At 44.8% G+C, this 71,754-nt stretch overlaps 1 protein-coding gene and 1 long non-coding RNA gene across 5 annotated transcripts; one reads left to right on the top strand and one right to left on the bottom strand.

Moving 5' to 3' along the window:
• Window positions 1-26,593: 26,593 nt before the first annotated feature.
• On the bottom strand, window positions 26,594-37,763 carry Gm31527. The gene is made up of 2 exons (XR_384770.3): window positions 36,802-37,763; window positions 26,594-26,716 (listed from the first exon to the last, which is right to left on the bottom strand). It is a non-coding gene; the product is annotated as a predicted gene, 31527 (long non-coding RNA).
• Bcl6 (B cell leukemia/lymphoma 6) lies at window positions 37,164-60,980 on the top strand. Of its 4 annotated transcripts, none has more exons than XM_030248941.1 (10): window positions 37,164-37,349; window positions 47,441-47,479; window positions 48,344-48,515; window positions 50,996-51,217; window positions 52,811-53,785; window positions 54,431-54,615; window positions 55,957-56,124; window positions 57,593-57,723; window positions 57,833-57,970; window positions 59,762-60,961. In XM_030248941.1, exons 3-10 carry the CDS (start codon window positions 48,355-48,357, stop codon window positions 59,903-59,905), a joined length of 2,124 nt encoding a protein of 707 aa, XP_030104801.1. In that variant the 5' UTR covers window positions 37,164-37,349; window positions 47,441-47,479; window positions 48,344-48,354; the 3' UTR covers window positions 59,906-60,961. The 4 variants fall into 4 exon arrangements, with proteins under 4 accessions (XP_030104801.1, NP_033874.1, XP_030104800.1 ...); NM_009744.4 differs by having other exon boundaries at window positions 37,178-37,455; window positions 59,762-60,980; XM_030248940.1 differs by lacking the exon at window positions 37,164-37,349 and adding an exon at window positions 37,768-39,334.
• Window positions 60,981-71,754: the final 10,774 nt, after the last annotated feature.

Below are 71,754 nucleotides of genomic sequence, written 5' to 3'. Positions count from 1 at the left end.
CTGCCCCTCTGGTGTGCTATTTGTCACTACTCTAGAAACAAGTAGAGCGAACATGTAACTTTGAGCTGAGTCTACATTTTCCTGACCTCACCCTCCCATAGTTCAAGTCTGCAACATCAAGCCTAAACGTAGCCCAGACATTTCTCTCTATTTGGACCCCACAATGTGGACTATGGTTTGCCTGACTTCTGAATTTCTGGACTAACCTGTGAGTGAGTGACTTGCTCCTCTCATCACACCCGTTCTCCTCAGCTCCATTCTCCCCACAGCACTGGAAGTGAATGATCTCACACGAAGTGAGTTATCACTTCGAGCCTAAGTCTAATCAAGTGGCACCTCTAATCAGAACTCTCCAGGGACTCATCTCCTCCAGAGTCAGAGCCAACACACCCAGCAGGTCCCCTGCTGACATGTGGGCCTCATCTCGTCTTGTGCTCTCGCTACCCCAGTGGCCTTGCTTTTCAGAGGATACTCAACTAAACTCCATGACAACAGAGTTTCAACTGATGCCTGCAACACTCTTCCTTCAGACCTCAGTTCAAGTATCCCCTCCGCTAAACAACACACACTTGACCCTGTACTCTCGTGTTTTGATTAATAAAGACTTAAAACACAGCAAACCCCACTGTGTCTTCCATTTGTGTCTTTCTTTGTTCTTCTCTCACTAAATATCGACTCTGTAAGTTTGAAGGATGCATCTGCCTTATTTTATCCAATTCTGTGTTTCTACTTCTTAAAAATACACACGGATTAAAGAGGTAGTAGGTAAATACTTAATGAAAGTCAATTCAGCTGAGAGTAGTGGCATATGCCTAGAATCCCAAGCTCTCAGGACACAGAGGCAGACAGATTGGGAGTTCAACTTCATTCTTGACGTCGTAGAAAGTTTGAGGCAACTGTGTGTTATAGTAAAGCTTGCCTCAGAAAGAAAATTCAAAGCCAGAACAACAACAAACAGAAGGATATTTAGTGTGAGGTACATCTTTTTTATAGATTGGCTTCATTTGGATGTCAGATTTTTGTTCACTAAGAATGTCTGGGACAGAAGAGATGGCTCAGCGGATAAAGTACTTGCAGAGCAAACCTGACAACCCAGGTTCAATTCCTGCAACCCACACAAAGGTAGAAGGCGGGGCTGGCTCCGTAAACTTCTCTTCTGATCTCCACATGCATTCCATAGCAGGTGCATGCCCAGATACATCATTTAAGCACATGATTATAAATACATTTTTAACTAAAACAGTACTTTAGGGAGATGACAGACAACACTCGGGCATGGGTAATGCTTTCAGGCTTGGTAAGAAAAAGCTTCTATTTACTGAAGGTGGCAGGAAATATAAAGATCCATATGTGGTCAGTAGTGAATAAATGACATGTGAGTGCTCAGCCCTAAATGGGACATCTATAGTCCCTGCTCCAAGGTTCAGGGAACATATTGACTGAAGGAGTAGAAAGGTAGAAAGAACTTCAGGATAGTTCTAGGAAATGCTGTCTTCAAGGCATACACTTATGGCAGCTCTGGCTACCTGCACAAGATAGGTCCATCAACATTCCTCCCTGGATGGGGGAGAGCACACAAGGCGCCACCCCCTCCATGAGGAGCTCTATGCAGTTAACCAATCAATTAAGTTTTTGCCAATTACTAGTTTTTAATGGTCCAAATATTGACACACAAAAGTATCAAGTTAACCTATGAAAACAAGTAGCTCATTCTGAATATTCTAATATTCTTTTGTTCATTTGTTTAAAAGACTTATTTTTACTTACTTGTATGTTCATGTGCTTATATGCATGTGTGTGTGTGTGTGAGAGAGAGAGAGAGGGGAGAGAGAGAGAGAGAGAGAGAGAGAGAGAGAGAGAGAGAGAGAGAAAGCAAGTTTTCCAGACCAATTTTTGCTTCTTTTAGACATGGTCTTGAACTTGCTATGTTACTCAGCATGGAAAATGCCAGGACACTTCTGAAGGATCGACTGGTCAAGAGAACAATTGCCTAAGGGCCCAGAAGTCCTAGCACTTTCTCATGGTATCAACACATCAAGTCCTATCAAGTCCAGATAAGGATCATTTTCTGTCTGAGTAAACAACTGGGCAAGTATAGGGGCAATGGGACTGTGTCCATTGTGTACATCATCTTGGTTTATGGGTGTTATCATTATCAAGTGGTTTGGGCTGAGGCAGTCTGTGCTCTTCTTCAGCTAGACTGAAGTGCCTTTAGGTGTCAAAGATGGAGGCAGTAAGTGAGCTCTGGGAACAGAGTTCCTAGTCTCAGCTGGAGATTCAAATCTACACTGAATTGCTTCCCACTGAGTTTACACACTTCCCCAGACCAAGTCATCTCTTTTGCAAAATGAGTCACAAACCATTCCTGCCTAACCACCTCGTGCTGTAAAACGAGCAGTGTTAGCTCCTCAAAGTAGACCAGACCCTGGGTAAATTGTTCAGTAAGTGACTGAAAGCCATTATCCAGGGCCTTAACTGATTCCTGAAAAGATTAGTGGCCGTGTCTGGTAGGCAGTCTCGCCCAAATCTTCTCACGGGAGAACAAAGCTGGGGGATGAGGGAATCTAATTTTATGATTTTAGGGGCTACCCTTGGAGGTTTGTTGACTGATCTGCTGAGCCCCTTGCTATGTCTAAAATGTTGAACTTCAGATTTAGAGTCAGCCTGGATGTTATGAAGGTCTTGCCCTGAAAGTATCCCTGGAACACCAGTGAAGATCAGCCCTACACAAATCCACATCAACGCACACAGCAGGGAAGTATATTAGGAACAAGAGAACCTGGCATGAAGAGTTCTACATGGCCTTTGTCAATCATGCTGGGTCTCTTGACTTTTCTTTTCTCTTCTGGGGGTAGTTTAGGAATCAGGAGGTGATAGAATGAGACTAGGAGAGCCTTTTGCTTAGGAGCTTGGCCAAACGTGAGTTGTTGTGCAGCAATTCTTCTTCCTTTACTTCTCTACCCTTTGCCCTCTGCCTCCTCTTTCTCCTGACTCTATTCCTCTCTCCCTTTCTCTACTCCTCTTTGATGGGCTTTCTGCTGTCAGAGAGAGGCACTTCTGGGGCTGCTTTACTACCATCACTCCAGGGAGAGCACAGTTGCAAATCCAGGGATCCAACCTGTTCCCTTGCTGTCTCAAGGGCACGTGATGGCTCTAAGTTGCTGGTAGATTTAACTCTCGCCTGATTTAGACATGTCTTTCCAGTTTGTTGCAATAGAAAGGATGGAATCAAGGTGAACAATGACCTTTACTTCCGAAAGATATGCATATACCTCAGGACCAGGTTGTTTGTAAAGTAGGCAGTGTTTCAAGTCATTTAACACTAATGAGCTGAACTAGACATGCCCACAACTTCACCTCCCTTCACCTGTGCTCGCTGGCACTTATGACAGAATATTAAGAATGACAGGAAACTTAATTCATGACCCATTTTATTTCTTAGCTAGCAAACCTAGGCAGAAGGAGGGTCCAGTTACTGTGCAGCTAATTTAACAATTGATCTTGGACTTTGATCTTTAGGCCCCAATTTCATTCTTTTCAGTACTCCACGACTTACCAGATCCAAAGGGCTGGGCAGCCACAGGCTCGACATTGCTCCCATTTATCCTGCTTTCTCTTGAGCTTGGATTTCCCTCTTTGGACCTTCTCTCTGCTTCAATATTCAAACCTTCTTTCTGAGTCAGTTTCTAACAGCTGAGACTCTCCAGCCTCACGGCCTTCAAGGTCAAAGGCACTTTTGTATTTAGCTTAGTATCACCAATACACCATTTTGCCCTCCTCATAGCAAGTGCCATCTCCACAGGAATCATAAAGACTCACTGTTTCATTGTACAGACTAGTCACCCAAACTGGGAGAACTGTGTTATCTGCCCCAGGTCACACAGTTAGAAAACAATAGAGCGAAGATTTGGATCAGAGCTACTGAGTGCCATATTGCCTTAGCACCCCTCAGCACAGTTTGACCTTGGGAAGAGAACCCGGTGGTTGAAGTGCACCCAAGGGGTAATTGACTCTTGGCTCTTCCCTGGGGGTGGTGGCCCTGTGATCTTAGGCTCTGGAACATTTCTGCAAGCCTAACCACACACAAAGTGGTGAGAACTAGGGCAAGTCACTTCCCTCCCCCTCAGATCTGAGAAGTGATTACACCTCCCAAACAGTTGTGAAAACTATGGATTAAGAGGCATAAGGTTCAACCTTCAACCAGGGAGTCTGAAAGACAGGATAGCTAGCCAAAACCTTGCAAAAAAAATGACCACAACTCTTTTAATTTATATGTTAACTAGGATATTGTTTCCATTAGGCTTTTTCCCCTTTGTGAGCCCTTTCTTGATTTTCTTAAGATTGCTTTCAATTCATGTAATGTGTTCCAGTGAGTGTGTGCCACATGTGTACCAGTGTCTGTAGAAGCCAGAAGAGGACATAGGATCTCCATAAAGCTGGAATTCTAGGCAGTTGTGAATCATCTGATACAGATGCCAGGCACTACACTCAGGTCCTGTGGACAAGCAGGGAGGACTCTTACATTCTAATTCATCTCTCCAGCCTCCTGGAAGCCTTTGTAATACCTTGCCTAAATGGTCAGTCTATGAACAATAAATGCAGAAATAAATTTTGGAAATTACTGAAGTTTTATACCTGGCCTAACACCAAGGGTTTATTTATGGCTTATCATGTCATTATATCACTCCTTTAATCTAGACAAAAACATACTGTTGGCATATATTAACAAACATCTATTGAGCACATATCAGAGACTGACCTAAGTTTTCTGTTTCCCATCATCCCATTCGGTTCTAGAAGAGGTAGATTCTATTGTTGTTTCCGTTTTTAGATGAGAACTAAGATGCAAAATGTCTGCACAGCTTGGTTACATAACAGTTAAATAAAAAGACCAATTATATCAGCCCTATCAAAAGAAAACATTCAAAGTCATGGGTGACTTGCAGATTAGCAATCCAGCACATGTGAAAAGCAGGGAAGATATAATCATTTGTGAGTTTATGAATTTGTGTGTATATGTTTGTGTGTGGGCATGTACTTGTTTGCAAATGTGTATGTCTACACGTGTGTGTGTGTGTGTGTGTGTGTGTGTGTGTGTGTGTGTGTGTGTGTGTGTGTGTGTGTGTGTGTGTATTTGGATGTGTCTGTGTGTATATGTGTATGTCTGTGTTCACATGTGTCTGGATATGTATGTGTGTGTCTGTGTATGTTTGCATCTGTTTGTATGTGTGCCTTTGTGTGCATTTGTCTGCATGTATGTGTGTGTGTCTGTGTGTGTATGTATGTGTGAGTGTATGTATCTATGTGTATGTGTGTCTGTGTGTATCTACATGTGTATCTCTGTCTGCATGTGTATATATGACTGTGTGTATCTGTGTGTATTAGGAAAGGGTGGCTAGAAGTCAGGATTGTGAATATTTAAGCTACATATATATGCATATATATATATATATATATATATATATATATACACACACACATACATATATGATAGATATGCCCTTCACAGAAAGACATGTGAATGATTACTAACAAGTCATTTAATAAAACAACCCATCACTTTCTGTGCACAAGGACAAATGTGAGAGGTTTAGACAACATAGAAACTGAAACTCAGAGGTCTAGACAAACTGTTAGATGAGTATATTCAGGTTATTGAACATAAATAATTTACATTTAAGTAAATTTCCTATGGAATATGCTAGAAAATTGGCTCTTTTTGCTTGCTGGTTTATTGAGACAGGATTTCTCTGTGTGCAGCTCTGGCTGTCCTCAAACTTGCTCTGTAGATCAGGCTGGCCTCAAATTCACAGAGCCCCACCTGCCTCTGCCTCCCAAGATTAAAGATGTGCACCACCACTGCCTGCTTCGAAAATTTGTTCTTAATTAAACTGCTATTGCATATATTTGCTATGGGAAGAAATAAAAAAGAATGTTCAGTTTCGAGGAACATGGAGGAAGGTTTGGAATAAAAAAGAGGTAAGTTCTCTTAATTGCCAAGACTTTGAGCACAGAGTACTTTGGCCCTCAGTGGAACTTTGAGCTCCTCACCAAAAAAAACAAAACAGGGCAAAAAATGAAACAACAAACAAACAAACAAATCCAATGTCCTGAAATCTAAATAAAGCAAATTTGGTTTTTGATTCCCAAAGGTTCAGATTAAGAACACAGCTCTTTCATGCAGAAGTAAAACAGAGAGATGAAATGGCCACTATAAATAACTCCAGAGTCTGGTCAATAACAATTTCGTTTGATGTCCTTTAAAGAAGCTGGGATGCAGCCAGAAGAAAGGTAACCAATAGGTTACGCCAAGAAGCAAGAAAATATCTACAGCTGATTTCATTTTCATAGTACTTAAGTACCGTAGGTCGCAGCTGGACCTGCTGCCCAAATTTCTCCACTGCCACTCAGGCTATGCGGCCTCTGTAACACTAGCATGTCTGCACCCCAAAGTCCCACTCCAGAAAAGACCCCTGAAACCAGAAACAATGAAGTTCACATCTTAGATGAGCCGCATGGCTGCTGTGGCCTCAGACAAGTTATCTTAACTCCTTCTGTGCTTCTTCATTGCTAAATTGTCCTCACCTCTACCAGAGAGCTCTACCAGAAAGCTATGAGTGATAACATAATTTGGTGACATCAATGACTATGATGTCACCAAAGCAACACATGAATGGAAAAGCACATTGGGAGGGATCGAATTTTCTAAGCAGGAAAGGCTATGTATTACTGAAAATCTAAGATGTATGCGGAGAAACACCAGAGCGCTCACTGCTCTTCCAGAGGACATGACTTTGATTCCCAGCTCCATCTTTGGCCGCTCACAACCAGCTGTAACTTCAGTTCCGGAAGATCAGATAGCTTCCTCAAGCCTTCATGGGAAGCAGCAGTATTCACTTATACAGACACATATGAATAAAACATAAAAATATACTTTAAAACTTCCAAGAGGTGAGAGTACAGATGTCACGCCACCCACAGTTGCTAAGAACACAAACAAATGAAAAAAAATCAGGTAAATGCATAGAAATACCCCTGGAGTATGCAGAGCAGAGTCTCCAGATCTCAAAAGCATCTCCCACAGTGTAGTCAAGGATTTTACCCAGGGCTGTCTCAGTCCATCTCCTTCATGCCTATGTATTAATTGCACATTTTTTAAATCTACTTTAGGGATGTCTCTCCCTGACCTGCCTTCCTGTCCAGATTGATCCTCTTAATCTTCCCCAAGAAAAGATTCCCCCGATGACCAAGGATGTTGAACATTTTTTTTAGGTGCTTCTTAGCCAGTCAGTATTCCTCAGTTGAGAATTTTTTGTTTAGCTCTGTACCCCATTTTTAATAGGGTAATTTGTTTCTCTGGAGTCTAACTTCTTGAGTTCTCAGAAAATTGGACATAGTACTATCTGAGGTCCCAGCAATACCACTCCTGGGCATATGTGCAGAAGATGGTCCAATATGTAATAAGGACACCTGCTCCACTATGTTCATAGCAGCCTTATTTATAATAGCCAGAAGCTGAAAAGAACCCAGATGTCCCTCAACAGAGGAATGGATACAGAAAATGTGGTACATTTACAGAATGGAGTACTCCTCAGCTAGTAAAAACAATGAATTTATGAAATTCTTAGACAAATGGATGGATCTGGAGGATATCATCCTGAGTGAGGTAACCCAATCACAAAAGAACTCACATGATATGCACTCACTGATAAGTGGATATTAGTCCTGAAGCTCAGAAAACCCAAGATACAATTCACAAACCACATGAAACTCAAGAAGAAGGAAGACCGTAGCGTGAATACTTCTATCCATCTTAAAAGGGGGGAACAAAACACCCATGGCAGGAGTTACAGAGACAAAGTGTGGAGTAGAAACTAAAGAAATGACCATTTAGAGACTGACTCACCTGGGGATCCATCCCATATACAACCACCAAAACCAGACATTGTTGTGGATGTCAACAAGTGCTTTCTGACAGGAGCCTGATATAGCTGTCTCCTGAGAGGCTCTACCAGTGCCTGACAAATACAGAGGCAGATGCTCACAGCCACCCATTGAGCTGAGCACAGGATCCCCAATGAAGGAGCTAGAGAAAAGAACCCAAGGAGATGAAGGAGTTTGCAGCCCCATAGGAGGAACAACAATATGAAGTAGCCAGTAACCCCAGAGCTCCCAGGGACTAAACCACCAACCACAGAGCACGCATGGTGGGACTCATGGCTCCAGCTGCATATGCAGCAGAGGATGGCCTAGTTGGTCATCAATGTCCTATGAAGGCTGAATGCCCCAGTGTGGGGGAATGCTGAGGCCAGGAAGTGGGAGTGGGTGGGTTGGTGAGCAGGGGGAGGGTGTTTTTCAGAGAGGAAACCAGGAAAGGGGATAACATTTGAAATGTAAATAAAGAAATATCCAATAAAAAGAAAAGGAAAGGGAAGGGAAGGGAAGGGAAGGGAAGGGAAGGGAAGGGAAGGGAAGGGAAGGGAAGGGAAGGGAAAGAAAACAAAAGAAAAGAAAAGAAAAGAAAAGAAAAGAAAAGAAAAGAAAAGAAAAGAAAAGAAAAGATCCCCTCCCCTAATTCCTCCTGCTGTCTTTTCAAACTCAATCTGAATATCTCTGGTTGTTTTATTTGTATCCCATATCCTGGTTGTTTTCTTTCCATGGATGCAAGTCCTCTGAGGTCAACAGTTTGTCTTTGTTTTTGTTGCCAAGCAAATGCTAAGAGACAACAGTTGACCCTGGGGGGGGGGGGGGAGAGAGAGCGAGCAAGGGTGGGAGGAAGGGAGAGAGAGAGAGAGAGAGAGAGAGAGAGAGAGAGAGTGGGAGGAAGGGAGAGAGAGAGAGGAGAACACTTCCACTTCACACCTTTGGTGTCCTTTCATCCTTTACTGCTACCCAATAATGTTAATCCCTCACTTAGCAGTTGAGAACACAGAGGATTGGATAGGTTAAAAAGGTGTCTGTGTTCATAACTGTTAAGCAGGGAAGTCAAATTGGAAGCCAGGGGTTATCTCACTTGTTTTCTCACCCATGCCTCCAGACACTGTACATGGGTGGGGTAGGAAGCACCCACAAATGCTCGTCAATCAAACAAGGAAGGAAGAAGTAGATGGGGAGGAACCTGCCAGTCTTCGGATATGTGCCTGTCTCTGCTCCACGTAGAGCTTCAAGTTCTTTCTAGGTAGTGGCTGCACAGTGAGCATAGCCTGAAGGAATTAGAGGCTGCGTGCTGCGCCTGGCTAGCCCTCACTCTTTCTCCCAGCATTTATAAGCAGGCTGCTGTGTCCTGGACAGATGGCATAGGAATAGAGAATAAAGCAGATATTTGCTCTGTTCTTTGATAAGATGGTATTTACTGGCTTTTTTTCGAGTCTAGGGAAGAAGATGTTGCTAAAAGAATAACAATAGTTTGCACTCAGGGAATGACCAACAGAACATTAGAGGTGACCAGTAAGGTAAGTCCCATGCTGAGCATGAATAAGCGTCCCTTCAGAGAGGAAACCAACCGAGCCGAAGATCACAGAGAATAGCCAGATGACTCACCCATCAAAATGGGAAGCTCTCTCTGGAAAAGATGGTGGCACCAAGGAGACCTAAACCACAAATCCACAGAGGCCCTTACCACACCAGGGACTACGTTCTTGTTTCTTGCTGCTTGTGGTGGCTTGGACCCTGTCAGCCTGCCAGGAGCTGGAGAGGCAGTGAAACAAAACGTTAGGATCCCCTCAGACCTAGACTCACTTTGTCTGCCTCTAAGTCAGTGGTTCTTGATCTTTCTAATGCTGAGTCCCTTTTTGTTGTGGTGTCTCCCCCAACGTAAAATCATTTTCCTTGCTACTTCATAACTGTAATTTTGCTACTGTTATGAATCATAATGAAGAATATGCAGAATATCTGCTATGCCACCCTTTGGGGTCTCAACCCAGAGGTTGAGAGCTGCCACTCTAAATGAAGCTTCCCCGAAGCAGCAGCAGCAGCAGCAGCAGCAGCATAGATGTGGGCTCTGGGCAAAGTGGAGGCAATCACATTTTACTGTCGCGGAATTGTGAAGAACAAGGAGCTACTGCCTGTGACGTCCCTAGACCAGTGGCTGGCTTATAGTAAATGGTCAGTACCGGCTGGCTACTTTTATGGGGCTTTCAACAATGACTCTGTAAATCCAAACTGAAGCATCCAGTGATGTTCAGAAGGAAGAGACTGTGTTTACATCTCACACAGTTCTGAAATCGGGCGCACAGTATCATTTATCGTGCACTTTCTAACAACCTTAGTGCCAAGATGACAGTTGCCCATCACCCAGAGAGAGAGAGAGATTCCCCGGAGCTGCCGTTTATCATTGTTCTCTACAGCCGAGCATCAAGGAGACCACACACTGTGCTCTGTGTCTATGAATTTCACCCTCAACTCTAAGGGCTGCAGGAAAATTATTCTTCTAAGGTCACAAAGTCATATTTGTTTTTACTTACCAGCAAATTTATCAGAACCCATGACCTACTTGTGGCACATGAAAATATTATTCTTACCTCAAAAGTAAATATTTTAATAAAAATCATCTAATATTAAAATGTATATACACTGTAAAAATAATAATTTTATGCAAGTAATTTATAGCAAAATGCTAGACCTAACTTTAATGCAAAATATTCTGATTTTAAATCTATTAAAAAGATGATTTTAGTATAAACATATTTTAACGTGAAAATTTTTTAAGTTACAAATGGTAAAAAAAGTATTTTCAAAATTTCATGTATTTATTATCTTATTATTTATTATACAGTTCTTCTTGCTATTAAAAGCTTTAATTTGCCATATTTTCTATACAGTGCCTTAAATACAAGAACCATAGCAATTAATATTGAGAGATGGTTCTTAAACTGGCAGAGGAGATAACCAGGCTAATTTTATGGGAATTTAATTTAAAGCAAAAACAACTCAAGTTTATGCTACACCAGCAGAAGCCATACTAGCGTTTATTGTTGTGTGAGGCCCCAAATGAGTTGGAGATAATTTAAAGACAGTAGCAACCATGGCCAAAATCGAATGGCCCAAACCTTAGCCCTGACACCTTGGCTATGTGCCTGATGGGCTTCAGCTTGTTCCCCTAAAAAGAACCACCAACAGCAAGCCTGTGAAGTGTTGGATAACTGAGAGCCGATCACAGATGAAAAGCACCCGGAACAGAGTCAATGCAGGTCTCATATTATGGTGATAACCTGATATGCGTGAATGCAGATATGTGAGTCTGTGTTCGTGATACTCTTATTTATTTTTATACTGATATTGTTTTATAAGGCTGCCACCTTGAGAACCAAAGGAGGCTGGCTTGTTTATTTATGGCTGTGAAACTTTCTCTAGTTTCTCCATCAAAGTACATTATCAGTAAGGCCATAACAGCCTCACACATAGATGTGTTACTTATGGCATGGCACACATTGTGTATGTTACCCCGTAGGAACCCTGTAGGGTGGCAAGATATGCTCACTTTTGGCGTTATCTCAACGGGCTGTGTGAACTTAAATTGGCTGCTTGTCTTTCTGACCTCAGATCAACTTTCTACTGGGAACTTTCCTCTAAAACTGTAACAGAATTCTATGCATTCAGACTTTCAGACATAGGTTTGAGATTAGAGAAGGGGGAAATAGCTATTAGAAAGATGACCTAAAGTAGTGGAAATGTTGATTATCCACAGCGTGTCCTAGTGTGTCCAAAAAGGTGCAGTATTAGTCTTACAGTCACACAGCTCTTTAAATGTTAAAAGTGAGTCGATCGTGCTCTTCTTCCCTGTGGCAGACTGTAGTTTTCACAAAAGTGTTCATCATTATTAATACCTTAGTGTGATGCGTGTATTGTTGCTAGCCCTGATAATAGGCACGTACTATGTTTCATATACAATCACTCCTTTTTGATCTGACTGTAGATGTATTTTTGGAAGGGAGCTGGAGCCCAATCCCAGGTCTTACTTTCCTTCATTGAAGTCCCATAAAGCTCCAAGTATGACTGCTAACTGATACTGAGCCATGATAATATCTCTTCTAATAACCGAGTCAGTAAATAAGTTCAAATAGCTGTGAAATAAGTTCTTTGGCCGTGAGCCTAGTCTTTAATGGCCGAGCCATCTCTCTAGCCCAGTTAAACTGTTCAACTTCTAAGCTTGGCCAAAACATAGAAAGAGTCAACTTGAGATGCATACTATTCTCTTCTTAAGAGATACCCCCCAAAATGGAGGCTTTAGTAGATGTGATGTGTTAGAGATTCAAATTAGACTGATGTCTCGCTTCCCTCTGCACCCAGCAATTTTTATGATTCTCTAGTTATATGCACGCTTACAGAGTCAACTCTGGAAGTTGGAGTGTTTGACTTATATTGAGATTTAAAAAAAAAATTAGCTGTGAAGTTCTGTCGGAGAAGAGGGAGATACTAATGTAATATGTGACTAGTTGAATCTTAGTACTGATGACTCCTATATTCCAGGATTCTGAGCCATACAATTCAATTAAATATAGATGGCAGCATTGTGGCAAAAAAAAAAAAAAAAAAAAAAAAAAAAAAAAAGTCAGTAGAGGAAACTGACATGCCCAAACCTGGACTTGGCAAGTAGGAGGGAGCATGATCACCTTACTGGTATTCACTGTGGTTCCTGCTGATTACCTACTCACTTCTACCAGATTTTCTGAGAATCCCAAAGCCTGTTTGGTTTGTGCCCCATTTGGTGCCCAAGCTCACCAGATTCTCCGGCACTTGAATCTACTCCTTCTCTCAGCATACCAGCTCCTACTCGAAATTTAAAAGGTTGTACTTCCTTAAAATGCAGCATTTGCCAACAGAACCTCCAATAATCAACTGACTGGGTGCTCCTGTGCTGCTCACTGGCGATGCTAGGTGATGAGCTCTGGCTTTGTCGTCTATGAGACTGCTCCTTCCCTCATCCATCCAAGACTCAGCTACTTAAGAGGAAGAGCATGGAATTACCTGGAATGTAGCAGGGAGAACTCCTGGTTGGGTCACTGGAGCATCCAGAGGCAGCCTTGGAAGCATCTCTCCAGATCTGGTAAGTCTGTTGAGTCTTGGGCTAAACTTCGGGGCCTGGAGAATGACTTGGGAATTGGGGAACGACATGGTGATGGAGAGATCTTCTAGCCCAGTTCTTGCTGCTTTGGGTATTTAGAAAGCTCCACTCACCTCCTTTTCTAGCTTTCCATGGCTCACCTAGAGTCTGTGGTGATTTACTGGCCTAAAGAAGGAATAGTGTAGTCCAACTGATCATCTGAAGGCCAGCTGTGTCTGTGTGAATCAAGAAGGACTTGGAGCTTTTACAGGACTTGTTTTGGCTTCAGACTAAACCCAAGTCAGGGAAGAGAGGCCCATCCCTGTGAGGATTGTACCTGAAAGGCCAGGCCCGTGCTTGTCAAAGCAGAGGTAGGTGTTAGGGCCCGACTTGCGCTAGTGTTCTCTGGGAAGCCACAAATGGGTGGTGACATCCTACTCATTGAATTGGGCTCATGTTCCTGCTCTTGTCTGGGTTTGCCGATCTACTCTGTTGGAAGAAAACTCTTTGGCTCTAAGTTAAAGTAATCCTCATTAGCTACCAACCCTCCAAAGAATATCACTGCATCCTTCCCTTCCCACCCCCTCTCTTCTGCTGGGGCTCTGTCTGTCTTTTGTTTGCACTAGACGTTGAAGCAGGGGCCCTAAATGTTTGACATCGACACCAGAGAAGCCCAACACACAGATCTTTGAATCTGTTTGTGACAAGAGGGAAGTGAAAGTGCCCATTGGGTGAGTGGTGACATCAAAGACAAGTCTGTCCTGGACTTTGCAGTGTGGCTGGGAGATTTTGCTCTCAGAAGAGGATTAAGTAACATAGCTTTCCAGGAAAAGAATGGCGTTTTCTTTGCACTTGGCTTCATGTCCCAAACCATTCAAAAATGTGAGCATTAGATAGAGAGATATCAACTTCATTCTGAGGAGAAGCCCTAACGTCATTGACAATCAATACTAGAATTATATGTGGTTCAAATGATAATATTCAAGTGTTGGTAACTCTGTTGATTTCTGAACAGTGGGATATAAAAGGGTGAGTTAAATGTTTTCTCAATTTTTCAGCAAGGACACTAGTCCAGAAAGTGAGATATCTTGTCCATAGATGATGGTTAGAAAACATCAAATATAGTACATACTTCCTTTACTTGGGAAGTTTTAAATCTAGAGCAGGAGTAAGTCTCTAGATTCTATAGTTGGGCATAAGTATCAAGGGAGAGCTTTATATTTTAAGACTGATTTGAAGATGCACTAGGCTACAATTACTTCCCTGAGACCCATAACAAAAGCTTGCAAACGAGGCCTTTTAGCGTTTCTTGGCTATTGCTTGTCTTAGTTGTGGAGCTAGCTATGTTTTAGCTTGACTAGTAAGAAGGCTTTCTAGGATCAATGTCCAGTCAGGATATTTCTGTTGTGACCCAGGAAGGGACTGTAGGCAAGTTCATGTCTTTTGCTAGGGAGAATGACAAGGGCTGACATAGGCATTATCTCACGTCTGGCAAAGTTCACCACCTGGGAGACTGCAGGAGTTCAGCATGCTCTGGAGTCCAGAGTCTCTGGGAAAACAGTTCAGTTTAATGTGCCTGCCTGTGGGGAAAAGTTTCCACTTCCTATCAAGTAAGGCTATGATTAAAGGACCATTTCTAACATCTTCTCCTCTCTGCATCACTACCTGCATCCTAAAATTAATCCTGAGTGCAACCTTAAAGAGACCAGCATAGTTAGCTAGGAGTATGAAGTCCCGAGTTCTTTCAAGGGCCTCTGAGTTCATGGACAAATGGCTCAGCTGTGTGGCTAGCAGTCTGCAGTTATCCAATAAGAACCAACTACCCAGTCTGGCACTGGATTCAAGCTCTCTCTTTCATCTACTCTCTTCCTCATATATAAGTTTATAATTGCAGTGTGCCAATACGAGTGTGGGGTGGGTGGGGGTGGGGGTGTAGGAATGTGTGCATGTGACAGAAGGTGCCTGTGGAGTCTAAAAATGACTGTGACATTTCCTGAAGCTACAGTCACAGACAGTTGTAAGCTCCCACACTATGAGTGCTGGGAACCAAACTAAGGTTCTCTGCAAGAGAAGAGCTCACTTTTAACTGCTGAACCTTCTCTCCACACCCATGTTGAACTTTTAGAGACAAGAAATCCTAGGAAAAGTAAGAAGTTAATGACCAATAGATATTAACAACTACTTTGGTTTTTAAAAATAATCATTTAATGTGCAAAACTAGAAAACAAGTAAATGGAATTAAAATGGACATTTCTTACTGTTTCATCATCCAAAGATTCCCACTATGAACATCTTAGTAAGTTTCTTTTCTATGTCTCACATATGCATATAATATACACACACAATATATGCACAAATATATACTCATATGCCACATGTAATACTTCCATGCATTTATTAGTGATTTGCACTAGTGTTCCAAGGGATGTTTTAGGAGTTACAGCCATGTGTCCAAGACCTGGAACCACTTGAATAAGACCTAACTTCCACAGTAAATTCTTACTTCCTATCATTTATTATGGTGGTGCTTTCCTGCTTGTGTTCTGACTGGTGCAGGAATGACTTTTGAAGCATTAAGAGGGAATATAACAAAACAGCCCCAGGGCTATGGAAAAATCCTCCATTTCCTAGTATATTTAACATTTACTGTATATACACTGTCCACATCAGAGACCACACTAAGTGATTTACAAGTATACTATTACTAAATATTAACTCCCTGGAGGGAAATAAATCATTGTCCTCATTTACGGATGAGGAAACTGGGGTTTAGGCAAGTTAATTGAGCCAACATCACTAGCTAATGAATATCAAAATCATGATTCAAACACAAGCACTTTGCTTCCAAAGTCCACACCATGGATTCAAAGTTAAACCACTCATGAACATGCAGATCCGAATGGTCCCAATGTACTGGGGCTCTGGCAGGCCTTCAGGTGCTTGCTTATGTTGAAGCTTTGGATTTGAGTTGTTGAGAGAGACATTAGCTATGCAAGGTGAAAGTCCTTCCTAAACAGTTCCACCAACTGGGAATCAAATGTTCAAATATATGAGCCTGTGGATGCTATTCTCATTCAAACCTCCACACTGGGCATCTTGATTCCTTGTCTAAGCATCAGAGCCTACTGATGAGGGTTGTGCTGTTAACTGAGAAGGTAATGTGTGGAAGTATCTGGCATGCTTCCCATGCAATAGTAAATGTGAATAATTCAACTGTTGTCAACCTGATCAGAAGAGGTCCAAAAGGTAGTCTGGTATTCAGTCGCAATGAGATTCTGAGCAAGATCTTGCCAGACTAGTCCCTCATCCTTCTGGATGAATGACCACCTGGTTGAACTAAGTCAGCAGTTCTCAACCTGTGGGTTGTGACCCATTTGGGAGTCGAATGACCCTCTCACAGGGGTCACACATCAGATATTCTGCATATCAGATTTTTGCCTTGTCCTTCACGACAGTAGCAAAATTGCAGTTATGAAGTAGCAACAAATAATGTTATTGTTGGGGTCACTACAACAGGATGTACTGTATTAAAGGGGGAAGTTTAGAGCCACTGGACTAAATGATCTCTTGTAAGACTGTGTAGGATCCTAGGTCTTCATCTATTCTGAAGAGGATATGCAGATATCCTTACTTCTCACAACCGTCAAAATGAAGGCACCGAAGTGTATTTTGCCTTGTATCCTCTACCCTGGGTAGGGAGCTGAGACATGATCTATGCACTTGGGACTTTCTGGGATCGTCACGGCCTTTCCTTTGTAAGTGATGAAACCCCAGTGTCTGTCTGTGTACTAGAAAGCTCATAAGGGGAATTCAGAGCCAGAGACTGGACTCTAGAATTACGACTGTGGATCTAGCCACTAAGCTTTGTGATCTGTAAATGGTAGAGCTATCGGAGCAGCCTTGGCTTGCAGTTCTCATGTGACTGATGCGAAGATCAGATGAGGTGAATAATGGGTGGTAAGCCACTCTTCTAAGAGTTGGACCACTGTAGTGGTTGGTAGGATGTGTGAGTGTGGTAAGGAGGTGGAGAAGGGAGATTCCAGACCTCTGGCTACTTAGGGGATCCTTCATCTGGCTTTTGGATAAGGGAGTCACAGAACAGAAGTGTGTGTGTGTGTGTGTGGGGGGGGGGAGGGTGGTGTTAGAAGACACACACCTTCATGAGGATGTGTTCAGAGTCCTAATAAGGTGTTATTTTTTTCCCTGCACATCAGAGTTTGAGGCTCACTTCTCCTTTCATCTTTACATACATTTTCACCACATTAGATATAAGTATCTCTTTCTTTAACAATAGGAGACTCAAACTCAGAAAAGCTGTTTAAGTTATCCAAGCTTACCCAGCTATTTAGTGTCAATCCCCAGGGTGAGGGGGTGGGAGCAGGCGATGCACCTGCCTTTTCAACCCCCTGAATGCAAACAAAGAAGTGTTGATGCTATTGCTTCAAGCCCCTTGAATGTGGAAAAGTAACAAAGTAAAAATTTAAAGTGGGACCCAAAGCAGGCAACAGACTGAGCTGTTAGATATATTCTAAAGGTAGGAAAAAGGGCCGTGGTGTACCCAAACCTGCAACCAGGTCCTATCCATGCCTGGTACTATGAAAATTTAATTCAACTGTACACGGCGACTGTTTTGAAAAAATCAGGTATTTGGCATATATCTTCAGAAAGAGTAAAACTAAAAATACAGATCTGGGGGTGATGCCTTTTGGTCTTTCTACACACCAGGTTTCCTTTTCAAATCAGTGGAAGGAAGTAAGATCATTGAGATGATAGCCACATAGCAGCTACCTGTCACTCAGTAGAGCTTAGCAAATGCTTACTAAGCATATCCAAAGGTCTAGGTGTACATACAGAATACACACAGCAACAGTACAGTTTGAGTGAATATGTACATTCTCTTAGATAGATGATGGATGTACAGATGGGTGGATGAACAGGACCAAGACAAGATAGCAGAGACATTTCACACACGCCTCTAACCTGTAAGTGGGTAGGGAATGCTAAGAGATCTTATTTTAAAAATTAAAGCACAAGGAAAATTTGTAGAGCACGTACTGTTTGCTCATAGTAGGAAATGGGAAGTACAGCATCTTGCACTAGCCCCAGAAGATCATAAGAAACGTACACTGGCAATTTCAAGTTATAATTTCTGTAGTTAAGGAACACTTGTATTTGGAGACAAAGAAGAACATTTTTTTTTTCTTTCATGGGACTCACCCGTTAGAGTGTTAGAGATAAGAAAGCTCGGGTCCTTTGTGCACTGAACCATTTCAGGTTTAAAGTTGAGCCATGTGTAAAGGAAAGTTACACTACATAAGCAGACTCAAATAATCCAAACAAAAACATTCCTTCTGGGGCTACCAATATTTCAGAAGCTACCATGGAAAGTTCAAGAAAGAGTTCGTTACACGGAAATAGAAACTTTGCTGGGGCCCAGGGGTGTAGTTCAGTGGTAGCACACTTGCCTAACATGCACAAAGCCCAAGGTCCAATCCCTAGCACGGCAAAAAAAAAAAAAAAAAAAAAAAAGAAGGGGGAAAAGAGAGGACGATCCAGGGTCAAGAGTGTGGACTTGGGGTCTGGGTTCAGCTCCATCTCCCTTCCCAGTCTTTCTCTCATCTGCTTAGTTGTCCTCTAATCTGGACAATAGTTCCTCAGGCTCCCAATTTGTAAACTGTAGGTATGTACTTCATGTGCCTCTGTTTGGAATAAAATGAACCACTGCATAATAAAGGCATAGCCAACGGTGTCCCCAGTCTAAGTGGTCACAGTACTTTATCTCCTTCTCCAGGGTCCGATTGCACCCTCACACCGGGCAAGGCATGTTCTCTCTGCTCATCTACTATTCTCAAATGATCTAAGAAGTCCATTAAGTCAGCGTTTCTCAACCTGTGGGTCATGACCCCTTTTGGAATTAAATGACCCTTTCACAGGGGGCACATATCAGATATCTTGCATATGAGATATCTACAGTATCCTTCCTAACAATAGCAAAGTCTCGATTATGAAGTAGCAATGGAAATAATTTTATGACTGGGGGGCCACCACAACAAGAGGCCCATAGCATTAAGAAGGTTTGAAAACCATTGCATTAAACACATCTTTCTAGTCCTCCTCTCTACTTTAGACAGATGGCTGAGATCATGCTAGCATATAAAAGTCCAGCCTTAATGTATATGTGCATCGATATACCTTGCTACATTAAATCCTCAATATATAACTTACATGGTAGCAGTTCCTTTTCCCTTTCCAAAGGAGTAAGCCAAAGCCTGCACCCTAGAAAGAGATAATGATGTCTAACATGTAGTGGAGACTCTTTAGGAAGACTTGACAGCATGTAGGAATGAGCTCTTTCACTGGAACTAACTATAGCCTTGATATATCACATGCAATTTTTTCAATGTTTTCTTCCTGTGCGTATTTTCTTCTAGCACCGAAAACTTTAGTTGTCTTTCTTTCTTATTATCCTTTGAATAATGTTGCCTTTGTGGGCTGAGATCACAACTCTGCTAAGAGCTAGGATAGAATCTGGAAGACAAAACAAAACAAAACAAAACACAGAGTCCTCTGAACTAGCTCCCTGACCAAACATGCACAAACAAATCTGACGATGCTTGGGAACCCAGCCCTTGCTGCGGGAATTTTCACTCATCTCTTGATTGCATTTCTTTCAGCATTTGATGTACTTGCTGCTGAATCCACGATAGAGCCAGCTCTGTTCTCTGGACACTGATTTTATAGTCTCCCTGGAGGCTCTCAAACTGTCCCCTATGAAATGGTCCTTACTAAGCTGTACCCGGTGTGACCGTCAGTACAGTACAAGGTGTTGTTCTTATTGCAGCAATAGACCGAGCCCGGGGTATTATTGGCAGCCTTGTTCCTAGCCATTTCCAAACAGACACAAAGCCCAGCTTCAACTCATTCTAATAATGGAATTACATTTTTGAAAGCGCCAAAGCCAGTTTTCATATTTAAATATTGACTTTCACCACACGGGAAAGGGTGGCTAAATATACGAGTGACTGGAAGATTTTTGGCAAAGATATTAATTGGGATTTTTCCATTGTCAAAGAGGCTATCTAAGAGAGAACTCACAGGTAAAGCTGTGGATTATTAGGGTTCCAGGGTTCTGAGAGTCAGAAATCAGAGCAGATGCTGTATGTGAAGCCTAGCATGCCCCATAGGAGCCCCCAGCTTCCCAGAAAGGATCCAGGCTTGAACTCTGTCTCCTTTGAGAGGCAAGAAGATCCAGTACACAAGACTACTGTGGAGGTGATATTAGAACACTGTCTGTCCATGCTCCCTCCCCTTGACCCACACTTTGAAACTCTGCACTTCATTCAAAAGGGGTCTAGAATAACATCTAAGTGTAGGCTGCAGATTTTGGGGGTTCAGACCCCAGCTGTGCTATCTGGACCTTCACATTTCTATCCATCTGTTTCCAGTCTATCAGATAGGGGTGACACCACCAATACCACCACCCATTGCATTATGATGACTGAATAAATCATAAATACAAACTATTTTTATAACAGTCCAAATTATGTGCTGTGATAAAAAAAAATGGGCTAATTATTTCAAAGCTTACTGGTTTCGTGTCTGTTATTTCAAGGATATGTTCATTATTTTACTTTATTTCAATGTTATGCTCAACTCTCATACCTCAGATCTTTCTGTCTAAAGCAGTCATGTACTTGTATTCAACCAGAGGATATTGCTGGTCTGTGACAGCTGTGGTGACTGTTTTTGTTTTTGATAACCCCCTCCTGAACCAATCTGGGAGCACAAGAGACAGAGGCTAACTAACTCTTTAACCTCTGTATATATGGTCAGTTGTGGGTTTCTGTAACATTCTCCATTTGTTGCACAAAGGCGGTTTCTTCACAAGAGGTAAAGACTACTCTTATCTGCAGGTAGAGGGACCAATACTTAGAATGTAGTTAGGGACTTTACTGTTTTAATAAAGTGGTGATTATAGGTTTCTCTTCCAATCGTCATAACTTTGCCAGCCCCGAGTAGCTTTCTAGTACCCAGTGTGATCTCCCTCTCGTTGATCAGGTCTTAGTCCAATTAGATAGCTATTGGGTACTGACTGCCAAGGTATGTGTGCCAATACTGTACCTTTAGGGTTCCTGGGTCATACTAATGGTTATATTACCATAACACAATTATTTTTTAAAGACTAAAAAACATTACAATCAGTTATACTCTAACACATAAAATACTCACAGCAAATGTATTTGTACAAAAACCAGAAAGATAAACCAAGATATTACAAAAAAGTTGAATAGAAGTTCCTATTCACTGGTAGCCTTTTATTCAAAACATGCATTAGATAGATAAACTGCTTAACCTACATGTCAGGTCGAGATTAAGAAAAGGGAAAGAGAAGAAAAGAATGATCTTAATCTTTACATATTGGAATTCAAAAGGAAAGCATTCAATTACAAGCTAATTGCTAATTGGACTTGAGTGCTAAGTAATAGGGACTCAACAGGGACTTATAAAAAAATGTGCGTCTCCTGTAATGCTCTGCCAGTGCCTGGAAAATACAGAAGTAGATGCTCACAGCTATCCATTGGATGCAGCACAAGGTCCCCGATGAAGGATCAGGAGAGAGTACCCAGGGACCTGAAGGGGTCTGAAGCTCCACAGGAGGAACATCAATATGAAATAACCAGTACATTCAGAGCTCCTTGGAACTAAACCACCAATCAAAGAAAACACATGGTGGAACTTGTGGCTCTAGCTCTATATGTAGCAGAGGATAGCCTAGTCTGTCATCAAGGGGAGGAGAGGCCCTTGGTCCTATGAAGGTTCTATGCCCCAGTATAGGGGAATGCCAGGACCAGGAATGGGAGTGGGTCAGTTGGGGAGCAGGAGGAGTGGGGAGGAGACAGGGGATTTTCGGAGGGGAAATTAGGAAAGAGGATAACATTTGAAATGTAAATAAAGAAAATATCTAAAAATAAAAAATAAAAATAAATGTGTGCTAGGCTCAGTCATTATGCTGAAGTTTAATACAGTGGTTCCCAACTTTCCTAATGCTGCAGTCCTTTAATACAGTTCTTCATGTTGTGGTGACCCCAACATAAAATTATTTTTGCTGCTACTTCATTATTAGCCACTGTTATGAATTTTAATGTAAATATCTGCTATGCAAGATATCTGATAGGTGACCCCTGTAAAAGGTCCATTTGACCTCCAAAAGGGTCTCAACCCACAAGTTGAGAACCACTGAAGTAGACCTAGCAAATTGTCCAGTTATTTCCATCACAAATGACCACACCGAATGTTCTGATAAGTAAGGAATCAAGAAGATGACGCCTTCTTGACTTAAATGAAGTGGAGAAGTCAGTTCTGAGAGTGTGTGGTGATTCACACACAGTGGCTGTGATTATAAAACGAAGAAAAGGTGGTGGCTGTAACCCACATCTACAGAGCTGGATCCAGACAGAGGATTTGTCGGCCTCAATCATTTTAATGTCAATCCTTGAGACTACATTATGAGATGAAGAAAGTTCTCAAGCCAATGGAGTTGGCTATTCTCACCAACCCATTTTTGCCAGGGAGTTCATTTGTTTGACCCAATTTCTCTATAATTGAGAAGTTTGTATTTCTAAGGACCACTTCACCCTTACTGTTTTGGAGAAATTGTTCCGGTAAAAGTGGGACTCACACTATAGTTCATATTGCCTGAGAACTCACTATAATCTAGGGTACCATTAACCTCACCACATCTTTTCCCAGACTTCTGGGGGCTGTTATAACAGGAGTGAGCCACAACTTTTGGCTTGGTTCTTTTTTGTTGTTATGGTTTTAAACTGTCTAGTACAAAACTCAACTGTTTCCCCTACTATCAAAAATTGATGGATCCCAAATTTGTATCTCCAAACTGGTATTTTTTTTTATACTCAAGTCTTGAATATTCAATTGCATCCCTTAAAATATCTACCACAGAGACATTGTAAACATATCATGTTCAAAACTGAGTTTTGAACAATTCTCACCCACCCCAAAATATTTCTTTACCCTGTTAATCCTTGAACTGCCTAATCAAATAAAAATTGAGATTTTTATTGTTAGCTCTACTGCCTTTGCACTCGCCACAGATCAGTGTGATCTGTTGCTAAATCCTGTCTATTCTTACTTGGCAGTGTGTATCAAGTCTTTGATACACACTTACTGCTTACTGGCTTGCTCCTCATGCCTTGCTCCTATGCCTCACCATCTACAAGGCTAACTCCTTAGTCTATGTTAGTGCCTCTCATACCAGGGATCTTACAATGGCCTTTTAAAAAGTTCCCTTCTGGAATCTTTCTTCCACTGAACAGGTAGAATTACACGCTGACTAGTTTGATTTGCTTGTCTACTTGTCACAAGCTGAGGTCATTTAGGAAAATGAAATGTCAACCGAGGGAAGGGGGAACACCACAAGATGGGCCCATAGGCAAGAATGTAGGCGATTTTCTTGATTAATGATTGGTGTGTGAGGGCTCAGCCTACTGTGGGTGGTGCCACTTTTGAGTGGGTTGTCCTGTGTTGTATAAGAAACTAGGCTGAGAAAGGCATGAGGAGCAAGCCAGTAAGCAGCCCTCTGCTTCAGTCCCTGCCTCCAGGTTCCTGCCTTGACTTCCTCTGATAGTGTAAGCCTCAAGTCAAATCAAACCTTTCCCTCCCAGGTTGCCTTTGGTCTTGAGGCTTTATCACAGAAACAGTATGCAAAGTTTGTCTTAAGATAAAAGTCAGATCTGTCTACCATCTTGCTAACAACCTTTCACGAAATCTTGGGCATTTGGAATAACCTATAAAGTCCTAACTGTGACCTATGAAGAGCTATATATGAATAATCTCCCTCCTGATCCTCTGCCTAGCTCTCCTCTGCCATGCCAGCCCCTTCCAACCGTTGGAACCAACCATGAACTTACTCTGTAACGTTTCACTCTTGTTTTCTTGGCCTGAACATGTTCCCTCCCACTTTTGGCCTGGCCCAAGGGAGCCTTCTCTTTATAATTTCATATAAAAGTGTACTTAACAGATATCCCTGTTGACCATTGTTGAGAAAGTACTTCCAAGTGGGTGACCAAACTCTTTGTGTTCTGACCTCCTCATATCTTACAACTTGGACAGTCCCAGTCTCCCAGTTACAGTGCTGATAAGGGCATACCTTGTACAGGAGTTCCTTTGCTTTGATCTACTTAGATATGGATTCATCTGGGGCAGGAATCAGGCACCTACAACTATGGTTGGGTGAAAGGTTTCAGGAATGGGATGATAGGATGGGGAAATAGTGAACCATTGTGGGAGATGACTGTCCTTGCACAATGTGGAGATTGTCTAGGATCCTAATTTTTGTGGTGGTTCACCCATTTTCAGTTTTTAGACCACATACAACAATATTCTTCCCTCTTTATTTCTAGGAATCTAAAAATAAATAGTCTATTGATCCTGGGCTTGGTGATGACCAAAGTGGCAGGGGCAGGCAGGCAGGCTTCAAATGATATCCTCATGCCTGCCACCTTTATCCCTTTGCAGGTGTGTGGCCCATTCATTCCTGTGGAATACCCTGATTCTTCTGTTCCAGTTTGTACTTACTGGAGACTATACAAAGCATGGGGTGGGCCTGACCTAGTAGCACAGAACTTTAATCTCAGAACTTGAGATGTAGAGGAAGGAAGGTCAGATCTTCGAGGCCAATCTAGGCTATATGATGAGTTTAGAGTCAACCTTTGAGAGAGAGGACTAGAGGAAGGAGGAGACAGCCTGTTGCAGGAAATGTTAAAAAAAGAACTGCCAAGTTCCCTAGATCCAGAGGGAAGGCTTTAAAATTTATATTTTATTTATTTAGTTTTGTGCTGTATATGCACATGTGCATTTGGCTGTGTGTGCATTCGTATATACATGCAGGGGAAAGCTAGAGATTGATCATTGAGTATCGTCCTTGATCTTCCTTAACTGTTCTCTTCCATGTCTTTTGGGGCAGCATCTTTCACTGAACCCAGAGTACATCAATTCATCTAGGCTTGATGGCCATTGAGCTCAGGACCTGTCTTCACCCATGCATCCAGTATTCCACAGGGCCCGGCTTTTATATGGGTACTGAGTCTCTGATTTGGGTCTTGATGTTTGTGTCTCTAACAGAGCCATCTCTCTGGCCACCAAGATGGGCTTTTAAACATTGTATGAGTGTTTATTGGGGGAGGTACATGTGCATCTACGTGGGAGTGTGCGTTGCATGCACATGGAAACCAGAAGCCGACAGTCAGGTGTCCTCTTTGAATGCTCTTCACCTTGTGTTTGAAGACAGGATCTCTCACTGAACCCAGTGCTCACCAATTGGCCAGGCTGAGGATGGACCTGACTCCTCCTGCCTTCCTTCTCTGTCCCCACATGCACACTAGGTTATTGAGTCACACCACCCTTGCCATGGTTTTCACATGGCTGTTGGCTATCCCAACTCAGGTCTTCACACTCAAGCATCGGGCACTTCATCTTTAGCCATCTCGGTAACCTCACAAAATGTGCTGTTGCCTCTCTCCCCTCAACACCTATGCTTTGATTCTTATGGAGTGCCTCTTTTATTTACTGTAATGTCCTGGGGGTGGCTCTGTATTTGCTGTAGAAAGAAAAAGGATAGATTAAAACTCCACCATGAGATGGAGTTAGACCAGGATTTTTTTTTCCTGTCATTTAGGGTTTTCTGGTAGATAATTATCCTGCCTCATTATTTTGATAACTCACTCATCACTTCAATTGCTTTAAAATGCTGTAAGCAGCTGCCTTGCCGATCTTAGAACACAGGCCCAATCAATTGGAATTTTACTGTACATTTTTCTAAGAGTAAAGTTAGCTCAGAATAATTGCTTTTTTTCCTGTTTGGGTGTAGGAAAGGTGTAGGGAGGAGCTAAAGTAAAAGAGAGAGGAAGAAAGGGGAAGAATGTACCAGAAACAAGGATCTAACACTGGATTTCAGTTCCCACTACAGGAAAATGGTTCATTTCCAATTCTGCATTTCAAGAACAAAAAGACTTTCTGATGATCTTTTCAGATTTTTTCTTTGGATCAGTGTTTATCTTTAGCTGAAATGTATATCTTCCAGTACTTAAAGGCTTAAATCATTTGAGGAAGTGAAATCATCATATTTGAGGATGGTTGCAAAGTCAAGACTGGGCACTTGAAACGCAGATTTTCTAGATACAATATGAGTCTCCGGAGGTGTTACCAAATAACGGAATGCCTTCCCCTGACTTTGGTGCTTTCCAGTCTGGCTAGTCATTCACCAACCACTCTAAATGATGATGTTTGGATCGCCTTCCCCTCTGGTGCCCTTAATTCTCCTGACATGCTATTAAGTTCTCCCTTCATTGAAATGACAACCTTAGAGAACAAGAAACTGAGATCCCGAGAACTTAGTCAACTGTGGAGCTTCTAACTGTCATGTGGTGTCCTCAGACTTCACACTGAATTCTCTTTCGGTTCTTCCTTCTTCAACTTAGTCAACGTCTTTTAAGTGAGCATTGGCTGTCAAACATACCACTGAGAAAACAGAACTGAACCACCTCTGATCTTGAGTTTATTCTTCAAGACAGAGATCAAGGCATAGAGGCTGGAGTGCAGAGTGGAGGGAACTGCATGGCTCTCTAGGGAATCCTCAGGAGTCTGGTGTGGACAATTCTGTGTATGAGATTGGAAAGAAGTTAGCCCGAATGGCGGAATTCTTTAAGCATCTTGTCCTTGATTCTTAATTCACCTTCCTAAATTACAGCCTCTACCAATCTTTTTCTGTCCATTTTGCTTTGAGTCTCTTGCTGAGATTTTTGTCCGCAGAACTTACAGCATAGCAAGGTTAATCTCAACAATTTGATGCTTAAACATTGAAAGCTGCTGGACTTTTGATTAATTGTTAAATCTCGTCTAGGCAATATGTATGTGCCATCATATCTGTGCAGTTTCAATCCTGAATACCACTCTCCCCAATGGTCCCAAATTTTCAAGGCTGGCCTCCACCCCAGAAGTATTAGGAGGAAGTGAGACATTCTAAGAGATAGATGTACTAGGGGCCTCCTAGTTTATCAGCGGCATGACCTCTGTCTTTAAGTTTTGCATACTTGCAATGAATGGACCACATTCTTCCATCATTATAAACTGCCTTGCCATGGGGCCCAAACAGGAGCGCCAATGACCTAGACTGAGACTTCTAAAATCTGACCAGAATAAACATTTTCTACTGAAGGGTTAGTGCATTGGTATTTGTTATAGGAGTGGAAAGTTGACTACTCTAATATCCAATTTGTTTTTGCCTGGCCACAGAAAACAAATAGTTATAGCTCCTGGCTGATGGGTCCAAGCTGAGGCAGGCTGGATCTTGATGGCTGGAATGCTGTAGAAACCCGTCTTGTTGCACAGTTTACGACCCAAAGTTCTGGAATGCCCATAGAGCTATGACGATCTTGACCTTAGGTGAATTGACATTGTGATGCTCAGATTCTCTGGTAACTAATGTTGGATTCTAGAGTTCGGGTTGTGGGTATTCCTTTAAGTTGTGGGCATTAGAACCACATGATACTGGGTGATCTTTGTTTATGGTAGAACCTAGCACATGCACGGATATGCTGAACACGAAGCTCAGAATAATAGGCTTTCCAAGAAGGCTAAAAGTGCAAGTGAGAGCTAAGTTGTGTTGCTATGGCTTGAAAACTCATGATGATGATAGAGAGAGCTGAGGCTGTGAGCTCTCACATGGGCTCTTTAGGGCTCCCTCCACATGGGGAGTTATACGTTCCTGGATGGTACATGGAGGTGACTGGGCTATACTCAGTTTTCACAATAAATACTAGATCAAACACTTCAGAGGGCTGACGTCATGAGTGAGCTGGTGCCTCCCTCCAATCTGAGAGCAGGTTTCAGAGAGCAGCTTCTGGGAAGTCATGGTGTTTTACTGGGCTCCCAACCAGGACATGTGGGGCAAGTTTTAGCACAGGCACTGTCGTTTGTGTAACCTAAAGCATGTCTCAGCACCTTTCCGGATCTTTACGTCTTCAGTTGATGGTGAACGCCTGTGGTCAGGAGCCCATGTTTCATTCATTCAGCATAGTGCCTACCTCACAAAAGGTTAATAAAATATACAAGTTTGAGCAAGGAAGTACATGTGTAAATAGAAGGAATGAAAAGTGAGAAATCATGTTTGTAGTTTAAGAGAGGGTAGTCTTAGTAAAACCATGATCCTTGCTTTCACCTACTAGATACTGACCTCTAACCTCCCCCCCCCCCACTTCTTTGAAAGCCAGTGATTCTGATAATGACATCATCTCCAAAGTTCTTAACAGTTCTGTGGTTTTTCTGATTGAAAGCTGAAACATAAACATCGAAATAGTTTATAGTTTTTCAGCATTTTCTAGCCAAACATTTATCAAGAATCAAAATAAATGACCTGCTGTCCTAAGAGCGTCTTGAAGATTTAGCTACCAGGATAGCAAATGGGTGACTTCATAGCACAGCACCCAGGAAGCCCTTTGACATTTGCAAATGTCGTGAAACACTAACAGACAAGATACCCACACCACCAAGGGGGTGGGAAATAGATCAGAGATGTGCAGATCTGCTTTATTTATTTGCTGTCAGTGCCCATAGAGAGGGAGGCAGCTTGTTGCTGGGGAGGCTGGTATTTTCAGAATGAAGGAAACTCTCTCTCCAGTACTGTACAGCAGGCAGTTCTCACTTCTGTTGTGAGCCTCCCAGATGTGAGTGACTGGCACTGTAAGTGAAATATTTGAAACTGTGAGTTAAGCATCTCATTGTCTGCAGAGAAAAGGCATGGCTTGGGGCTTTCCATGTGTGTGTCAGTGAGATATAGGTGGTGGACATTAGACATTTTCAAAGACAAAGAATAGAGGGAAAAATTTATAATCCTACTACCCTAAAGCAACTGCTATACATATTTGGTTAGTTGTGTACTCTTATTTATATTTAGTCTATTTTCTAAAAAAATATTTTAAAATATAGTTGTAAGTGTATTATATGGACTTACAAGAGGTATATATGGATGTGTGTATCCAGCTTCATTACTTTACATATTACCATCTGCTTGTTTGTTTGTTTGTTTGTTTTGAGACAAAACACATAACCCTGGCTGGTCTGGAGGTTACTACATGGATTAGGTTGTCTGGATTCAACAGGCACCTCTGCTTCCTGAATTTTGAGATTAAAGGCATGGGTCATCACACCCAGCCCCGTGTATAGATTTCAACTTCAATCTTTCAAACTTAGTATTTTGTAATTTACTGAACTGTTCCCCTACCTAATGCTCTCTCTAATAATTCAGCCATGACCAAACATGTAGACCGTTTGAAGTTTCCATATCTGATGCAATGCTAACATTAATGTTCACATGCTCACATTCAAAGGTCGGCTTTCCTACCAATTCCATTATATCTAGAGCATCGATTCCTAGAAGTGGAGCACTGGGTCAAAGGGCATGACTGTGCTCTTGATTGTTTGACACGTTGAAAGCTACTGGTAGCTTTCTGGAAAGGTCATGTAAGTCACAGTAGGACTCAGCCTTCCATCATTTCTCCAAGAACTATTTGAATGTTATATATACGATAAGTGTAAGTGTTGGTTCAAAGACTTATCGATAGCTGACGTAAAGGCTGTAGAATTGGGAAGAGTTAAAGGGGAAAGGGAAAAGGACACATAATCTGAATAAGCTTTAGAACTAGAAGCCACTGGTTGCTGGCAACAGTCAGAAATTAATGGGATATTTTAAGTCACTATGCATATCAATGTTCTAGCAACTGCCAGCGTACTGAAGTAGATACTGCGGCTAAATAACTGACACAGTGTAGCTCAGATGGGACACAGCCATAGGAACTTGCTAAGTTTGCTGTAAACTATTTTCTTGTCTGGATTTCCCCCACATATAGAACCTGTGAAGAAAAAGATGAGACTAGAATAGGAAAAATACATTCAAAAATATCATATAGCTGTATAAAATAGCCTTATATAGTTCAGTTTAATCAAATAGAGTTTAAGCTAGAGGCTCTCTCATTTAGACTTATGTGGTTGTATGAAGTTAATGAAGCTCCCGGCTGGGGTTTCAGTCCAATGCTCTTTACACACCTAGAGTTGCAATTCTGTTGACCCACAGTTCCACTGGAGTTATTAAGTAAAAGCAAACACTCAGGGAAGATGGTGAGCACTCCCACGTCAACAACAAAGCCCTAGGTTCTGTGGGTCTCACATAGATTGATAGGTTAGCTGAGAGTTCTGTTTCCATGGAGGGTTTCCATGGAGAAATGCTAAGCATGTGGATTGGGTCACCTGCCTTGGTGTCTCCCGGGTGTTCTGATGGCTCTCTATGTAGATGGTGGCACACAAGAAGTTACTTTCAATTTAGGAACTAAGGGAGTAAACAGAAGAGCTGGGAAGGATGGCTGACGACTCTAGTCAGCTACAGACCTCTGGGAGCTGAGGCAGGAGAATCATGATATCAATGGTGGCTACATAGTGAACCTGTCTCAAAGCACCAAGTGAATGGATGAGTAAATATATATTACAAAAAACAAGCCAGCATGCTGTCCTGACTCTATTTTGAAGAGAACCAGAACCCATCTGAACTCAATGGAGGCCGAGGTCATATCTGGAGGTTTCTAAGAATGAAAAAGATATCACACATGAATATATATTTTTTGTTATAGGCTTTATTTCTAAGAATAATTTTATAATAACAGAAAAGTAAGAAAACAGCCCAGAGAATAACTCTGTATCTACTTTCCCCTACACTTCATAATTAGTAACAACTTCTCAACAATAATATCAGTGGCGATCATGGATTCAGTCTTGCATAGGGTTCTCTTCTGACTTTTGCTGTTCAATGGTCTGATAGATCCTAGAACTTTCTCTCTCTTCTCTTCCATCTTTGTCATTTCTTTCCATCTCTTTCTTTCTCTCTTCCTTCCTTCCTTCCTTCCTTCCTTCCTTTCTTTCTTTCTTTCTTTCTTTCTTTCTTTCTTTCTTTCTTTCTTTCTTCTTCCTTCCTTCCTTTCTTTCTTTCTTTCTTTCTTTCTTTCTTCTTTTTCTTTCTCTCTCTCTTTCTTTCTTTTTCCTTCCTTCCGTCCTTCCATCCTTCCTTTCTTCTTTCCTTCCTTCCTTTCTTCCCTGCCTTCTTCCTCTTCTTATTTCTTCTAATTTTATGTTTACTTTGAATGCTGTTATCACCAATCACCACACTTCTCCATGGCTATCAGGGCTCTCTCTCTAGGTCCTTCCTTCCTCTCCCTTCTCTCTCTGCCACCTTCCCTATGTCCTGAAATAGTTCCCATATTCACAAGAAGCCTGGCAGCTTAAAGACTACCCAGCTTACAACTGTCCTTCCCTTTCTATCATTGACTGGGACAGTTTTCCAGGACAAAAAGAAAAAAATAATAAGAGAGAAGAAAACAGGAAAACAAAACTGAGAGGCAGAAAAGCTTTGAGGGGCTGCCACCTCTGATCAAGAGATCAAAGAGGAAGGAAAGCAACAAAGGGGAACTGGACCTCAGACCCTGCACTTTCCGATCCTTAACATCCGAACCAAACCAAACCAAACAATAACCAAAAAAAAAAAAAAAAAAAAAAAAAAACAACAACAACCAAGCCTTCACCACTTGGCTTTTGGACTCAGCACAATCGGAGACTTTGGTCTACAACTGGTTAAAAATTGATAAGATGACTATTTGCCGATTGCCTTCCTTTACTCTGAAGCTTACACTTTAACCTCTGGCTCCACCCCCAGACACACACACACACACACACACACACACACACACACACACGCCAGCCTTTATTTTTATTCCCCATCCTAAAGTTACACAAACGTATGTCTAGGTACACAGTCATAGAAGTCAGGCCACACCGGCAGCCCAGAAGTCCCTGGGCTATCCTCCCTTCACACAGGTGAGGGAACTGGGTCCTTATGGTGGCTTTGCCCTGTTAATCGTCCCAGGTAGAACTGTAATTAGAAACCAAGCAAGTTGAGCAGCAAGCCACTCTTCTCCCTCACTCTGGGTACCTCAGAGCCAGGTCTGTGTTCTTACTATGTGTACAGGCTACATAGAGACCGGCATGTAAGGTACATGCACCCAGCCTCTGCAGCCTGACCTCAGGGGACGGTTTGATGACTTGAATTTCAGGCAGCTGAAAAAGTTTCTGCGGGCGGTGGTTGAAATAAACAAGAACAGCCACTGTGGAGATGTGAATGGAAAAGTACCAGCCCTCCCTTCCTCCCTCCCTCCCTCCGCACATTCTTCTGTTCTCCAGCTATCCCTGCCACCAAGCCAGCTTCAGATAGGCTTATGCAGAGTCAGGTGTACAGAAGGTGGTGTGGAGACGAAGAAGAAGAAGAAGAAGAAGAAGAAAAAAAAAAGGCAGGCACAACACGTAAATCAAGTTTTTCCACTCCTAGCCTCCGGTGGTAGAGAGCAGCCTGGTAGGCAGGGCCAGCCACCCTGAGTTTACAAATACTCAAGTCCCTCCCTCCCCTCATCCCTCTCACTTTATGGTTTAGTTTCCGCTTTTCCTCCTGCTAAGGTTTCATAGGAAGTGAAAACCCTGCTATTCAAAACAGTGCTGGAACGCAAAAAGCCAAATGATTGCGTGTTCCCATCCTGACACTTCTCTATTTTAAAACCCAGATAGTCATTGCCATTTAAATTAATGAGCAGAGCATGGGCAATTGGTACTGTGGTGAAAAAAGCCTGTAAGCCAGGCTGGAAAGGTTTGCTAAAGAGGGGCAGATGATGATGGTGGTGAAGAAGAGGAAGAGGAGGAAGAGGAGGAGGAGGGAGGAAGAGAAAGGAGAAGGAGAAAGTGGAGAAGGAGGGAGGGAGGAGGAAAGGAAGGAGGGAGAAGGAGGAGGAGGAGAGAAGAAGAAGAAGAAGAAGAAGAAGAAGAAGAAGAAGAAGAAGAAGAAGAAGAAGAAGAAGAAGAAGAAGAAGAAGAAGAAGAAGAAAACGACGACGACGACAAAGAAGAGGAATGGACGAATGAGCCTGCTTTGAGCAAGAGGAGAAACTGAAATGAGATCTCCTCCTCAGGAGGTGACAGCACAGCTGCCAGTAGGCTCAGGTCTGCCCCCCTGTACCAGTGTTTCAGTATTTTTTTTCTCCGTTTCCTGCTCGTCCCTCAATCTATCAGAAAATCCACTAACCTATCCTGTGGCTGGGGATAATATACAGAGAGTTTTTATAGAATGTTGTTTCTTTGTTTTTCAAAGATGAAGTCTAATGTAGCCCAGGTGGCCTTCAAATCACCATGAAGCCAAGGAAGACCTTGGACAACCAATCCTTTTCCTCCAGCTTTCACATATATGTCTGGCTTGTGTAGAGCCCTTCCAAAGGAAGGTCTTGAAAGAGAATAAAGAGGTATGCTTTTCAATAGAACTGTCAATGTTTACAGCTCAGACCCTTCATATAGCCACACAAATTCTTCACAAATCCAAATGGCCCCAGCTCCTATAAGCATAGCCTGGAGTCAGTTCTCAGAACCAGCTACTGTTTACACAGGGCCTCATGCAGCCTTGCTGTCCTCCATTCTGCAAGCACAGGATACACACCCCTGAAGGCCAGATTGTCAGGTCAGCCCGATCTTCAGAATTGACCACGGGCATCAAATCACATGGATTCGTTTTGAGCTGTGACTCTAGGTTGGCTCACGAGGGACAGTCTAGTCTTTGCGAAGACAGAGCCTGGAGGGGTGATTATCAATCAGTAAGGCTCCTCGTTCTAGAATCTACAGTGCTGAATTGTGGGAACGGTCTTGGGTGTGAATTGTGTTCCATCCCTTCAACAATGTAATATTAGTACCGAGTTATTTTATTTTGTAATAGAGCTTATATTTACCCAGCAGCCGTGATCAAGGATCTTTCCTAAGCTCAGTCCACGGGGCAAGGAAGTTGGCCGAGTCCCCGATCCTGAGTATTAGCAACCAGGAATCATTAACTCATGGCATTAGCTGATCCACGTTTTTCTCAAGTCTGCAGAAATAATTCATAAAACCCCAGGGCATGGGATCACTCCTGTGGGCTCCTTAAGGATGATTTAAAGGACTCTGAATATATTCCGGTCATTTCTTTATCCCAATAATAATAGCACTGTAGAATTCAAGGGCCTTACATAGCTAGAAGTGATGAGGTAAGACCCATAAAGAGAGAAGAAAGGACATGCAGGAAGAGATTGCATTGGTATAAAACTCTATTAAGTCACTTTCTCTGGAACCGAAGAAACTGAAAGGTGAGCGCATAATTTTCTTCAACATCCATTCAGTTGAGAGAAAAGAGGCTCATCTAAAAGCAGGTGCCTCCTTCCGTTTTGGTTATTTTCTTCCAACATACACACTTTGACTTGGGGGGTGGGGTGGGAAGAGAGAGAGAGAAGGGGGAAAAAATCAAAACACAACAACAAAAATCCCACCACAGTAACACAAACTCTGGCACATGGTCCCAGGAAGGATAAGAGGTCCTAGTGCTGGGTTAATAAAGCAGGGCTGGTGAGCTGTTGCTCTGAGAAACTTTTCAGAGAATCAAAGGGTTTGAGGTATGAGAAGGGTAAATTCCTTCCCAGCCCCCACTCTGGCTGGCTCTACCGCCCGAGGGAGCACATTTCCCTTTGCTCTGCAGCGCCCCCATGGGGATAAAAGTGGAATAGCAAAGGGAACACAAGACCGACAGTCTCTCTCTGTCTCTCTCTCCCTCTCTCTCTAACTCTGTGTGTGTTTGTGTGTGTGTGTGTTTTGAAGACTTGGTGGTGGGAGTCAAGGGATAAGACACAAGGTCACTCTGAGAAGAAAAATAACCAAAATCACCATAAAAGTAATTCTATTTATGAAGACAACAATACAACAAAACCATACACCTGCGTTCCAAAGCTAAATTGCATCTAAGAAATTTGAAGTACTTAATGCTCAGAAAAGGTAGTAATCAGACAGCTAGCTACACAAAGAAATTCACTTCAGCAAAATTAGGGTGTCATTTTGGTCCAGTGGGATTAACTTAATACTCTAAAATGAGAGGGAAGGGGACTCTAAGACACAAAAACCCAAAGCAGCCACCCTGCTTCCGGGCAGTGTGGATCAATTTGACAAAGTCACCGTGTCTTTGGAAGTAAAATGTTCATTTTCCCAACAGTGATAGGATTAGGCCTATGTGTATTCCTCAAAAATCCTTCACAAGACAGGCTTTTCCACCGAGACTGCAGTAATCCATCTGCCAATACGTATTAAAGCATTCAGATTTCTCAGGGACAGACAACGGATTTTCTAAGTTCCAACCCTCACAGAAAACAACCAGCTCCTTCCTCGACTCCCCCAGTTCTAAAACCTGTGACATCATCTTTTGAAGTGGTGGTACTCCAACAACAGCACAGCAAAAACTTCTCATAGGACCAGTCCTCTGTACCCCACAAGCCAGCAGTCTTCCAGAACTCTGCTTGCATCTCTATTTTTAAGCCCACGTTTAGGGTTGTGGTCCACAAGTATTCATTAGAAATTAATATGTGGAGATATTTTGCGAATGCTTGAAAACCCCTCTGTGATTTAACGAGCCACTTGAAGGACTTTCACAGCTAAAGCCCAGAACAGCCTGACCTTTGAAAGAGTCTTTTGCTCCAAACACTTTGAGTTCATTCTAGTTCTTAAGGAATCTGAATATTATTTAGCTCACACCCTTCTTGCAAGAGACAGACATAAAAGAAACAAGAGTCTCACTCATCCAGGGATGAGTAGGAGGGCAAAAACCCCGACCAACATTTAAATAAGGAAACTGCAGCTATGAACACATAACCCAGGGCCCACCGTGAAAGGAGTCTGCCCTGTATTCACCTTTTAAAATAAAGGAAGAAAGAAGGGAAAGAAAGATTCCGCTCCTCTCCTCCCCTCAGCTCTGCTCCAAAGCCTAGAGGACCCGGCTGCGAGCAGTGCGCCTAGTGTAGCACAGCCTGTACTCAATACGCGCAGTATCTGTGATCCTGGCAGCCAGGCCTTTAGAATTCCCTCAGGCTGATCCCTTCAACACATACTGAAGAGATTTTTTTTCCTTTCTCCCGACGACCTTGAAACGAACCCAGTGGGGGTTTAAAAAAAAGGGTGGGGGGAATGTTCAAGACCTTAAGAAAATAGCAAAATACAAACATGTATTTGGCTTCACAGAATGTTGTAACAGGCAAACATTACACGTACCCACACACACATTTCTAGCATCAAGAAATTTCCTGAGAGTCAACAGTAACAGAGTAAACCCACCACTCGCTGTCCTGGAAAGAAACAAACCAAACCAATCCAAATCCTTTTACATCTCTTTCAAGTGCAGGAAAGCTTCAGCAAAAGTCCAAGAGGAAAAGGAAATTGTACCAAGGGCGGCTGGGGGGCGGGCGGGGGGGGCGGGCGGGGAGCGGTGGTGGTGTTGGAGGTTGGGGCTGTCATATGTGGCCAAAAATGTAAGCTTCTGTCAATGGTATTAGGTTGAAATATTGCACCTTTAGAGAGAGAGAGAGATAGAGAGAGAGAGAGAGAGAAAGCGAGAACGCAGGGAGACAATAAAACCAACGAATGACAGTCCCGACGATTTACATAACACCACAAACTTGCAAAAGGCAAAAATCAGAAGCGGAAAAAAAACCCCACCTAAATCATTAAAATACAACAGGAGCATCCCAAGCCACCATCCCCAAAGGACCCCCCCCCCGCCCCAACATAATTGTCCCAAATAAAAAGAAAACAAATGAACCCACCGAAAACTGCTTGGCAAATATTTTTCTCGTGGTGCCTAATACTCTAGCTGGAAGGAGCTGTGGTATTTATTGTTTTCTCCCTCCCTCGTCTCTCTAAACCTGCCTCTAACACACTTGTTCTAACGGCTCAACTCTCTCGCTCCCTTTTGTGTATTTAGCTCGAGGAGCCGAGTTTATGGGTAGGAGAGGAAGAATTAGCCCCAGACCCCGGGAAAGCAAAGCGCACTCTCCCTCTTATGTCACCGAATAGCAAATTAGTTCTCAGAATTCCAGAGGCCGAGCTTTGCTACAGCGAAGACGCCGACGTCACGGAGCCCACGTGACGGCGGCGGAGCGGGCGGTTCCATCGGTGGCCCGGGGCAGGGAGGGTCGCCTTGTAGCCGCGCGCGCCCGCCTCGGGACCCCCGGTGTTCCGGGCGGCGGTGCTGCGGGAACCACGATCCGCACTATAGGGCGGCGAGCGGCGCGGCCCCGAGGCATTCTGCCGGCCGGGAGGGCGCTGCGGAGCGCGCCGCTGCCACCGAGTCCTCCCCTGCTGCGGAGCAATGGTAAAGCCCGCAGCTCAAATTCCGAGAATTGAGCTCTGTTGATTCTTAGAACTGGGGTTCTTAGAAGTGGTGATGCAAGAAGTTTCTAGGAAAGGCCGGACACCAGGTGATTATTGCTGTTGCTGCCGCCGCCGCTGCCGCTGCCGCCGCCGCCGCTGTTGCCGCTGGTGCCGCTGCCGCCGCCGCTGCTCATGATCATTATTTTACCTTTTAATTCTTTTTTTTTCCGCTTTTGCCAAATGCTTTGGCTCCAAGTTTCCTATGTGTATCTATTGATATAAATGTATCTATTTATTGATTCTAGCTGTCAGGTGTTAAAATAAATGCCGAAGATCAGCCCCACGTCTCTCCCACTGTAGGATCTAGCTTTTCGCATACGTATTCTTCTTCTTCTTCTTCTTCTTCTTCTTCTTCTTCTTTTTTTTTTTTTTTTTTTTTTTTTTTTGCTGTCTTGGAGCGCCTCGGCCGCCTCGGGGAGGCTGTGCCGCCCTGCCCGGTGTTGTTTCGGTGTTTGGAGACGCAGGGGCGCGGGGCGGCGGGCGCTGGGTTGCGCGGCCTGGGAGGGCGGACCGCGGCGGCCCCGCCGGCTTCGCGCGGCTTGGCTTGCTTTCTCTGCTCGCTTGCAAACTGCCTTCCCCGCCGCTGCCTCCCTCCCCGCTCAGTTCTCCCGGTGCCCGCGTTGGCGGCCGTCCACCGGCCCCGGCCCCGGCCCCGGCCCCGCACAGTCCCTGCCTTGCACCCGAGCCGGGAGTCAGCGGGGGGAATGCAAGCCAACTCCTCGGCTGGTTGTTTTATTTTCCCTTTTCTTTTTGGTCATAAAGCCAGATGAAGTATCGTGTCTGCAGTTTCCTTTGAGAGCCGTGATCTTCCCAAGGAGAGACAGTGTTTTGGGAAGGCTTCGCTTGCACGGGGGGCGGGGACGTTGAATACTTTGAAAATTACTCTTTCTTGGTTGGAGTCGAGGCAGTCGGGAACCCGGGTGCGCTCGGTCTGCCCAGCCCGAGGAAGGAGGCTTGAAGGCGGGACAGGGATTTTGGGGGAGGGTGGGAGAGGGGTGCGCGGTTTTTTTGTTTTTTGTTTTTTGTTTTTTTTGCACCTGCGGCGCTTTCAGCGTGCGGGACCCGGGGGGGTCTTGGCCAGCCAGCCCGGAGCTCCGGAGAGGTGGCGGGATTTCTGGCGGCCGCGGTGTTTGTATTTTGGGTGCTGCGTGACTGCGTTGGCTCTCAGCGGTAGTTCCCTCCCTTTCCTAAATTTAATTTCATTTTTCCCCCTTGGTGCAAGCTGTGTTTAAAAAAAAAAAAAAAAAAAAAAGTGGCCCTGGGTATAGCGATAGCCACTCTTCAGATTCCCAAGGTCCTTATTTTGGGAGAAGGAAGAAAAACAGAGCCCCAGCCTGCGTTCCTGATTTGCAAGATCAGGGAGGGAAGAAGGGGTACTTTGTGATTCCTGCTGGGGGACCCCGGACGGGAGGAGCGGGTGCGATAGGGAGATCTTTGTGAGTGATTTTGCAAAAACAGATTGCGAGGTTGGTTGGATTTGCAACCTGTGGCTCTCCTCAAGGGAGGGAGTAGGAATGGGGAAAAGCGGCGGCGGCGGCCCGGGGAGGGAGTGGGTTGAGAGTTGGAACCTAGGAAATGGGCTGCCTGGGGGGCAGTGGGAGCTGGAGGCCACCCCTGCCGGAAACAGTGAACGTTAAATGTCTTGAGAACTGCGGGTTGCGTTGCCTGTATAATACCGCGTTATTGGAACCCTGGCGAGAGATGGAGCTAGTGTTGCAAAAATGAGTTTTAAAGGTCCCCTATGAAAAACAACAGCACCAAACAATATTATTTTAACAGTAAAATAAATAATCTCTGTGTTGCGCTCCCTCCCATAGAAATTTAGTTTTTGTGCTAGGGGTAGTGAGAAATGACCTCAAGCCCGGCGCTGGAACTCAGAAGCAGTTACAGGGTCCTTGACAAGCATCGCACCCCACTCCCTAAGAAGTAATTTTATCTCTTTTTCCCCTTCAAACATTGTATAGTTCTCATAGGAAAATATTGCAATGCCAGTGTATATTACTATCCACAAAAAAAAGAAAAGAGCAAGGAATGGAAGGGGGGAGAGAGAGAGAAGGAGAGAGAGAGGAGAGAGAGAGAAGGAGAGAGAGAGAGAGAGGAGACTGTTTAGAAATACAGTTTGTGGCTCTGAGCTATGCCTCTGGCTTCCTCTGCAGTTCGCTGGTTTCCCTTTTTCTTTGCGAGGTGTGTGGTGTGAGTATGTGTGTGTGTGAGTGTGTGTGTGTGTGTGTGTGTGTAATAAACAACTTTAAAATAGGGGAGGGGGCAGCGTGATCCATCCAGAGACAGGTATCTATTTTGCTCACAATTTACTACCAAGTGCCTTTGGCAGGCACTTGAGCAGGACCTCATAAGCCTGCAGACCAAGTTGAAGTTCATCTGGCCCTAGTCCACATGCTATTCCTGGAGGTAGCAAACTTGAGCTCAAAGGAGTTAGGTGAAATTGTATTCTTCTTTATATACCGATTTTAATAAAAGAAGGAAAGATATTTGTCCCGGGGGGGTGGGGGGAGAGGAAATGGAGAGAAAACACCAGGAGATGGACATTTCTCTTGCTAAAATGACTGCAGTTGAGTCCTGAAGCCAAAATAGAAAGCTGTAGATGGACACCTCCCCACCCCACCCCCACTCCCCCACCCCCTAGTTTATAAATAGAAGTTTCCAGCATCCTATTTGGAAGATTTTCTTTTCTAATACTTCCAGGCATTGGATGATTTTAAAGATCTGTTGGTAGTGACAGTAAGGTTAGATGCTGTTCAAGACAACCAAGTGACTTGAGCAGAGACAACCAGGAAACGGGTATTCACTAAATACTCTCTTCCTCACCTCAGGTTTGAAGGGTTTACCAGAGTGTTTTCTTGAAAAGACTAATTTATTCTGGCCTTGGTGGTCAGGAATGGCATCCTAAATTTCTAAGTTGTCGTTTGCTGAGCCCCGAGGAGTTCCAGTTATGGGTTGAGCCATGACTAGATGTCAAAATCTTTCCTTCCCTCTGTCCCCTGCTGGGGATATCCCCCTCGGTTGTGAAAAAAAAAAAAAAAACAACCAAAAACCAAAAAACAAAAACCCAAAAACTTAAGTTTCAGGGGAGGTAGTGCGGCAGCGCCACCCCTTGGTGAGTAAAACTATTGGTAAAAGTCAAATATTTGAAAAATAATTGTGAAATAAGCCTAATGTGCTTACCCCTAACCCTGAGAGAGAGAGAGAGAGAGAGAGAGAGAGAGAGAGAGAGAGAGAGGAAACTTTTAAAATCAATACTTTGCAGTTAATCTTTCAAATAAGATAGAGACACGTTGTTTTCCAAACTAGAATGGTGTCCTACCAGGCGATGTCCTTCCCATAATTCAAGGGACACCCTTTCAGGAGTGGAGATGAGGTGGGATAGAGGTGGGGCTTATCTGCGACTTCTCTGGATTGATGTAGCTATTTTCCTCTCAGACTTGACTTCAGGTACCGCAGTAGATTGACGGTCTGACTCTGAGCTAAAGAGGAGTGTGTGTGTGTGTGTGTGTGTGTGTAAAACCGTAGAACTGAAAGTGTTGTAGTTTCCCCGGGGGCCGTGGTGGCTTGTGTCGAAGTGATGGGGGAGAGGTTTGTGGACCGCAGGGAACAGCATAGGCTGGGTTGTGAGAGACAAAGTAGCGAGGCGCGTGCCGGTTTCCTACACTGCGCAACAAGTGGGACCGCAGCAGCGACAGGCGACTCTGCATACTAGCTCTGCTGGTTAGCTTCTTTTTGCTCCTCCCAACCCTTCCTGCTTCCCGATACGGACCAGTAGCACCTCCAAAGGCCATATTCTGTTCTGTTCCGCACCCGCTTTGCTCAGTGAGTGAAAGGGCTGACCTCTGGTCCCCACTTCCTCTGTGGGTATGAACCATGGGGTTATTCCCGATTTTTGCTCCCCTCCTTCTCTCTCCCGCCCTCCCCCTCTCACTGTCTCTCTCTTTGGCACGAGTCTCTCTTAATACTTTCAGGTGTGGTTCTTTTTGAAAGAATGTGTAGCCAGCTTTGAGGAGAGGAAGAAAGGAACAAATAACCAAATAATATACGGCTCCTGACGCCGTACGGTGTTAGCTAGAGTCATGAGCATCGGAAGAACGGAATTACATCTACTCAACTAAATGTGTTCCGACTTCAGTTTTGGAAGCAACTTCCCCCCACCCCCAAGAGAGACAAAACCACGGTGGTCAGGGGTGCCGAGTGTAGAAGGCGATGCTAACAGGGTGATTCTTGAATGGACTGAGTCCGCCACCTAGTGGTAGGTCACGCTCAAGGTTTGCGCCCGAAGCGGTGTTGTCTGGATCCTGGTCAGACGCTAGGACTGAGGAGGAGAAGGGCATTGTCCAATGAAGACAGCATCCGACTTCCAATGTTTTGACGAGACAGATGAAAATCATATTCCCACGACGTCGACATACACCGTGGCTCAGCCATCAGTATCTATGTCAACTGAGAAACAGTACTTTCTTTAAGGATATTTGTGGCCTCTCCACAGAGAACTTTAGTAGCGGAAAGATTGCACCCAAACTCTCAGGAGCTTTAAGATTTAAACTTCATTGCAATTGTGGCATAGGGCCTGACAGTAAGTTTCTGAACTCCAAAGAATTCACCAAGGGAGTTCATTCCAGTCTATCTAAGAGAAGGGGAGAGCAGTTTAATCTTGGGTCACTGGAGTATCCAGTGCACATTGGAAACTGCCCCCTCCCAGTCTTAGCTTAAAGGTTTTGACAATGGACATGGAAAGGTGACAGAGGTGTGAGCAGGTGGGGCATCTCTAAGCTGTGGTGCTTGTTCTGGGAGTTGAGTGGCCAGAAACTACTTGGTCTCCTTGGGGTTGTGCACTGGCTTTCTGTAAGTTTGAACTCCGGACTCACTCTCTTTTCACCCAGTTTATTCTTTACTTAGTGGCCTGGGGAGAAATTAGCTGTGTGTGTGTGTGTGTGCGCGCGCGCGCGCGTGTCTGTAGGGGTTGTGAATAAGCAGAGCTTTATTCTTTGAGAATTTGTAGCCCATCTCCTCCGTAGGTTTTGGGGTTTTTTTTGTTTGTTTGTTTGTTTGTTTTTGTTTTTTGTTTTTCCCCTCAAAGCTCTTAACCGAGATGGCCCGGTTGCACCGACGCACTGGCGGCCTCTAGTGGCGTCCTCATCGCAGAGACACAGCTGTCTCCCCCGCCCCCTCCCCCCAACCCCCCGCCGGGGCCGGGAGGAATCCAGTTCATCTTCTATCACTGCGGGAGTTGTCCCAGGCCGCCGCGGAGAAATGCGCCTCTGTTCGGGTTGGAAACGAATCTGGGGACGTGTCTGAAGCGCGGTCAAGTTTGACTCATCGCTTTCCAAGGACAGTTAGTGCCTTCCATCTTCATTAACGTGAATAAAGACCTTAGCTGACTTCTGTCTAGATCGAATTTAAAAAAGCATTGTTTGCTTGGGGAGATGATGCCTCTCTTTCCTGCCCCACAGTACCCCGCCCACCCCAACGCCGATCTCAGTCCGGTCAGGATGAGGGAAGAGATCTCTTCTGAAGGACATGGTTTGCTGGCATTGTCAGCAGACCTTCTGGAGGCTGTCTCGACCAGGCTCGTGGGGAGCGTCCCTTCAGCTCTTCAGCTCTTGATGATAAAACACATCCCTTTATTTTATTGCATTTCCTCGAAGCTTGTAGGCTAGCAAGAGCTCTGAGGCAGGACACGTAACAGAAATGAAAGTCAGGACACAAAGTCCTCTGGTTAGCTCACGCAGCTGCGGATCCATCGCACTATCAACTTCTCTTTTTATCTCTGTGTCATTCCCGCCCAGAGGCAAGAGCAACAATATTGTCCTTCCCTACCTCCAGAACAGAAGCAACACTTTGACTCTACCCATTTTCGCCAGAAGAGGCTGGCTAGACCTGAGCACCCTGTTGGGAAAGAGCGCTCCTGCTGGAGCTCAGGGGCATGTTTCAACGCGTCATCCCTACCCTCCTCCCGCCTTCAAACTCCTTGGACAGTGATTTACATTTTATGAACCCTCTTTAGATTTTTCGGAGAGCTATTGAAGTTATTAGACTACCAATAACCCAACAACCATCCTGGGTAGAGAGAAGTGGAAAAGCGTTCTCCAAATCCAGACCCTGGCCAAACTAGGTCAATGGGAAGGAGGGGCGGGGCGAGCAGCCGGCTATGGTTTCAAGCCTTGATGGAGAGCTCCCTCTAGCGTTAGACAGAAGTCCAGTAAGTGAGAATGGTAACTCCTAGGATATTCATTCCTGTCCCATATAAAATTACCTTTGTCACCGTTAATTCATACCGAAGGAAAAGGAAACCACAAAACAGGGAACCAGACAGACCCCGTCTCTGGGTTGCGAATCTGATCCCGCCTCCATCACTGAAGGGATGTGCAGTGTAACGATGCTACCCGTTACTTTTAGGACTGGATGGAGGTTGTGCAGACCTCCCCAAAGGCACAAGGCTACCGAGAGCACTTAGGGGGTGGCCACACGGAGTTCATTTCTGGGAAGGCGAGGCAACCCTGCTGTGTGTCAGAGGTTTCTCTGGGGTGGGCCCTGTTACCCAGTCTCCACGGTTTCAGGAAAATAAGACACTGAATTCCGGAGCACGTCTGGCTTCAGTCTGGTAGCTCCAACTCTAAAGAAGGTTGGGCGGAAATCTCCCCTTTCTTGCCGACGTAGACTGAAGGGGTTTTCAGTTTACTTTTTTTTCCAGGTTTAGTCCTCCCCCACTCCCCACCCCTCGCGCCCCAATTCGGCCAGGTTTCTCCAAGGATGGAGACTCTTAGTCCCAGGACACAATCTTTTTGGCCTTAATTTCTTATCTACCCATTCCCTTCTAAAGCAGGGAAGGAGGTAGCAAGCGGGAAGACAGAAAGAAAACCCAAGAAATAACATCAAGACCCTAAGACAAACAATAACAAAACAAAAGCAAACGAACCCTAGCACACTCAGTTGCCAGAATAGGGCAAAATAGAAATCCTGAAGCGAGCCTCTGACTGTCTCCAGACTCTTGGACTCTGCTCTCTGCGGCTTTTAGCTTGCTGGGGGCAGGGATAGGGACAGAGTAGACTCAGGTCTGGAACCCGGAACCCCTGTAGACAGCGGATTTAGGGGAAAAGGGTGCTCTGTCCCCGGTCAGCTTTGTGCAGCCAGCGATCCGGGGCTGGGCTGTCAGGCCGCGGCTTCCTGGAAAGTTACTTCTCGTTGGAGACCGCGCTGGGCAGGAGTGTTCTGTGAAATCCTTAGAGCCGAGATCGACTACGTTCCGGGAATGAGAGGGCTGTACCATTCCCCTGGTGGCCCCCTACTTTGACAGAATAACAGGAAAAGAAAAAAAAAAAGACACACACAATGCTAGCTACGGAGGTGCAGGAAAACATTTATTTGAATGTAACCAAATTAGTTGTTACAGTCCTACCACTCGGCCCCGGCCGAAACTTCCCTGGCTTCGAAGTGGATGGGCAGCAGTGCCAGCCGATCGCCAGGGGGTGGGCGGTCCCAGGAAGACAGGTACAGCTAGGTGCGGCGAGCGAGTCTGCGCAAGCTTGCCTGGCATCAGGGCTGGGGTTTGTGCGGGTGTGTGTGAACAGGCTAGCGCGGCTGCCACTCCACTCCCCTCCCCAAAGGGAAAGAAAGGAGCATTGGCTCTAGTGCTCTTTTCCCCTCGACTCTCAGATTCTCTCTCCCTCTCTCTTTCTGTCTCTCTTCCTTCCCACTGGAAACTCCTTACTTGAAGCTGCCTTATTCAAAGCACACTAGGAAAGTGCCCCAGGGAGGGAAAGGATGCATGGATGGGTTAGTTTACGTCTCAGTTGGGGATTACTGAGGCTGGACCCGGCATTAGAGGGAAACCCATTCTGGTTCAGCTGTCCTTGCCGGTCTGACTCTCCTTGGGGTTGTTTGCATAGGACTTTATTGGAGAATTGTTTTGAGATCTTGGGCAAGAGCTTGTTTTGGGAGCCTCAGTTTCCTTTATAGTGAATCCTGGCCGTTATAAAGATGTGGTCCAATGATGAGCGGGAGAGGGAAGAGTGATTTGTCCAAGCCAGCTGAATGGGGTAGGGCTTTCCTATCTGCAGTGTCTGGAAGGAAGTAGCATTCAGCTCCAGAGTTAGCCCCCACCCTAGGGAGTTGTGGAACCTGCTGAGACCATTTGGCTGACAGAGAAGTGAATCTTTTGAGAGGGGGTGATTCCAAAGAGCAGTCTGCCCTCCTGTGTGCTTGGGCTTTGTTGATGGAGAGGGGCTTAAGGTAAAAAGCCCAAGGCCAGCCTGTCAGAGTACATAGAAGGGCTACCTTTGTTGGTTGGTTTGTTTGTTTGTTCGTTTGCCTCGTTCCTTGTCTGGAGTGAGTCATTACCACTTGTCCGTCCCGGTGAAACGGCAAATCTGGGCTTCCCGTGGTTCCAAAAGTCTGTGACTGGAAAGCCACAAGTGAGCTGGTGGTTGAAGCTCAGCCCGACGATTCCAGAAGGGCTTGTGGAGCTCTTCCACAGGAAGCAGGAGAGAGTTAGTAAATAAACTTCACGTGTCTTCAGCATTTATTTTCAAAAGAGACAGTCATTGGACCTGGGTGAGGACCAAGTGAACTCTTTTTTGCTCACTCTGAGTCAGGACGGGTTCAAGAAGAAATCAGTTCCTTTTGTCTTTTTCTGTCCTCTCTCCCCCTCCATTTCCTACCCCAGACCCACTCACTCACTCACTCACTCACTCACTCACTCACTCGCACGAATGTAATAACCTTGAAGCTGAAGAGATTGAGTGACTGGCTCTTAAGACCACAGAGAAATATCTGAGGGTTTGGTTACAGAGTCAAAGAAACCTCACATTTTAAAGTGCACATTTGGGTAAGACTCGACACCATGGAACGGGCAAACTTTGTGTGGGCAAAGTAGTTTAAAACTGAGACTCACCCACCTCAGGGTGCTGCCGTCCGTCCTTCGTGTCCTACGGCACGTAGGCTGACTTGGAAAGAGTACAGGAATCTGAGCCAGAAGACCTAGGGCCAGGCCATCAACTATCTAGGTGGCCCAACATGACCTCGCTGGCCTTAGGTCCCTTTACTGGGAAAGCAGCTCCAAAGGGCTGTGCTGTTTAAATGGGAGGACAGAGTTCCAATGTATTATGGCTCAGTTTTTGCAGCCCACATTCGATCATCAAGGAGAGTCTTGCACCTCTGCTTCTAATGGTTTTTGTTTTAGAGAAACCAATTTGGAGAGAGTATATATTTCATTAAGTCTCTCGAAGGCTCCCTGGCCAGTTCTCAGACAAACCACACAGCTAAATCTTTCACCAGCCGGGAGAAGCTCACACTTGGAAACTATGGTCAGCCCTCTGTCCAGTTTTAGACCTGGAAACAGAGGGAGGAGGGAACTTTGAAAAAGAGGGCAAAGATACCCAAGGAATGCATAAACATGGCCTCTCGGGTTTTATTCTAGAGTTGGTATTCAGTTTGAAGCGTTCCAGAGAATCAGGAAATACTGCCTGGCTGTTTGTCCCAAGCAAGTCATTTGAACCCTGAGTCTCAATTTCATCACCAGAGAAATAAGGATAAAGATATTGGCCCTATCAGCCTTGTGGAATCATTCTAAGACTTGAAAGATAATATTTTTAGCAAGGGTTTGAATAGCATCCAGTGTTTTTAGGTCCCTGAAGAATCATTATCATTAATATTGAAAGAACTACGTTTTTTTTCCTTTCCCATAAACTCAAATGGCCTTTTGATGTATATATATATATATATATATATATATATATATATATATATTACCCTAAGAAAGGAAATATGTGTATACAGGTATATGTAATTAATGTATGCAGTGATAGTTCTAGCACTAAGGGTAAGGCATTATTACTAAACAGCTTTGAATGCCTGTTGTTTCTGTAAGAACTGAGCTGGAATATGCTTGCTAGCTTGTGGGAAAACGGCACCAGCTGGCAGGCTGCAGCTATCAAAGCAAAGCTAGCTACGTGTGTCCTAAAATAAGACCGGAGTGGACAATCTTACGCTCATTTAGTCAATCTCTGCTTGCTCTCTTCTTTGCAGTTTTAAAGCAAAATTTTGGACTGTGAAGCAAGGCACTGGGTGAGTAAATCAAATCAAATCAAATTATATGCTCTAAATTTTGTAGGTGATTTTTTTTCTCATGAATTTTACCCGTGTGTGTGTGTGTGTGTGTGTGTGTGTGTGTGTGTGTGTGTGTGTGAAGTTTGCCATCTTAGACTTGATGAACAAAGGATATTGAATTCTCTCCATACAAATCTCAGGTTTCACCCCTCTGGCCCTTCACTAACTGACTTCATACCGTTGTATGTATGGTATTATTTGTCCCCGTACTCTTTCTCAGTTCAGGCTAACCTGGTTGCCTACAGTGCCAGGATTATAAGAGTGCTAAGTACTCAAACTATTGAACGAAAAAACTCACAATCTCAGAGCATGGGATGAATAGTGAAATGACATTCCGATAAAAATAGCTACACCTTTTTTTTTTTAAGAACTTATTATGGTGTAGGCACATATTTCTAATTTTAAAAACCACATAGGTATTGCTGCTCCTATTTTGGAAAATGAAAGCTCAGAAACAGTACCAGCACACTCCAAGTAACAGAGCTGGTGAAAGGAAAAGCAGCCTGGGTAACTCTCCAAGAGTGGTTTTCTCCATTGCAACACACTCAGGGCCTCTCAATGCTTGGCAGAGTGTTTAGTATGCGGAAAAGCACTTTACAAGCAGCCCTTCCCTTCCCCTTTCCCCCAAAGAGCTTTCTACACTGGCTTTCATTCTCCCCATTTGACAGCTATGCAAAGCAAAGTCCAGAAATGGGCTATGAATTGTCCACTATATACCTGAGTTGCATGCGATAGCTTATCAGGCTAAGTCATCTGCTTGGTCCTCCCGGTAGGCAGGGACTAGGTTCTCAAGGAGTAATAGGAGTTTTAACGTCTGTTCAGGCAAACACAACATGGCCTCCCCGGCTGACAGCTGTATCCAGTTTACCCGGCACGCTAGTGATGTTCTTCTCAACCTTAATCGCCTCCGGAGTCGGGACATCTTGACGGACGTTGTCATCGTGGTGAGCCGTGAGCAGTTTAGAGCCCATAAGACAGTGCTCATGGCCTGCAGGTGAGTGGTCTCGGCATGAAGGGACTGCAGAAATGGGGATGCTTGGATTGACAGCCAGTGAGACAAATGTATAGGCCATTCTCTATGTCCGAGATGACATTTCCTTAGTCTCCAGATCTCAGCAAATGGCCTGCCATTGTGGACTCTCAGAAACAATTGAACGAACATACCTTTGGAAAACCATTGCTGTTCTGAAGGACTAGTGAGTGAAGAAATCTTATGCTATCAAAGCCAAGGTGCATTTGAGGCCAGCAGTGAGAGTATCTTCAGTTAACCGGAATAAGGATGAAACATGAGAGTTTCTAAATAGTTTAACCAAGCTTGAAAGCTTTTTGGCCTTTTATGCCATGACTGTATTTTATTTTTTAAAAATTGCTTTTAGGTTTTTCAAGATATGGTTTCTCTGTGTGTAGCCCTGACTGTCCTGGAACTTGATCCATAGACTTAGGCTGGCCTTGAACTCACAGAGATTCACCTGCATCTGTCACCCAGGTGCTGGGATTAAAGGTGTTTGCCACCACTGCCCTCAAAAGTTTTTTTTTTGGGGGGGGGGCTAGAGAGATGGCTCAGTGGTTAATAGCACTGACTGCTCTTCTGAAGGTCCTGAGTTCAAAATTCAGCAACCACATGGTGTCTCACAACCATCCTTAATGAGATCTGACACCCTCTTCTGGTGTGTCTGAAGACAGCTACAGTGTACTTACATGTAACAATAAATAAATCTTTTTCAAACAAAGTTTTGGAGACAGGGTTTAATATAGATTAAACTAGCCTTGGATATAATACTTAGCTAAGGCTGGCCTTGAAATTCTGATCCTCTCACCGCAAGTGCTAGGAGGATAGGTATAAACCAACATGACCAGACTATTGTACTTAATTTATACTATAATTATATTTCCATGGTTTAAGCATAGAGTGAGTAAGCCAGCTTATTCTTCAAATATTTCTGAATTTCAGGTTTTCTGTGCTGTAGCATATTAAGTCATTTCTAAGGTCTTCCTACTAGCTGTCTATTGCGTATGACACTATGTCTCCATTCTGCAGATAATGAAAGCAAGGCACATGTCTGTGTAATGATGTAGGGCTCTGTGTTGCAATTAGAGCGCTTAACCAATGTCTAATAATAGCATTTAAAAAAAAATAATGGGAAGGGCTGGTGAGATGGTTCAGTGGGTAAGGACACATGCCACCAAACCTGATGTGACCTCAGGACCCACATGGTGGAAGCAGAGGCTCCACCTCATCCTGTCACAAGTTGTCCTCTGACCTCCACTCACATGACATAGTATATTTACACACACACACACACCACATACACACACATACACACACACACACCACACACACACACACACACACCACACACACACACCACACACACACACACACACACACACACACACACACCACACACACCACACACACCACACACACCACACACACCACACACACCACACACACCACACACACCACACACACACACACACACACACACACACACACACACACACAGAGACATAGCCAGAGACAGAGAGACAGGAGGGGAGCAAAGAGACAGAGACACAGAGACAGACAGAGACAGAGACAGCAGAGTACAAAAGAGACAGAGACAGACAGACAGACAGTGAGTATAAAGATGCATTGAAAATGTAAAACACGGAGATATAGAGATATAAAGTGACAGCGAGTGTTCAGTAGTTATCATGACCTGCCTCAGTGTGCACCCCAACATAGATTTTTGTTCTTGCCACAACCCTATTAAGCACATACACAAATATCCCTTTACTTAGCAGATAAGGAAACCAAGGCATAGAGACGGTAAGACTGTTATTAGCCACAGCTGAAGAGCTACTTCCTGCGAAAGGCTCTTCCTTGGCTACTTCCTTGGATCGCTTCTGGCAACCCACCCAGAATGAGATTTGTGATGACAGTCATTTTAATACTAATTGACTAGACAACATGACCTGGAGGCATGGCTTGGGATTAGACTTGAATTTTCTAGGAATAATTGACTTTCTGGTATTGTTGGACTTGGAGCAAGGCCGTGGAGTATAAATATGCATACATCACCATTGTCCATCCTCAACTCACTCCTCACGCAGGAGATTCAAAAACTAAGGCTATTGTGATAAAGCAAGGGAAATACTGTACCACACACACGAAGTAGGAGCAGATGAGTGCTAAGTTAGACAAGAGAAAAACAGCACCGTGGCCCCAAGCCTCTCTCTCAGACTCTGCTAGCTCAGTTTCTCCGTGTGTAAAGGTAGAATATGGTGGCACATGCTGTGCAGGATTAGGGAGAATGCCGGTTAATGTAAACTTGCAGAATGCTTCAGGAATTCCTGGAGTCTGCTAGGCTTTCCACGTGTAGAAGTCATTCGTTTGTGCCACAGAGCTTTGGGATCTGGGCCCCAGGGAAGATTAGACACAGATATGGATGCTTTGTGACCACTACAGTGGCGACTCTGCTTGTTTTACAGCGGCCTGTTCTACAGTATCTTCACTGACCAGTTGAAATGCAACCTTAGTGTAATCAATCTAGATCCTGAAATCAGCCCTGAGGGGTTTTGCATCCTCCTGGACTTCATGTACACATCTAGGCTCAACCTGAGGGAAGGCAATATCATGGCGGTGATGACCACAGCCATGTACCTGCAGATGGAGCATGTTGTCGACACATGCAGGAAGTTCATCAAGGCCAGGTGAGCTGCTACATTGATGGAAGCTGTGGATGCAGAAAGGATGGTTCCAGATCAGAAATCATGCATGCTGTGATAGCTTCCGCACCACGTGGCACCTCCCTTGCTTCTCTTTATTCACATGCTCTAGGCAGACACCATTCCTGCCCAGATGTACGACCCGTGTGCCCCCACCCCATCCTCACCTTATTTCCCTTTAGTCCTTCTTCCCACTTGCCCTGTAAGGCCCAAACTGGAAGCCTTTTCCATGGCCCTTTTGCTGACATCCTCAGCTCATCTGTGTTTGGCGGGCAGCCTTTTGCTTTTCCTTCCAACCTGACTTCTAACATTGGTCTATATATGTGAGGACTCCTTCAGCCTTCTATTATAACCATTTCTATATGTGCCTCCGTTCTCTACTAAAGCCCAGGCTGTTTGAGTTTACAGTTGAGTTGAAATTTGTTCTTCATCTCAGTCATCATGCTCATGTTTGGGGGGACACTTCATGGATAGCAATGAGTTGACTGGGTCAAACCCTCCACCCAAAGGGGTAGGAGACACGGTCATTATCAGAAGACAAGATCCTGAGAGTTGGGAAATTGAAGAGCCTTGGTAAATGGAGCAGGTACTTGAGGCTTATCTTCTTCAGAACCACGTGACTCAGCAGCTTTGGGCTAGCTGCCTGCTTTCTTAGCAGAAGGGATTTCCAGTCTATGTTTGACCACGTCCAGGACCTAGGAACTCACATTGTCACAACCATAGGACTGCCTTGGGCAGCTGCAGAGTCTCTCTTTACCACCTCGTGAAGCCTGGCTCCGTTAATGCTACTTTCTGATGCCAGCCCTGTTAGTGGAGAGCTTGTTGATCTGCCCTACTTTTTCACCCACACAACTCCTTTAAGTATTTGCAGCCAGTGTTTTTGTCTCCAGTGGGTGCTAATGGCGGCAAGTGCATCATTGCTGTCATTTGGGAGTACTTTACACAGGCTGGGCCTTGCGCCCTGAGCAGTTAAGCAACTTGCTCCAGGTCAGAGCTGGGTTTTGCAAATCAGGCCAGGCTGCTCCATCACCAGGGCTTTTGTGCTGGTCACTGCCTGCTCATCTTCATCAACCTCTCTGAAAAACCGCTGAACATACGGGGCAGGTCTTTTAGTTGATACACTCTGAATGTATAGTGCCACCATTGTGTGCATTCTTCCCTCCTAGCTTTTGTATCAAATGACCTGCTTTTCCTTGAAGGAGTTTTGCATGTGGGAAATGAGATAAGGGCTTTAAAAGGTTTACATAACCCATATAATTTTTACATAACCCATATAATTCTATATAATCAGAAGACTTACAGTTTCCAAGACATGCATATATATGCGCCTCATATTTACAAGATCCAATGAAACACACGTTATATGAGTGGCTCTTTCTCCTCGGTTTCCCCAGCCATGCCTCAGCTGGCTAACTTCTGGGTATAATGTCCTATAAGTCTGTTTTCCGACTCCAGAGTCACATCTCCCGAGTCTCACTGACTCAAGCACAGATGTGGCTTTATAACAGTGTCACTGGAAGGTCATCTGTTTTAACAGTTCTAATTTTGGGTCTTTTTTTTTTTTTTAATCCCCCACAGTGAAGCAGAAATGGCCCCTGCACTTAAACCTCCCCGTGAAGAGTTCCTGAACAGCCGGATGCTGATGCCCCATGACATCATGGCCTACCGAGGTCGTGAGGTCGTGGAGAACAATATGCCACTGAGAAATACTCCCGGGTGTGAGAGCAGAGCTTTTGCTCCTCCTCTGTACAGTGGCCTGTCAACACCACCAGCCTCTTATCCCATGTACAGCCATCTCCCGCTCAGCACCTTCCTCTTCTCTGATGAGGAGCTCCGAGATGCCCCCCGAATGCCTGTGGCCAACCCTTTTCCCAAGGAGCGTGCCCTCCCCTGCGACAGTGCCAGGCAAGTCCCTAATGAGTATAGCAGGCCAGCCATGGAGGTGTCCCCCAGTTTGTGTCACAGCAACATCTACTCGCCCAAGGAGGCAGTCCCAGAGGAGGCTCGGAGTGACATACACTACAGTGTGCCTGAGGGCCCCAAGCCTGCTGTCCCTTCTGCTCGGAATGCTCCATACTTCCCCTGTGACAAAGCCAGCAAAGAAGAAGAGAGACCTTCTTCGGAGGATGAGATTGCCCTGCATTTCGAGCCCCCCAATGCACCCTTGAACCGGAAGGGTCTGGTTAGTCCCCAGAGTCCCCAGAAATCCGACTGCCAGCCCAACTCACCCACAGAGTCCTGCAGCAGCAAGAACGCCTGCATCCTTCAGGCCTCTGGCTCTCCGCCAGCCAAGAGCCCCACTGACCCGAAAGCCTGCAACTGGAAGAAGTATAAGTTCATCGTTCTCAACAGCCTCAATCAGAATGCCAAACCCGAGGGCTCTGAGCAGGCAGAGCTGGGTCGCCTCTCCCCTCGAGCCTACCCTGCACCGCCCGCTTGCCAGCCGCCTATGGAGCCCGCGAACCTTGATCTCCAGTCCCCGACCAAGCTCAGTGCCAGTGGGGAGGACTCTACCATCCCCCAAGCCAGCCGGCTCAATAATCTCGTGAACAGGTGATTTCAGAGGCCCTGTGGGTCTAAGGTCAGGGGCTACCCAAGCACAGTTCCAAGGCCTCATAGCTTCAGATGGATGCAGAGGGCAAGGTTGTTCTGGTTTTCTGCCTGAAATGCTCAGGGGGATGAGCACCAGAGTGAGTTAGCCTGTGTCAGAACTGACCATGTTACACTGAAGTTGTATTTCTGTTTCATTTTCCTTCCTTCCTTCCTTCTTTCCTTCCTTCCTTCCTTCCTTCCTTCCTTCCTTCCTTCCTTCCTTCCTTCCATCCCTCCTTCCCTCCCTTCTTTCTTTCTCTCCCTTCTTTTCTTTCCTTTTTTCTTTTTTTCTTTCTTTGTAGCAGGGGAGATCATTCCCTTGTGTGGGAGAAAAATATTCCACAAATCCTAGAGGCACTTCCTGTGGTCTTGATGGAGCAGGGAACCCATCTTTTAAGACTGAGAAAGGCTTTAGGCCCTAAGGAGAAGCAACTGTGTCTGGAAGTGGAAGTTGGGCATTTGTTGTTGGGCTCTGAGTCTTAGAACTCTAGAAGGCAGTTCTGGTCTCTGGGCTTGCCTGAGAGACACACAGAGAGAGGTTAGCATGGCCACCACGTGGACTACTCTTCCCAGATGAGTCCTGAGGCTCCTTTTTCCTGCCCACAGGTCCCTGGCAGGCTCCCCCCGAAGCAGCAGTGAGAGTCACTCACCACTCTACATGCACCCCCCAAAGTGCACATCCTGCGGCTCTCAGTCCCCACAGCATACAGAGATGTGCCTCCATACTGCTGGGCCCACGTTCCCGGAGGAGATGGGGGAAACCCAGTCAGAGTATTCGGATTCTAGCTGTGGTGAGTCTCTTTCTCCTCATCTCTCTGAACGCCCCGGAAAAGAGGCCCCTCTGTTCCCTGGCATGTGTGTGCTGCTGTCTCTGGGACATGACCCAGATTAGAAGGCCTCTGGCACTTACCGTCTCCAGCAATAGTTATCCTTTCTGTCTCCCAGGAACTGGGCTGATTCAAGCAAGCCAACAGGGTTTAGGTGTTGAACTGGGATAACCACGCTCCAGCAGAGGTAGCTTGCAGGACGGCTGGAACCCTCAGAGCTTTCTCAGCCTGTCTGTGCCCAAACTACTGGGTGTGTGATAGCATTTCCTGGTAGGTTGTCAGTCCTCTGTGAAGAAATAGCTGGCCTTAGTCATTCATGCATCTCGCACTGGGCCTCAGTTGGCTCCTAGAATGGCAGAGGTACTTAGAAAATGTCTGCTGAATTAAGTTCGTTGAACGAAATTATTAATTAGCATCTCCACATGGTCAGTATTGGCTCCCTCAGTTCTTAACCTGGTGAAAAGTCCCACTCTTAACTCAGCTCTAGTTACCGTCTTTTCTGACTCAGGAAATACATACTCAGGGTTAAATTACACTGATATACCATTCTCAGAAGATTATGGCAGAATAAAGAAGAGGCTTACAGTGAGCCATTTGGCCCTAGGTTACAAGTCAGGGAGCACAGGGACTGTGCCTGCCTGTCCCCAGATGATTTTCTTATTCTGCATTCCAGTTCCTGTCACTGGGCCTCTGTTTGCCTTTCTGCCACCTTTAGTGTCCTGGGGTTACAGGTGGGCTTTGAAGACGTGAAATCTAGATAGGCACAAAGATGGTGGTAGGGTCTTCATCTTCAGTTCCTTCTGGGAGGGACTTACAGGGTTAGAACTGTGTCTCATGGCTCTTGAGGCTGTCATTCTTTTCTGATGTATAGTGTGTTTCTATGGGTAGGCAGGACAGGGCATATTAGCTTTGCTTTGGAGACAGAGACAGGGAGAGGCTTAGGGACGTCAAGTGTCTTGCCCCAGGACTGCTGTGTATGAATAGAAGTTGAACTATGAACCTGTTTGTAAGAGCTCCCAGAGAAGAAAACCTAAGGCTTTCTCAAAGCCATGAGGCCCTAAGGAGAGTCTCTGGAGTGAAACGTGTTTACCTTAAGATTCAATCTGTCTCCTGTCTTGCTCTTTTCTGACTGAGACTCTAAAAAACTAAGAAAAATAAAAGTCCCTACTGGTCCTATGGGTTCCCATAAACGTTGAGAAGGAGCCCAGGCTCTGCTGAGACATTGGCAGAGTTCCAGAGGCGGGAGGCGTCCGGGCTCCGCCCTGTCTCCTCATGCTAACCAGGCATCCCTCCATGTGCCTGCAGAGAATGGGACCTTCTTCTGCAACGAATGTGACTGCCGTTTCTCTGAGGAGGCCTCGCTCAAGAGGCACACGCTGCAGACGCACAGTGACAAACCATACAAATGTGATCGCTGCCAGGCCTCCTTCCGCTACAAGGGCAACCTCGCCAGCCACAAGACTGTCCACACGGGTACGGCCTTGTCCCAAGCCGAGGGCTCTGTGATCGGTTACAGGCAATAGATCTTAGGACAAACCTGGGGACTTGGTTGGAGGGAGGCAGGATGAATGCCCCACCCTGGCTTCAACTAGGGCAGCAGTCCTCGAGCTGTGGGTGTTGACCTCTTTGAGGGGGGGTGTCAAACAACCCTTTCTTGGGGGTCACACATATCAGATATCCCACATATCAGATATTTAGGTCATGTTTCACAACAGTAGAAAAATTGCAGTTATGGGTTAGCCATGAGTATAATCTTATGGTTGAGGGCCACCACAACAGGAGAAACTGTCTTAAAGGCTCAAAGCATGAGGAAGGTTGCGAACCACTGACCCAGAGGATTAACCCTGTCTTGTCTCTTTCCTTATTCTTTTCGCTTCCTCTGTGGCTTTGCCCTGCTTCTCCCCCTTTGCTGGGATTTGAAGCATTAGTCCCCCCTGGTTGAGTGAAGAGACTAATGCTGATAAAGGCAACATGGACTGAGGTTTGGGTAAAGCCAGCTAAAAAGAAAAGCCTTTCAGTGTCAAGGACTTATCAACCAACTTAACGTTCCTTTTCCTGGGGACTCGTCTCACAGTCTCTTTGTTGTGAGCATTAACTAGCTCTCAGACCTTTCAGTGGCCCCATTATCCCCAAAACTTTCCATGGTGGAAGGCTCAGCCGTAGATTGGTTTCCTCTGCCCGGCCTCTGCTCAGCCCCACACCCTGCCTTGCTAGCAAATGGAATACAGCTGTAGTTGCCACAAGCGGAAAACTATGTTCTGAGAGAGACTAGAGCAGCCTGATTTTATCTCTCTGGTGAGTGAGTGGATATTGCATCAGGCTGGCCAAGGCAAGAGCCAGAAGAATCATCCCAGGTTGTCTGAATCAGCCCTGCCCATTCAGAGAGGGAGACCGAGGTCCAGAGAAGGGCTGGGTCTTGCCCAAGCCCCAGAGGCAGTGACCCTAATGACAATGGTGGTTCTGCAGGCCAGACTTCTTGAACCTTCTCCCACTGTGTCCTGTGTATAGAGTTTCCACCCCACCATGCCCAACTGCTTGTGTCTTGACCTTGTCCCTTGCAATGTGTGTTGGCGTGTGTGGTAGGCACCTAGATCAGTGGTTCTCAGCCAGTGGGATGAGACCCCTTGGGGGTTGAATGACTTTATTTTTTACAGGGGTCATCTAAGGGCATCAGAAAACATAGATATTTGCAATATGATTCAGTACGATTCCTAACAGTAGCAAAATTACAGTTATGAAGTAGCGACAAAAATGATTTTGTGATTAGGAGGGGGGAATCACAAATGGGGTCACAGCGTTAGGAAGTTGAGAGCCACTGCCCTCCCTGTAGGGAAGGGAGGCATTCGTGGCCTTGTATGGAAGTAACTGCCTTGAAATTAAGAGTCATTGGAGCCCCCGGTTAGAGATGATTTCCTTTTTCATTCGTCTTGTCAATCAATAGGTGAGAAACCCTATCGCTGTAACATTTGTGGAGCGCAGTTCAATCGGCCAGCCAACCTGAAGACCCACACTCGAATTCACTCTGGAGAAAAGCCCTACAAATGTGAAACCTGTGGGGCCAGGTTTGTTCAGGTGAGCAGGGTAGCATGGCGAAGGGACCCTGTGGGGAATGGAGACCTGGCCATAGGCAGGCAGCCATAGGCAGGCAGCACCTCTCACGCTGTGCTGTGCTCCCCTTCAGGTGGCCCACCTCCGTGCCCACGTGCTCATCCACACTGGAGAGAAGCCGTACCCCTGTGAAATCTGTGGCACTCGCTTCCGGCACCTTCAGACTCTGAAGAGCCATCTGCGCATCCACACAGGAGAGAAACCTTACCATGTACGTAAACCCCGTGGCTCCTGCCATGTGACCTGGGCGGGGGCGGAGTGGGGGAGGGGTACACAGCAAGTGGACAGCAGAGCTGCTTGCTCCAACCTCTAGTGTACACATGGGCCAGTGGTCAGGAGATCTAGGCCTGCTTGATTGTCCAAGTTCCCGTCTTCACCAATCCCAGGTCTCAGTGTGTTCATCTCTGACACAGAGGCATTGGTCCTGGGCTTTAGGAGAGGAAACGTAGAATCGGCTTAGTCATTCATTCCACAGATGTTTTCTGAGCATCTCCAGCATACCTCCACACTAGATATGTATGTAGGAGCAGTGAAGGTGTTAAAGGAAGCTTAGGAGTAGAGCAACCAGAGAAATATGACAAAGAAAAAAAAAACAGAGCCAATATATTAAAAAATACTGTTTCAAGAATGAGATGGCCGGGACTAGGGGGTGGTTAAGCAGTTAAGAGCACTTGCGGTTGTAGAGGAGTGTCCAGTTGCCAGCACTTGAATTGAGTGGTTCACAACCACTTTAAGCCCAGTTTAGGGGATTCAGCTCCCTCTTGTGGCCTCCCCAGGTACCTGCATGCGTGTGGCATAGATATAGATTAGAATACATGGGTGTCAATAAGGATAAATTCAAAAGAAAGAGCAGGTGCCTGCACGTCTAGCACTGCTAAGAACAGGATGTAAATAAAATCTAATTGGAGGGCAGCCATGCCTTTGCGAATCATATAAGGACGCTTTGACGCACCAATGGCAGCACTTCAGGTGCTGGCAGGGCACAAGAGCGAATCATGGAATGGTTCACGGGCACCCAGATGGCAAGGTTCAAACTGTGCCTTCTTTCGTTGACTTGCTTCTAAAGCTTTGAATGAAGGGCTTTGTACTTGCCCTTTGTTTCTTGACAAATTCGCTATCTTTGCCCGGAGGGCTTTCTGCTTTCCTCACCTCTACACCGATTTAGAAAACAGTGCCTATGTCATAAGGTGGCCATGTTTAGGGAACTAATTCATTCGGTGCTTTGAGTTTCTCAAGCACATAGCTGTATCCTGAACTGCTAGAATTTTAGTCTTAGTGGCAGTAAGAGTTGAAAGTGCTGTTTGGATTTGATTGACACAATCCCGTACAGAAGGGAAAGCCAGTCTTGAGAGATGATATGACCAGTATACACAGCAGTGGGTGACACAGGTACAGGGGACTTATGCCATTTGGAAATAAAGAAAACCATCTCCTAGACTCAAGACTCCCCATGGATTTATGCTATTTAGTTCATTTGTGCTGCTGCAATCGGATTGATTTTGCAGTTTTCTGAAGGTATATTCTGCTAGGTCACAGGGAAGATGACCAAGTTTGGTTGAGAAGTACTTCAAAGTATGCAAAGTATTCAAAGCCACATGATGAAGACATCAGTACCCCAGGGCAGTTGTGAGGCAAGGCTGAAACTCTGAGAGCTAGAAAGAGATGGATTATTTCATCTTAGATTCAGAAATGTTTCTAATGGGGGCAGTCTATGCATCTGAACTTATCTTTTGGATAAGACTTGTAATCATGCATTTAAGTCAGGGAAGGACATCTTAAGTCCGAGGGACCCGTGAGCTGAAGGGGAGGCTGGGGCATTTGCACAGTGTATACCTAACCTCCAGTGGAAGCCAAGATTTGTATGGATTCTAAATCTGCCCTTTGAGAGGGAGGAGGTGCCTGCACCCAACCCTCACGGAGTTGCCTCTCTTCTGGGCTTTTGAGCACTGACTCGTTTCTCGAGTGGATGACAGCTAACACTTGGCTTCTGCTGTCTCTTCAGTGTGAGAAGTGTAACCTGCACTTTCGTCACAAAAGCCAACTGCGACTTCATTTGCGCCAGAAGCACGGCGCCATCACCAACACCAAGGTGCAATACCGCGTGTCGGCCGCTGACCTGCCTCCGGAGCTCCCCAAAGCCTGCTGAATGAAGCATGGAGTGTTCCTCGCCCTTTCCTCTCCAGCCCCTTCTCAGAATCTACCCAAAGGATGCTGTAACACTTTATACAAAGGTCATCCCATGATGTAGTGCCTCTCTCATCCACTAGTGCAAATCATAGTTGGGGTGGGGGTGGGGGTGGGGTTTGCGGGACCGGGAGCCAAGGCAGCTCCCCTTCCCACACTGCCATAAAACATTAAGAAAATACTATTGCTTCTTCTCCTATGTGTAAGGCAAACCCTGTCAGCAAAAAGCAAATTCATTTTCTATATCAAAGTAGGGGAGAATGCAGAAGTTCTGACTTGACAGGTTGCAACCGAGGAATGTAAATGATGTGTGGGAACAGAGGTCTCTTTTGTATGTAAATGTGTATTGTTTTAAAAGACAAGACTTCAGTATGCTGTCAAAGAGAAGGCTTTAATTTTTTTAACCAAAGGTGAAGGAATATATGGCAGAGTTGTAAATATATAAATATATATATATATAATATAAATATATAAACCTAAAAAGATATATTGAAAATATAAAACTGTGTTAAAGGCTCGATTTTGTATCTGCAGGCAGACACGGATCTGAGAATCTTTATTGAGAAAGAGCACTTAAGAGACTATTTTAAGTATTGCGTCTGTATAAGTAAGAAAATATTTTGTCTAAAATGCCTCCGTGTATTTGTATTTTTTTGCAAGTGAAGGTTTACAAATTTACAAAGTGTGTATTAAAAACAAAAAGAACAAAAAAAAAAGCTGCAGAAGGAGAAATGTATACTTTTGTTCCAGTTTTCAGTTTGTACATACCTGTAATGTGTCCTCACGGTGCCTTTTTACACGGAAGTTTTCAATGATGGACGGGTGTGCGCCATCCCTTTTTGAAGTGTAGGCAGACACAGGGACTTGAAGTTGTCACTAACTAAACTCTCTTTGGGAATGTTTGACTCCTCCCACATTCTGCGTCATGCTTGTCGTTATAATTACTCCGGAGACAGGGTTTGGCTGTGTCTAAACTGCATTAGTGCGTTGTAAAATAGAGCTGTACAAAACATAAGAATAAAACATTGAAAAGTCGAGCTGGCTCTTTCTGAGGATCTGTCTTTGCATGGAGAGAGATCAGAGTGGTCTTTGCTTCGGTGGGAAATGTTCTAGGGGCGTGGGAGTGGGGCCCGCTGGCCAGTGAGGTATGAGAGAGGAGCTTGGCCTGAGAGCCAGACTGGGGCTTGTCCAGGTAGCTTCCTGCCTATTTTGATCCTGAACACCAGGATCAGCTACAGAGCCCAGACACTAGGCCTGGAGGTCAAGTAGGGTATCTGACCCAGCTCCAAGCCTCACTCTTAATAACTGCAGTCCTTGTTCTTTAGACACAAACGTCATAGTCTCTCCAACCTCTAACGAGTCATAGCCTCTCCCACCTCTGGGATTATTCTTTTCTAAAGTAAGAAGTCCCATCCTGGCTCTGGCTTTAGAAACATATTTTCTTTACTTGGCTACGCCTGGCAGGTCAAAGGCATCCGGCTGAAGCCACACACATCTCTCGGCATCCACGCATTCAGAGCCTCCTGGGTGACCGACAGACATTCACAGACTTGAAAGCTTTATGATTGGCCAGAGGCCAAGCAAGCCTCTACCCCAGTGTCAGAACTCAGCCACCTCCTCCTGTGTGCGTCAGGTCGCTATTTTTGCTGTGGGTCTCTGTCCCAGCCCATCCAAGAGTAGACTGGATTAACGAGACCATTTATGCATCCGTGATTCAGATGTAAGTTCACGCTGGCCTGCTTTGGCACCCGTGGATATTTTACCTCAGAAAACCCCAAGGACCAAGTATGATTGACAGGATCTGAGAACTGGGGAGACAAGTGTGGTTCTGGTAATGGGCCCAGAAGAGAAAGCCTGCGTCCCCTTCCTGTTCCTGGGTGGCAGTGGGGAGGGAACACGTGCCTACTTACTGGTCAGCTCCTGGCAGTGGTGTTGCTGCCGTCTCTGGGCACGTGTTGAGAAGCTAGGGGAGTTGCCCACCCGAAGTCCCAAGAGAGCTTCAGAAAGTCACGCCACCTTCTGCCAACCGCAAGGCCTTGCAGCTCGGGTTTCCTTTGAAAATGACTTTAAAGGACTTGCCAGCTCGAGGCCTCAACTCACCCTGCTCTTTGAAAAGGGGGAAACCGATCCCTCAGCTCCCATAGAAACCTGGCAGAAGAACTTACGGACTAGACAGCTTCAGGAATGACAATTCACGGGCCTGAGGGAAGCTGGCCTCAGGCTCCTTTTGCTCCCGAGAGTCTGTTTTTGTACCATTCCTATTTATGAGGGAGACGGAGGAGCAGACGGGGAGGGTGGCGTTCCGACAAAAGGGAGATCAAAGACTGAGCTACTGCAGTCAGCCGATGATTAATAATAAGTAAAAGGGAAACATCTCTAAACGGAGTTATTAAGAGTATAGCCCACAGCAAAGGGGAGAGAGAATTTTATTACAAAATCATGGAGTGAATGCATTTTCACACACAGACACACACAGACACAGACACACACACAGACAGACAGACACACACACACACACACACACACACACACACAAAGGTGTCTCAAACACTAGGATGTGTTTAAGACTCTCTGCATCATGGAAGTTTTTGAGGGAAAGGTTTACTAGGACCGCAGGTTGAAGTGTGTATTGAGGAAGGTGTATTAGCTTTGGCTTCCGTTCACTTTCTTTTGCTATAATAAAACACAGACCAAATGCAATTTGGGGAAGAAAGGGTTTATTGGGCTTACATTTCCTAACCACAGTCCACCACAGAAGGAAGTCGGGGCAGGAACTCAAGGCAGGAACCTGGTGCCAGGAACTGAAGCAGAGACCATGGAGGATCGCTGCTTGCTTGTGCACTGTGGCTTGCTCAGCTTCCGATCCAATCCTGGTCCATCTGCTCAGGACCCTCCCACATCAATTGTAAATCAGGAAACTGCCCCCCAGAAACTGTCAACAGGCCAGTCTGTGGCAGCATTCTCTCAGCTGAGGGTCCTACTTCCCAGATGACTCTAGCTAGAGTAGAGGTAGCACAGGTTTTGTTTGTCAGAACTCCCGTCTCAGCAAAGAAGGGTTGAAGTCTTTAAGCTCACAGTTTTGATGTCTTTAAGGTCACAACTTCAGGTGTTCCTGTCCATTGTCCTTGGCTCTGCTAACTCAACTTGTGATGAGACAGAATATCATGACAGACAGGAAGCAAAGAGAGAGAAAGAAGATGACACTGTCTCAAGGGCATGTGCTGAGTGACCTATCTCCTCCATATAGGTCTCACCTTCTAAAGTTTCCAGAACCTTCTAGAATAGTGCTACCACCTGAGGACAAGCATTTTAAAACAATTGCTTTTGGAGGGCTTGGGAGCTTGACTCTATACCTAAGCCACAGCAGCAGGCCTGTAGACCGGGTGAGTCCACACAAGCAGAGCTGTTAAGGAGCTGAAAGTGGCAGAGTGGCAAGAACTCTCTCATTAAGTGACTCTTCTGACCTGTGAGGTGACTGAAGGAGACAGTCTGCTGCCATCTAGTGTCTGGGCAAGTGTAGAGACCAGGCTCTACCTAACCCCAACCCCAGGAAGGTACAGGGGTGTGTTCTGATTTAGTAATGATGAAATGAATAGGGCCTGCCTAGGGTCACACAGCTGAGTGTCATACGCCACACCTAACCCTTTGTAGAATTTACAGTTCAGTCAATGCTTAGGACCTAGGCTTCTTATTTTAATTTCTTTGCCTCACTCACGGTAGTGATTGATAACAAATTGTCTCGCATTCTTCCAGATGCATACTCAGGAAAGCATTAAGAAGATGGACCCCGGAAAAAGAAACAGGGGAAAGCTGACCCCTGGGTGGCAGTCAGGCCACGTCAGTGGCAGATCCCCAGAGCCAGGCTCTTAAAATAAGATGATCTTCCAACACTGGGTTCTGTGGAGCCTGCTATCATCTGGAGGCTTCTGGACTTACATTTCTATGATACCCAATATCTCCTACACCTAGTTGCAATAGGGTACCTGTGCCCTGGACTTTCTCCTTACATGGGTTAGTTTGTGTGGGTTCCTATTTCTCGGAACAAGAGCGCAGTTTATGCTGACAGCCACATTTTATACATATTTATATTTCATAGTTTATGAAAATGACACACACACGCACACATATGGGTCATTTACTAATCTCTGAAGTGGCAAAGGGAAAAGTATCTATAGTCAAACTAATAGTTGAGATGATTGAAAGTTGTTAAGTATTCACACTGCTTCTTCTTTTGGCTAAATTCAAGTGTGAAATTGTTAAGGAATGACGCTTTTGCAGTGCTTCCCTAGAAGGTAGGAAATCAAAACACGTTTGTTTATAGCAACTTGATCATTTTGCATTACTGGCTACAAGGAACAACATCACCAGGGTCTACAGAGGTAGCTCAGCAGAGAAAGCTCACGACTCTTCCAGAAGACCTGAGTTCAGTTATCAGCACCCATATGCGGCAGCTCACAACAGTCAGTAACTCCAGCTCCAGGGGTTAAAAGGTAAAGAAAGAGTACTATGAAAGGACTGCAGACTTTGGAGACGATTTTACAATAGTTACCAGTTTCACTGTTAATTATGGTACTACAATAAAATGCGGCCCGGTCTATACACTGCATTTCACAGTAGACGGTTTTTCTGATGATAGCTTTGTGACTTTCATAAAGGATACACACTTTTTACTATTGCTTTCCCACACTCATAATCTTTGGAGTAAAATTCAATTTAGTGTTAAGCTAAAGCAAAACTTGTAACTGGTTATAATTAATAAAACAGGTACTGCTGTTGGAAGTTGTGTGTGTGTGTATGTGTGTGTGTGTGTGGACCTACGTGTGGGAACCCATGTTTACATAAGTGGAGGCCATATGGTTTATCTTCCTCAGTCTTTTCTCACATCATTTATTGTGGCAAGGTCTCTCATTTGAATCCAGGGCTCCCTGATTTGGTCAGTCTACCAAGCCAGCTGGTCCTTGGGGACCCCCAATATCCACCTTCCAAGTGACAGGGTTATAGGCAGCTGCCAAAGCAAACCAACATTTCTGTGGTTTCTGGAGACTGGAACTGGCTTTGCCAACCTCGAAAAGCAACTAAGCCATCTCCTTGGCTGCATGTCTAAACTTCTTAATGAATGGTGGCTGACAGTTCTTGGATTCCTCCAAGGAAAAACACAAACCTTGGTTTACCAAAAATACCGTGACCAATAGAGAAGACCAACTTCCTCTAATCCCTAAAGAGGAGAAAGAGGGATTCTATCCTGCCAGGGTCATGAGACACAATACAACCAGTGTAGTGTTAAGGGGCACTTACATTGAAAGGGGAGAGTACGTCCGTGGGCACTAGGAAAGCAGGCATCTACGTAGAGGTACGTCAAGTCAGAAAAGGCTTGGAGTCTCAGATGGAAACTTGAGATGTACCTTAGTACCCACCTTTGGCAACTGACCACCCTAGATGAATGGTTGCTTAGGACATTTAACACACAAGAGAGACCTGAAGATAGTCTATGTAGCCCAGGCCTGTCTCAAACTCACTGCATACTCAAGCTGTCCTTGAACTTGCTGTCATCTTGTCTCAGCCTCCCCATGGCTGAGATTCTAAGTGTGTGACATCATAAAGAGTGTGACATCATACAAAGTGTGTGACATCATACAAAGTGCGTGACATCATGCAAAGTGTGTGACATATAAATTGTGTGACATCATACAAAGCTGCTGTCTTTATATCCTAAGCAGGCAGGTTTGGTTAGGTAGCAAGCACATACAGAGTCAGAATCATTGACGATGGTAAATGAGACTCTTTAGGGACTATAATAATTTCACATAGTCAAGAAAACCAAACCAAGAACAGGAAGACATCACATCAAGTGTCACTGCAAGAACTTTGATCAGAGAGATCACTTAATTCCAGAGTATGAACCAGGCCCTCAGAACATTTTCAGTTAAGTTTGAAAACTATAACATGAACAATGTAGAAAAAAATACCAAAAGGCATTAAAATGATTGCCAATAAATGATGATCGTAGGAATCCTGGGGCCTTGAGAAGGACATAGGTGGAATGACACATCACTCTCTCAGGACACTCACTATGTGGTGGCCAGCTTTGCTGAGCAGTTAAGCCAGAGATCAGTATCCTGAAGGTTTCAAGAGCCCCGGGCTTCTCCATGGAATGGCCTCATCTGTTTGGAAAGAGCTATCTTGCTCAATGTCACCATCTCTGAAGTTTGTCCAGGCTGCTGTATCAAAGTAAGACAATCTGAAGGGCTTCGTGCAAGTCCTGGAGGCTGGCTTTCTGAGACCAGATGCCAGCAGGGTGGATTCTCCTGAGTTGTGTGAGAGTCTGTTCCAAGCTTCACTTATAGCCTCTGATGGCTGTCTGACCATCTTTGATTCTCTTCTGGCTTATGAAAACATCGTCTTTGTCTCTCTCTTTTTCTCATGTGTACATGTGCACGTGCACACTCTCGTGTACATGTGTAACCAACCTCTTTATACCACACTAACCAAAAAGCTTCCGCAAAGGGTTAGTGCCTGGATTATATATGAGGTTCAAGCTGCTCAGTAGTGAGAAACAATTAGAGTCAAAATCGATGCAGGAGCTGGTGAGACAGCTCAGTGAGTGAAGGCATTTGCCACACGAGCCTGGCGACCTGAGTTTCATCCCAGGAATTAATTTAAAGATGAAGGGAGAGAACCCAGTCCACAGAGCTGTGCTCTGATCGTTACAGGCACACTGTGGCCTATGTGCCTGCAAACACAGATATGCTGCTGCTGCTGCTGCTGCTGCTGCTGCTACTGCATGGATGATGGTGACAGTGGTGGTGGTGGTGATGGTGATATAAAAATGGTATAAATGGGCTGGAGAGAGATGGCTCAGCAGTTAAGAGCACTGACTGCTCTTCCAGAGGTCCTGAGTTCAATTTCCAGCAACCACATGATGGCACAGAGCTATCTGTAATGGGATCTGTTGCCCTCTTCTGGTTTGTCTGAAGATAGCTACAGAGTACTTATATAAATAAAACAAATGAATATATTTCTAAAAATTTTATAAACATGAATGGACATTTATCCAGACATTTAAATGGTCAAGGGAAATATGAAAGAAGCTCTCAGTTCTGTCACTCATCAGGGAAATGCAATTAGCATCACAGTGAGCTTTTACTTTACTAGAACAGTTGTTACCAAAGGGGCAAGTACTAGGAGAAAGGGGAACTCTACACACTATTCTTGGTAATGTAAATTAGTAATGCCATTATGGAAAGCAGTACGAAAGTTCCTCAAAAATTAGAAACACAAGTTAGCGGATGATCTGACATTCTGATGGCTAGAGATACTCATCCAGAGGGAACACAATGGTAGCCTAGCACCCCGTACCCAGTGCAGCACAAATCACAGAAAGGAAGAAGTAGAAACGACCTAGTATCTACCAACGCATGAATGGATAACGAAAACGTGGTATACAAAGGAGGGGCCTACTGTGTGCAGTTGAATGGCTTCTACAGAACCCGGAGCTCACGCTGTTAGGCAAGCGGGCCCAACAGGCACAATGTGACAAGATCTAGTCTCACAGACCCCGAGCATGTTTATGGGGGACTTTTGGTTAATTGAGGTGGGAGATCTGCCCTAAATGTGTTGGAACCATTTCATGAGACTGCTTTTCAAAAAAAGAGAATGATGTGTGGTGTTCTAGTGCCCACAACAATAACTATTATTAACAATATTGTATCAACTATTTCAAAAATTAGGTAAAAGAAAGTATGTTGCATAATTTTACTGTAAAGACATGATACACAAGATAGGGGACTTGTAGATTTGATTATTAAAAGCCTTTAATGGCAAAAGCACTCATATATCCAACAAATGTGCAGAACTATTATATAGAAGAAAAATTTAAGGCTAAGGGAAAACCATAATGAAAATCCAAGGGCACAACAGTCACGTTGGGTAATGCCTGTGGGTCTCAATGATCTTGTACTAATCAATATTTACTTCGATGTGACAGTGTTTAGACTCACCTAAGAGACAAACCTCTGGGCATGTTTGCGAGGAAATTTCTAGATTTGTTTAACAGAGGTGGGAATACCTACCCTAAATGTAATGACACCATTCCATGAACTGTGGTCTGATGCTGAAGGCCTGGGTTCAGTCCCTAGGAGCATCTCTCTCTCTCTCTCTCACACACACACACACAAGGAGAAAGTCAACTGGGCAACCAGCTCTCATATATCTTTATATCCTAGCGGGATACAATATGGTTCGATACCTTATTCTCCAGCCACCATGCCTTCACCACCTTGACAGTTTATACTCCCTTGAACTGTGACCTGAAATAAACTTACCTCTCTTTATCTTTCCTTTTGTTGAAGATTGGGTCACAGCAAGGAGAAAAGTAGCTACTACAGAATAGTGGTGTCAAGAAGTGGTCCTTGCTGTGACCGTGCTCAGCTCCTTTCTGTGCAGATGATGTTATCGCAAGCTTTCAATCCTGAACATAGAGAGAGCTTCAGGACATTTTGGTGTGGTCTGGTACAACTTTGTGACATCCTCATTTCTCCATCTCGGAACGGGAATGCTTACTCTGTGCATTCGTTATCTATCAGAACTATGCAAATAGGATTTCTCTAAAGTAGAACTTACAGCTAAGAGATTGCCTTAAATCTCAGAAGAGACTCGAGCTTTGGACTTTCAAACAGTGTTGGAACTGCTAAAGGCTATGGGGACTTAAAGTTGAACAGAATGCCTTTTGCCCTAGGAAATGCCCTTGAGCCTTCGGGGACAAGAAATGGAAGGGTAGGGCTTCCACATGACATGCTTGGGTGTCAAGTTGTTGAGGGGTGGACCTGAAATAGCTACTATTGATTATCAACTTGACAATAGCTAGAACCACCCAGGAGACAAATTTCTAGGAGAGTCTATGAGGAATTAGCTAAATTATGTTAATTGAGACAGGAAGACTCACTCGAAATGTGAGTGGCTGGAGTTCTAGATCAACTAATTAACTAACTAGCGACCTAACTAACCAACTAACTAACTATCTAACTAACTAACCCCTTCCTCCCCTAAGTAACTTATTAGGTATGCTTGTCACAACAATAAGAAAAGCGTGACACTAATTGCTATGTAACAAATCTGTTTGGAAACAGTGGCATGTTCTCAGACACTCCAGATAAAAATCTCAAACTATGAATTTTGAAAGGGACACAATTAAACTCACAACAGAGACTGCTTGTAAAGTTCTCACAAATGGCCCCAGCATCACAACTCTTTCTCTTGTGTTTCTCCCACACACTAGAGGTCCAGGGGTTTGAGATTTGAATTCCTTCTTGGGGCCAGACAATTGGCCTTGGGGACCTCCCAGGAGCTCACCAAGGGCTTCTTGCCTCAGAGGAGGAGAGACAGAGACAGTGGTGCTGGCCCCAGCCCAGTAGATGCTTTTTTCCAATTCTAACTAGTTTTGTCGTTTCTACCTTTGGTGGGCCTCACAAATAAACATCAGTGAACAACATAGTGTTTGGTGAGCAAGGGCACTTGGGTTATACAGACATGAGAACAGGTCAGCCTCAAGCTGGTATCTATGAAATAGAAACGATCTGAATTTTATAGGATACAGCATTTCAAGATGGGTGAAAATCCCTTTCACTGGAGACTATGGTTGCTCATTGCATTTCAACTTGTGAAGGCAATCCCGGGTTTACCAGCCATCACAGCCAGGAGAGCTTTACGCCTAAGGGACTCTTTAACATGTTGCTACTTGTTATTGTAAGTGTTGTAAGGTGGTCTGGCCAAGAAGAGTCTGCAGTTCAATTCCTTTATCATTTGGAAAAGAACACCAAATGCCAGAAAGCAAACATAGTCTCTAAGGCCTGAGACCGATTTCCAGATGCTTGTGGTAGGCATTTCTGTTATAGCTGTGGCCTTACACTGCTATGATTGTCTCCAGAAATCTTACCCAGCCCCTGAAGCAGTGGTTCTCAACCTGTGGGTTGCAAACCCTTTGGGGTTCATCAATCTCTTCAGAGGGTTGCCTAAGACCATCATAAAACACAGCTACTTGCACTGCGGTTCATAACAGTAGCAACACTACAGCTATGAAGTAGCAACAAAAGTAATTTTTGTAATTTTATGGTTGGGGGAGGGTCACCACAACATGAGGAACTGTATTAAAGGGTTGCAGTATTAAGAAGGTTGAGAACCACTGCCCCAAAGGTTGTCTTTGTCAAATAGCCTCATTTGTCTGACTGCTTCTTTGGCAAAGCTGAAGGGAGAAAGCTATGACCAATGGGTGAGAGACACAAAAAAAAAAACAAGCTCAGCCTGACTGGAGAGAAGATTTTACAGTAAATATCTAAAGATGGAATGGGCTGTGGGTGACAGCTTGTGGTAGTCAGCTTTCTGTTACTGTAATAAACACGCAAGATGATCAACTTATGATAAGAAATTAGTTGTTTTGGTGCCCTGTGATCACAGCTCCATCATCATCACTGCGCTCTTGCTTTGAGCCTGTGGTGGCATGCACGATGCATTGACCCCAGGAGGTCAGAGTGGAGATCTGCTGCTGTGAGTCACAAGAGAGAAGGGCCAACATCATGATAGTCTCAACTCCTTTTGGGGTAGAGACGGGCAGAGTTGCATTATAGGGTTCATGTTGGTTTTCTTTCCTCTTTTTATATAATACCCTGGGCTGGCTTCTCACATACCATTTTTAGTTTTTAAATCACTCTGTCTCTGTCTGTCTGTCTCTCTCTCTGCCTGTCTGTCTCTTTCTTTGAGAGAGAGAGAGAGAGAGTGTGTGTGTAGTACACACATATGGATCGGGTGTGTGTATCTGTGCATGTGGAGGACATGAGGTGTCCAGGCCCAATTACTTTTCATCTTGATACTGTCACTGAACATGGAGCTAGGCTGGAAGGCAGAGAACCCCAGCCATCCTCCTGCCTCCACCTCATGTAACACTGGGATTAAAAGAATAGTTGTCCATGCCAGGCTGTTTACATGGATACTGGGGATTTGAACTCAAGTTGAACCGCATGCTTTCAGAGCAAGCACCCCTACCAGATGAGGCTGCACCCCCCAACTCAGCCCTTTTAACATTCATTTCATTTTCTTTATTTTTATTTTATTTTATGGCAGTGAGACAATTCAATGCCCCACCTGCTTATGCTGCTATTATTTCTGCCTGGCACACATGACCCATAGTCACACAGAAAGATACACAATGTCTAACACAAGAGTACTGCATCTCTGCCTGGCTCATAATGTTCTCTGCTTACCCCTTCTTAACTCACGGCAGACCTGGCCCAATGTGGACCCAGCAATGGTAGTGCGTTTAAGGATTTCAGATGTATCCCGTCATCCACTGTCGCGTCCGCTCTCGACCAGCAAGAACGACACGACCACCAGTTCTTCTAACAGCAGTTTATTCAGCAAGCTTCAGTCATCATCTCTCGCTTCATCTTTTTCTCCCCTGAACCCCGGGCCTCTCACTCTTATATACTCTCAGTCCCCATTCACTCATGGCAGGCCACATCACCTCACCAGGCACACAGCTTCAGCCAATCAGGGTGGCAGGGGCGCGTCTCCACCAAATATGGACTTGTTTACACCGCCAGCATCATGGTGCACCTGCGCAGCTTTCACAATGGTCATGGCAATTTTCAGGTGTATGAGGAAGTCAGGTGCAAGTCATAAGAATTAGCTGCTGCCACACCCGCTCCTCACAATCCACTTGTTTTTGAGGTAGCTATCACTTTTTATCTTATCCTGCCCTCAAACTCACAGCAATATTTGGGCCTCAGCTCCTCAGTGCTGATATTACAGGCATGGAACACC

The sequence above is a fragment of the Mus musculus genome, chromosome 16 (genome assembly GCF_000001635.26).
Source record: "Mus musculus strain C57BL/6J chromosome 16, GRCm38.p6 C57BL/6J".
NCBI classification, from domain to species: domain Eukaryota; kingdom Metazoa; phylum Chordata; class Mammalia; order Rodentia; family Muridae; genus Mus; species Mus musculus.
Note: the sequence above shows the minus strand (reverse complement) of the source record. Positions and strands in the feature narration are given on the sequence as shown.

Coding starts and splice junctions, on each gene's coding strand:
- Bcl6 (NM_009744.4), top strand. CDS start 48,355: ATGGCCTCCCCGGCTGACAGCTGTATCCAGTTTACCCGGCACGCTAGT. Junction 54,616..55,956: donor GTATTCGGATTCTAGCTGTG/GTGAGTCTCTTT, acceptor ATGTGCCTGCAG/AGAATGGGACCTTCTTCTGC. Junction 57,971..59,761: donor CAGGAGAGAAACCTTACCAT/GTACGTAAACCC, acceptor CTGTCTCTTCAG/TGTGAGAAGTGTAACCTGCA.